The 72,089-nt window shown below is 45.8% G+C and overlaps 1 long non-coding RNA gene across 1 annotated transcript; it reads left to right on the top strand.

Annotated features, from left to right (window-relative positions):
• The first annotated feature begins 36,794 nt into the window (after positions 1–36,794).
• Positions 36,795–37,138, top strand: LOC103640940 (uncharacterized). Its single transcript, XR_559946.3, has 3 exons — positions 36,795–36,837; positions 36,943–37,015; positions 37,097–37,138. It is a non-coding gene; the product is annotated as an uncharacterized lncRNA (long non-coding RNA).
• Positions 37,139–72,089: the final 34,951 nt, after the last annotated feature.

Below are 72,089 nucleotides of genomic sequence, written 5' to 3'. Positions count from 1 at the left end.
ATCGAATGGATTGACCACGAAGCTGAAGCCTTCGAAGAAATTTTAAATAGCCGAGGAGATATATGTGCCTTCTCTGGCGCTAGAGGGATTGCCACCATCTTAGAGAAGAAGGGCTGCGAACATGTAAAAAATTTAGCTCAATCCGAAGCTGCTTTGTCCTTTGAAGACACAAGAGATCCTTCGGCTGAAGCTAGCATAATTGGTGGAAAATTTTTTACTGATATCTGGGATAATGGTGGCCGAGAAATGGCCGGAGAAATTATTCGAAGAAGTGAAAAGGGCATTCACGATGCTAGAGAAGTAGCTGAGGCTGCTAAAAAGAGCGCAGAGGCCGAAGGTCAATTAGGTATTAAATAATAGTTTTTATCGTGTTGTAATCTTAGGCTTTAAGATTTGTTTGCGATTTGTAATAGCAATGTAGCCGTGTCCTGTCCTTCCTCAGATCCTACTGAAGTATTTCCGGGTGCTCGGCCTAGGGGTGACGATGAAATTAAAAAGATGGCTGAAGCTATTATGGATGAAGTTGTCGATCGACTGTTAACGAAGCTGCAGAGGTAGTGCTTAGGGAAGACTAAATGCTCTTGCAAAAACATTTTAAATGTAATATGTGTAATATCTTGTAATCCTGCATGTAATATACTTGTTTTATTTTTCTTTATGATTCAATTCTTTACGATGCATGAAACTTTACATACGTACCGTTTTTGAGTCTTTAGCGAAAAAACACCTTCCCTTCTTTTCATGCTTCGTGAAGAAGAATTGCCATTTATCACAATAATATCCAAAGTATTCTGAAAAGTGTTCAAGCTTCGTAGAAACATTCTTCGAAGCTGTACTTCAGAGATCAATATTGTTTCTCCTTGTGACTTGGCATGATTTGCCCCTTTTTCAAAGCGTTTTCCCGAAGATCGATATCATATCCCTTTCTTATGCCATATGCAGTATGATGTATGATGCTTATGTTATGCAAAAAATGATGTGATGATGTTATGCTATGTAAGGTGATATTCCGAAGGTACATGCATATCTGCGCGATAAAACACATAATCTTTTTGTGAATCAACGTTGACTTTTCGCTGTAAGCCTCCCTTAGGAGCTTCTTCGCCTTTTACTTCAGCGGAATCAGCGTTGACTTTTCGCTGTAAGCTCTGCATTCCCTTAGGAACGACTTTGGAGCTTCTTCGCCTTTTACTTAGGCGGTATCAGCGTTGACTTTTCGCTGTATGCTCTGCATTCCCTTAGGAACGACTTTGGAGCAGAAAACTTACACTGCGCTCCCTTCGGAACGGCTTTTTGTGACTTCGCCAAACTTACTCTGCGTTCCTTGGAACGACTTTTCGTTGCTTCGAAGAATTTTTTTGATAATTCGAAGGTCCTCTTTGTTATGACAAATCCTTAAACTTCAACAACTGAAGCCTGTGCAGAAAATATATTTTCCTTGTGGGAATCAGTGAAACTATTTTCATGAAATCTAAACAATGTCCTTTATTACACAAAAAATAAAACTGAATGAAAAAGATTACTATTAAGGTAGGATATTTGTCAATAGATGTGCTTTGATTCTGGCACAGTGCTGTTGACCGTGCGAGCTTCGGACTGTTCTCTGAAGTCCCTTTGATGCGGAGCATATTGGCTCCCTTCTGGCTGCTGGCCTTGTTGCAACGGAGGTGGAGGCGGAGGCTGTTGCCAGGAAGCTTGAGGCTGACTCGCCGAAGCAACAGAAACTGCAGGATGGTTGCCCACATATTCTGGGATGTAGGGCGAATGATACGAAGCTGTATGCATGACCTGCTTCGGCTGGGCTTGTTGTGCTGCTGCTTCAGCTATTTCCTTTTGCTTCTGAATAGTAACATGGCACATCCTGGTAGTATGGCCTTTGTTCTCACCGCAGAATAAGCAAAAGATTCTTCTCGGTTGATCACCAAATCTTCCTCCGAAGCCCCTGGCGCCTCTGCCTCTTGGAGCTGGTGGTCGGAAAGAGCTTTGCTGCTGCCCTGAAGCCTGTGAGGAGTATTGTGGCCTTTGCTGCTGACTCCCTTTATCATCATTTTGAGTAGAATTGTGAATTGACCTGACATGCCTCGGGTAAAACCTTCCTCCGAAGCCTCTGGTCATCTCAGAAAACCTGAAAGCCTCCTCCCTTCTTTGACGAAAATCATTGTCAGCTCGAATGTATTCGTCCATCTTCTGGAGCAGCTTTTCCAGCGTTTGTGGTGGCTTCCTGGCAAAATACTGTGCTGACGGCCCTGGCCGAAGCCCCTTGATCATAGCCTCAATGACAATCTCATTGGGCACTGTTGGCGCCTGTGCCCTCAATCGTAGAAACCTTCGGACATATGCCTGAAGGTACTCTTCATGGTCCTGAGTACACTGGAAGAGAGCCTGAGCAGTGACCGGCTTCGTCTGAAACCCTTGAAAGCTAGTTAACAACAAGTCCTTCAGCTTCTGCCATGAAGTGATCGTTCCTGGTCGAAGGGAGGAATACCAGGTTTGAGCAACACTTCTGACAGCCATAACGAAAGATTTGGCCATGACTGAAGCATTGCCACCATACGAAGACACTGTTGCTTCGTAGCTCATCAAAAACTGCTTCGGGTCTGAGTGGCCATCAAATACGGGGAGCTGAGGCGGCTTGTAGGACGGAGGCCAAGGTGTAGCCTGCAGCTCAGCGGACAGGGGAGAAGCATCATCAAAAACAAAATTCCCATGATGGAAATTGTCATACCAGTCATCTTCGTTGGGAAGACCCTCCTGATGAAGGTCTTGATGCTGAGGCCTTCGGTGTTGCTCATCCTGAGCAAGATGACGAACTTCTTCAGAGGCTTCGTCTATCTGCCTCTGCAGTTCAGCTAGCCTGGCCATCTTCTCCTTCTTGCGTTGAACCTGCTGCTGAAGGATTTCCAGATTTTGAATTTCCTGATCTAGATCATCCTCCGGAGGTGTTGGACTGGCAGCCTTCCTCTTCTGGCTTCGTGCCTCTCTAAGAGAAAGGACGTCTTGATTGGGGTCCAGCGGCTGCAACGTGCCAGCCCCTGCTGCTGAAGCTTTCTTCGGCGGCATGACGAAGGTAATGCTTGCCGAAGGTGTTGTCAAGCTCAAGAAATGGAAGTGAGTTCACCGGAGGTGGGCGCCAATGTTGGGGACTTGTTCTCAAGTGCTAGGAGTTAAGAACAAGGCAACATAGAAAATGTTAATCGTTAAAGTCCTTCGTCCTCCGAAGCATTATTTCCCTTAGGATATAATGGTTTACGGACGAAGGTTAAAAAGGACGTACCTTCATAAACTCATTAAACAATGACGAAGGTAAAAATGTAAAGGATATAAAAGACAATATGAACAATTATATATTATTATCAGGCATAAACAGAAATATTATTGAATTACAAGTGTACCTTCAATCGAGAGGGGATGACAATACAAGCGTGACGCAAAAAGTGAATGCCAAGTCAGCGTGAACAGTACGGGGATACTGTTCACCTATTTATAGGCACGGGACACAGCCCATACAAAATTACATTCGTGCCCTTTACATTTGATAATAATTCTATAGTAATCTATCGAGGTCTGAATAGCCTTTTCATCTTTAGGTCGGTTTCACTCTTTGCTGTCACGCCGAAGCTTTCCTGTTCACACCTTCGGCGCTGTATCAACCTTCGTATCATTCTGGTTTTACTGCGATTCCGATTTGAGTCCGAGGATACCTGTTCACATATTGTACTCCAGAAATACTGTTAAATCCTGTTTTTGAGGACCTTCGGATGCCGAAGGTCCCCAACAATATGTATAGCAATATTGACAGCACACAGGAGGCGTTCGAGTAAGTTTTCCTCATAGTTACGTCCATTTTCTCATCTCATAATTTCTATAGTGTAATCTCCATGTTTGTAATATGTCCAGCATGTTTGATGAAGAATGTTGGAAATCTACTAGTAAACCTACGGCCATCCAATTAGAAAATCTTCGACGTGATGGGTTGAAAGGTGGACCAAACTTCGTGCAGTGGTTTCGTAATTATGTTAGTAATTGTCGTTCTCTCATTGTCCATACTTAATCTTTGAATTTTGGACTTGGAAGATATAATGCATATACTAATTACTTGTATAGGTTTCCAAAAACTCTGTGCACCCGGACTTGCAGCAAATGGCACATACCTCTGTGTCCGTCCGAAACTATACTCGCTATGATGTAAATGGATATCGCTTCCGAACCGCGAAATTGGAGAAGAGTCGACCATTGGCAGCCACCACCAATAGTGGTGTGTTGGCAAGTTCATATGTTGACGATGACAAAGTAGTGGACTATTACGGTGTTCTTCAAAACATTGTAGAGTTGATTTTCGATGGCCCCAAAGAACTTAGGGTCTGTTTGGTTGGGCTGTGGCTGTGGAAAAAGTTGCTGTGGGCTGTGAGCTGTGGAAAAAGCTGCTGTAGGCTGTGTGCTGTTAAAAAGCTAAAAATCGTTTGGTGGAAACCACTAAAAGTCGTTAAAAGTTCTTCGATATATGTTTTCACAGTTCCATCCAAAAGCCACTAAAAGCAGGTCTAGGGGTGCTTTCAGTTTTGCACTACGAGAAAGTCGGCTTTTAGAAAAAGCTGCTTCCTGGATCCAGCCCTTTGGTTGGCTTTTGGCTTTTAGGGGGCAAAAGCCAAAGCCAAAAGCCAAACCAAACACACCCTTAAAGTCGTGTTTTTCGAGTGCGACTGGTTTGATGCTCATAGTGGGACTCGTGTCGACAAGTATGGTAATGTCGAGGTGAAGCATAGCTCTAGGATTCCGAGCAGTATGAGCGATGTTGTCCTTGCAAATCAGGCAAAACAGGTGTACTACCTGCCATATCCTCACCCAAGCCTTAGGGCTTGGTGGGTTGCAATCAAAGTCAACCCACAAGTCGTCGCTCCAGAGAGTGCTGACTACGTGAGTACAATCAGGGACAACGATGATGCTGTTTTTCAACCAGAAGCGGCGTCGAATCAAGACATAGCTCACCGATTCCATGTGACCAATGGAGAAGGACTTGAAAATCTCTGTTGCAATTCAAGCGACTTAATTGAAGAACCTAGGTGAAAGGGAAATGTGCCCTTGGGCCATTTCTAAGTATTTTGGTGATTGTGTACCAACACAAGGGCTTAAATGTGTATTTATGCTTCTGGAGGAACAAAGTGCAAATCAAGATAAAAGGTATGTTTCTAAGCCTTAGTACATTGGTTTTTGTGTACTAATATCTTGTCTAAGTGTTAGAAACAGGAAGAAGAAGAAAAGAAAAGAAGTGGAGAGTGGCTGTGTACAGCCAAAGGCTGTTTCGGGCTGGGGCACCGGACTGTCCGGTGTGCACCGGACAGTGTCCGGTGCGCCAGACCAGCGCGGCGCAAACCAGCCGCTCTCGGGTTTTTCTCCGGCGACTTCGGCTAAAATTCACCGGACTGTCCGGTGTACACCGGACTGTCCGGTGAGCCAACGGTCGGCTAGGCCAACGGTCGGCCGCGCAATCCGCGCGAGACACGTGGCCGAGCCAACGGTCAGAAGGGGGGCACCAGACTGTCCGGTGTGCACCGGACTGTCCGGTGCGCCAACGGCTCCCAGATCTGCAACAGTCAGCAACGGTCGGCTGCGCTGTTTATGGAAACAAATCGGGCACCGGACAGTGTCCGGTGTGCACCGGACTGTCCGGTGCACCCGACGACAGAAGGCAAGGATGGCCTTCTAGATTTGTTCTCAACGGCTCCTAGCTGCCTTGGGGCTATAAAAGGGACCCCTAGGCGCATGGAGGAGGACACCAAGCATTCCTACAACTCTTCTAAGCACCAAGACATCAATCTCACGCATTCGTTTCATTGTGATAGCATATAGAGCTCTTGTGGAGTTGTGAACTCTTTGTGTTGCGTTGCGAGCTCTTGTTGCGACTTGTGTGCGTGTTGTTGCTCTGATTTTCGAGTCTTGTGTGCGTTGCTCATTCCCACCTTACTCCGTGCTTCTTTGTGAACTCAATTGTAAGGGCGAGAGACTCCAAGTTGTGGAGATTCCTCGTAAACGGGAAAAGATCAAAGGAAAGAAAAACACCGTGGTATTCAAGTTGATCATTGGATCACTTGAGAGGAGTTGAGTGCAACTCTCGTCCATTGGGACGCCACAACGTGGAGTAGGCAAGTTTTGTACTTGGCCGAACCACGGGATAACCACCGTGTCAACTCTGTGATTGCTTTCTTGTGGTTATCGTGTTTTGACTCTCTCTAGCCACTTGGCAATTACTGTGCTAACGCTTAATCAAAGTTTTGTGGCTTAAGTTTTTGAAGTTTTTACAGGATCACCTATTCACCCCCCCCCTCTAGGTGCTCTCAATTGGTATCAGAGCCGTTCTCTTCAAGAAAGGGACTAACCGCCCGAAGAGATGGATGCTAAAGGGAAGGGAATTGTGATCAACGACAAGGAGAAGGAATCCTTTGTCAACGAGCCAAGGGATGACAAGTCCAACGACTCGGGCTCGGGCCACAAACGAAAAGATGGGAAGAAGAAGAAGACAAGACGCATCAAGGAGATCGTCTACTACGACAGCGACGAGTCCTCTTCTTCCCAAAAGGACAACGACGACTACGACAAACAAAAGACGGTTAACTCAAACTTCTCTTTTGATTATTCGCGCATTCCACATAGCTCAAATACTCATTTGCTCCCCATTCCACTTGGCAAGCCTCCTCACTTTGATGGAGAGGACTACGGATTTTGGAGTCACAAAATGCGTACTCACCTATTTTCTCTCCATCCAAGCATTTGGGAGATTGTGGAAAGTGGAATGAAATCTGATAGCTCGGACAGCCCTTCATTTATTAATGAACAGATCCATAAAAATGCACAAGCTACTACTGTGTTGCTAGCCTCTTTGTGCAGGGACGAGTATCACAAGGTGAGCGGCTTGGACAATGCCAAGCAGATTTGGGACACCCTCAAGATCTCTCATGAGGGGAATGATGTCACCTTACTCACCAAGATGGAGTTGGTGGAGGGCGAGCTCGGACGATTTGCGATGATAAGGGGCGAGGAGCCGACACAAACATACAACCGGCTCAAGATCCTTATCAACAAAATAAGGAGCTACGGAAGCACGCGATGGACGGATCACGACGTCGTCCGCCTAATGCTAAGGTCATTTACCGTTCTTGATCCTCACTTGGTGAACAATATTCGTGAAAATCCTAGGTACATCAAGATGTCGCCCGAAGAAATTCTTGGGAAATTTGTGAGTGGGCGAATGATGATCAAGGAGGCGAGGTACGTGGACGACGCGTTGAATGGCCCAATCCATGAGCCTCAACCCATTGCTCTCAAGGCAACAAGGAGCAAGGAGGCGCTACCCAGCAAGGTGGCGCAAATTGAGGCGGCCGGTCTTAATGATGAAGAAATGGCCCTCATTATCAAGAGATTCAAGACGGTGCTAAAGGGTCGCAATGGACAGCCGAGCATGACTAAGACCAAGGGGAAGCGATCATGCTTCAAATGCGGTAAGCTTGGTCATTTTATTGCTAACTGTCCGGATAATGAAAGTGATCAGGAAAAGGGGAACAAAAGGGAGAAGAAGAAGCACTACAAGAAGGCAAAGGGGGAGGCGCATCTAGGCAAGGAATGGGACTCGGATTGCTCCTCTTCCGACTCCGACAATGAAGGACTCGCCGCCACCGCCTTCAACAAATCAACCCTCTTCCCAAACGAGCGTCACACATGCCTTATGGCAAGGGAGAAGAAGGTATGTACTCGGAACTCTACCTATGCTTCTTCAAGTGAGGACGAATCTAGTGATGAAGATGAAATTGATTACTCTAGTTTATTCAAGGGATTGGATAGAACTAAGATAGCTAAGATTAATGAGTTGATTGATGCCTTAAATGAAAAGGATAGAATCTTAGAGAAACAGGAAGACCTTTTATATGAAGAACATGATAAATTTGTTAGTGCACAAAATTCACTTGCTCTAGAAGTTAAAAGAAATGGAATACTTTCTTGTGAACTTTCTACTTGTAATGAAACCATTTCTTCTTTAAAAGATGAAATTAATGTTTTAACTGCTAAACTAGAAGTAGCAAGTAACTCTTGTGTTGAAAATATTACAATTTGCACTAGATGTAAGGATTTTGATGTTAATGCTTGTAGTGAACACTTAGTTTCAATTTCAAAACTAAATGATGAAGTGGCTAGTCTTAATGCTCAACTTAAGACTAGCAAAAGTGATTTTGAAAAACTAAAATTTGCTAGGGATGCCTACACGGTTGGTAGACACCCCTCAATTAAGGATGGGCTTGGCTTCAAGAGGGAAGCCAAGAACTTAACAAGCCATAAGGCTCCCATTCCCGCCAAGGAGAAAGGGAAGGCCCCTATGGCTAGTAGTGCAAAAAGGAACCATGCCTTTATGTACCATGATAGGAGACATGCTAGAAATGCTTGTAATGATTTTGATTCATATGTTTATGATTCTCATGCCATGTTTGCTCCTAGTTCTTCATATGAGTATGATAGAAATGTTACTAGGAGAAATGTTGTTCCTAAAAGAAATGTTGCTCATGTTCCTAGAAAAGTTGTGAACAAACCTTCTACCATTTATTATGCTTGCAATGCTCCCTTTGCTATTTGTAGAAAGGGTAAAAAGGTTATTGCTAGGAAGTTAGGGACAAGATGCAAGGGAGATAAAACTTGCATTTGGGTCCCTAAGGATATATGTGCTAACCTTGCAGGACCCAACAAGAGTTGGGTACCTAAAACCCAAGCCTAAATTTGCCTTGCAGGTTTATGCATCCGGGGGTTCAAGCTGGATTATAGACAGCGGATGCACAAACCATATGACGGGGGAGAAGAAGATGTTCACCTCCTACGTCAAGAGTAAGGATTCCCAAGATTCGATTATATTCGGTGATGGGAATCAAGGCAAGGTAAAAGGGTTAGGTAAAATTGCAATTTCCAATGAGCATTCTATTTCCAATGTGTTTTTAGTAGAGTCTCTTGGTTACAATTTACTATCTGTTAGTCAATTGTGCAATATGGGGTATAACTGTTTATTCACAAACATAGATGTGTCTGTCTTTAGAAGAAGTGATGGTTCACTAGCTTTTAAGGGTGTATTAGACGGCAAACTTTACTTAGTTGATTTTGCAAAAGAAGAGGCCGGTCTAGATGCATGCTTAATAGCTAAGACTTGCATGGGCTGGCTGTGGCATCGCCGCTTGGCACATGTGGGGATGAAGAACCTTCACAAGCTTCTAAAGGGAGAACACGTGATAGGATTGACTAATGTAAAATTCGAAAAAGATAGACCTTGTGCAGCTTGTCAGGCAGGTAAACAAGTGGGAGGAGCACATCACAGCAAGAATGTGATGACCACATCAAGACCCCTGGAGCTGCTGCATATGGACCTCTTCGGACCCGTCGCCTATCTGAGTATAGGAGGAAGTAAGTATGGTCTAGTTATTGTTGATGACTTTTCCCGCTTCACTTGGGTGTTCTTTTTGCAGGATAAGTCTGAAACCCAAGGGACCCTCAAGCGCTTCCTCAGGAGAGCTCAAAATGAGTTTGAGCTCAAGGTGAAGAAGATAAGGAGCGACAACGGGTCCGAGTTCAAAAACCTTCAAGTGGAGGAGTTCCTTGAAGAGGAAGGGATCAAGCACGAGTTCTCCGCCCCCTACACACCACAGCAAAATGGTGTGGTAGAGAGGAAGAACAGGACGCTCATCGACATGGCGAGGACGATGCTAGGAGAGTTCAAGACCCCCGAGTGCTTTTGGACGGAAGCCGTGAACACGGCTTTCCACGCCATCAACAGGGTCTACCTTCATCGCCTCCTCAAGAAGACGTCGTATGAGCTACTAACCGGTAACAAACCCAATGTATCTTACTTTCGTGTATTTGGGAGCAAGTGCTACATTCTAGTGAAGAAGGGTAGAAATTCTAAGTTTGCTCCCAAAGCAGTAGAAGGGTTTTTATTAGGTTATGACTCAAATACAAAGGCGTATAGAGTCTTCAACAAATCATCGGGTTTGGTTGAAGTCTCTAGCGACGTTGTATTTGATGAGACTAATGGCTCTCCAAGAGAGCAAGTTGTTGATCTTGATGATGTAGATGAAGAAGATGTTCCAACGGCCGCTATGCGCACCATGGCGATTGGTGATGTGCGACCACAGGAACACTTGGAGCAAGATCAGCCTTCTTCCTCAACCATGGTGCATCCCCCAACCCATGATGACGAACAGGTACCTCAAGTGGAGGCGTGTGATCAAGGGGGAGCACAAGATGATCATGTGATGGAGGAAGAAGCGCAACCGGCACCTCCAACCCAAGTTCGAGCGATGATTCAAAGGGATCATCCCGTCGACCAAATTCTGGGTGACATTAGCAAGGGAGTAACTACTCGATCTCGATTAGTTAATTTTTGTGAACATTACTCCTTTGTCTCTTCTATTGAGCCTTTCAGGGTAGAAGAAGCCTTGCTAGATCCGGACTGGGTGTTGGCCATGCAAGAGGAGTTAAACAACTTCAAGCGCAATGAAGTTTGGACACTGGTGCCTCGTCCCAAGCAAAATGTTGTGGGAACCAAGTGGGTGTTCCACAACAAACAGGACGAGCACGGGGTGGTGACAAGGAACAAGGCTCGACTTGTGGCAAAAGGTTATGCACAAGTCGCAGGTTTGGACTTTGAGGAGACTTTTGCTCCTGTGGCTAGGCTAGAGTCAATTCGTATCTTGCTAGCATATGCCGCTCATCACTCTTTCAGGTTGTACCAAATGGATGTGAAGAGCGCCTTCCTTAACGGGCCAATCAAGGAGGAGGTGTACGTGGAGCAACCCCCTGGCTTCGAGGATGAACGGTACCCCGACCACGTGTGTAAGCTCTCTAAGGCGCTCTATGGACTTAAGCAAGCCCCAAGAGCATGGTATGAATGCCTTAGAGATTTCTTAATTGCTAATGCTTTCAAGGTTGGGAAAGTCGATCCAACTCTTTTCACTAAGACATGTGATGGTGATTTATTTGTGTGCCAAATTTATGTCGATGACATAATATTTGGTTCTACTAATAAAAAGTCTTGTGAAGAGTTTAGCAGGGTGATGACGCAGAAATTCGAGATGTCGATGATGGGCGAGTTGAACTACTTCCTTGGGTTCCAAGTGAAGCAACTCAAGGACGGCACCTTCATCTCCCAAACGAAGTACACGCAGGACCTGCTAAAGCGGTTTGGGATGAAGGACGCCAAGCCTGCAAAGACACCGATGGGAACCGACGGACACACTGACCTCAACAAAGGAGGTAAGTCCGTTGATCAAAAAGCATACCGGTCAATGATAGGTTCATTACTTTACTTATGTGCTAGTAGACCGGATATTATGCTTAGCGTATGCATGTGTGCTAGATTTCAATCCGATCCTAAGGAGTGTCACTTAGTGGCGGTGAAGCGAATTCTTAGATATTTAGTTGCTACGCCTTGCCTCGGGCTCTGGTATCCAAAGGGGTCTACCTTTGACTTGATTGGATACTCAGACTCCGATTATGCTGGATGTAAGGTCGATAGGAAGAGTACATCGGGGACGTGCCAATTCCTAGGAAGGTCCCTGGTGTCATGGAAATCTAAGAAACAAACCTCCGTTGCCCTATCCACCGCTGAGGCCGAGTATGTTGCCGCAGGACAGTGTTGCGCGCAACTACTTTGGATGAGGCAAACCCTCAGGGACTTTGGCTACAATCTGAGCAAAGTCCCACTCCTATGTGATAATGAGAGTGCTATCCGCATGGCGGAAAATCCTGTTGAACACAGCCGCACAAAGCACATAGACATCCGGCATCACTTTTTGAGAGACCACCAGCAAAAGGGGGATATCGAAGTGTTTCATGTTAGCACCGAGAACCAGCTAGCCGATATCTTTACCAAGCCTCTAGATGAGAAGACCTTCTGCAGGTTGCGTAGTGAGCTAAATGTCTTAGATTCGCGGAACTTGGATTGAATTATAGCATACACGTGTTTATGCCTTGATCATGTTCTTTCTGCATTTTGTTGCTTATTATGGTGCTCAAGTTGTACTGACACTCCCTGGACCTCACAAGTCCGTTGCTAAGTGATGCACATGTTTAGGGGGAGTTGTGTTACAACTTGACCCTTTGAGACTAACCATATGCTTGAGTTTGTTTGACTTAGTCTCGAAGGAGAATTGAAAGGGAAAGGTGGACTTGGACCAATGAAAGACTTCCACTGCACTCCGATGAGAGGGTAACTTATTCCAAGTTCATCTCATGTACTCTTATTGCCATTTGATCTTAATTGAAGATTTTGGTGAGGCAATGGGGTTAAAAGGGCCAAGATTGATTCCGTTTTGGTGCTTGATGCCAAAGGGGGAGAAAATAAAGGCCAAAGCAATAAATGGATCAGCTACCACTTGAGAGATTTGAAAATAGTAGAGAGATTTGAAAATAGTGGAGTAGAGCTTTTGTTTTGTCAAAACTCTCTTATTGTCTTTTTTTGTGAAAAGTTGGCTTCTTGTGGGGAGAAGTAGTAATTATGGGAAAAAGGGGGAGTTTTTTGAAATCTTTGATCAATCTCTTTTAGAATAACTCTCTTTATGCTTCAACATGTGTGTTTGACTTAGAGATAGAGATTTGAGTTTGATTTGCAAAAAACAAACCAAGTGGTGGCAAAGGATGACCCATATATGCCAAAATTGAATAAAACTCAAATGTGTTTTACTTGAAGTGATTTTGCACTTGTTCTAGTTGCTTTATGTTGTGTTGGCATAAATCACCAAAAAGGGGGAGATTGAAAGGGAAATGTGCCCTTGGGCCATTTCTAAGTATTTTGGTGATTGTGTACCAACACAAGGGCTTAAATGTGTATTTATGCTTCTGGAGGAACAAAGTGCAAATCAAGATAAAAGGTATGTTTCTAAGCCTTAGTACATTGGTTTTTGTGTACTAATATCTTGTCTAAGTGTTAGAAACAGGAAGAAGAAGAAAAGAAAAGAAGTGGAGAGTGGCTGTGTACAGCCAAAGGCTGTTTCGGGCTGGGGCACCGGACTGTCCGGTGTGCACCGGACAGTGTCCGGTGCGCCAGACCAGCGCGGCGCAAACCAGCCGCTCTCGGGTTTTTCTCCGGCGACTTCGGCTAAAATTCACCGGACTGTCCGGTGTACACCGGACTGTCCGGTGAGCCAACGGTCGGCTAGGCCAACGGTCGGCCGCGCAATCCGCGCGAGACACGTGGCCGAGCCAACGGTCAGAAGGGGGGCACCGGACTGTCCGGTGTGCACCGGACTGTCCGGTGCGCCAACGGCTCCCAGATCTGCAACAGTCAGCAACGGTCGGCTGCGCTGTTTATGGAAACAAATCGGGCACCGGACAGTGTCCGGTGTGCACCGGACTGTCCGGTGCACCCGACGACAGAAGGCAAGGATGGCCTTCTAGATTTGTTCTCAACGGCTCCTAGCTGCCTTGGGGCTATAAAAGGGACCCCTAGGCGCATGGAGGAGGACACCAAGCATTCCTACAACTCTTCTAAGCACCAAGACATCAATCTCACGCATTCGTTTCATTGTGATAGCATATAGAGCTCTTGTGGAGTTGTGAACTCTTTGTGTTGCGTTGCGAGCTCTTGTTGCGACTTGTGTGCGTGTTGTTGCTCTGATTTTCGAGTCTTGTGTGCGTTGCTCATTCCCACCTTACTCCGTGCTTCTTTGTGAACTCAATTGTAAGGGCGAGAGACTCCAAGTTGTGGAGATTCCTCGTAAACGGGAAAAGATCAAAGGAAAGAAAAACACCGTGGTATTCAAGTTGATCATTGGATCACTTGAGAGGAGTTGAGTGCAACTCTCGTCCATTGGGACGCCACAACGTGGAGTAGGCAAGTTTTGTACTTGGCCGAACCACGGGATAACCACCGTGTCAACTCTGTGATTGCTTTCTTGTGGTTATCGTGTTTTGACTCTCTCTAGCCACTTGGCAATTACTGTGCTAACGCTTAATCAAAGTTTTGTGGCTTAAGTTTTTGAAGTTTTTACAGGATCACCTATTCACCCCCCCCCCTCTAGGTGCTCTCAATTGGTATCAGAGCCGTTCTCTTCAAGAAAGGGACTAACCGCCCGAAGAGATGGATGCTAAAGGGAAGGGAATTGTGATCAACGACAAGGAGAAGGAATCCTTTGTCAACGAGCCAAGGGATGACAAGTCCAACGACTCGGGCTCGGGCCACAAACGAAAAGATGGGAAGAAGAAGAAGACAAGACGCATCAAGGAGATCGTCTACTACGACAGCGACGAGTCCTCTTCTTCCCAAAAGGACAACGACGACTACGACAAACAAAAGACGGTTAACTCAAACTTCTCTTTTGATTATTCGCGCATTCCACATAGCTCAAATACTCATTTGCTCCCCATTCCACTTGGCAAGCCTCCTCACTTTGATGGAGAGGACTACGGATTTTGGAGTCACAAAATGCGTACTCACCTATTTTCTCTCCATCCAAGCATTTGGGAGATTGTGGAAAGTGGAATGAAATCTGATAGCTCGGACAGCCCTTCATTTATTAATGAACAGATCCATAAAAATGCACAAGCTACTACTGTGTTGCTAGCCTCTTTGTGCAGGGACGAGTATCACAAGGTGAGCGGCTTGGACAATGCCAAGCAGATTTGGGACACCCTCAAGATCTCTCATGAGGGGAATGATGTCACCTTACTCACCAAGATGGAGTTGGTGGAGGGCGAGCTCGGACGATTTGCGATGATAAGGGGCGAGGAGCCGACACAAACATACAACCGGCTCAAGATCCTTATCAACAAAATAAGGAGCTACGGAAGCACGCGATGGACGGATCACGACGTCGTCCGCCTAATGCTAAGGTCATTTACCGTTCTTGATCCTCACTTGGTGAACAATATTCGTGAAAATCCTAGGTACATCAAGATGTCGCCCGAAGAAATTCTTGGGAAATTTGTGAGTGGGCGAATGATGATCAAGGAGGCGAGGTACGTGGACGACGCGTTGAATGGCCCAATCCATGAGCCTCAACCCATTGCTCTCAAGGCAACAAGGAGCAAGGAGGCGCTACCCAGCAAGGTGGCGCAAATTGAGGCGGCCGGTCTTAATGATGAAGAAATGGCCCTCATTATCAAGAGATTCAAGACGGTGCTAAAGGGTCGCAATGGACAGCCGAGCATGACTAAGACCAAGGGGAAGCGATCATGCTTCAAATGCGGTAAGCTTGGTCATTTTATTGCTAACTGTCCGGATAATGAAAGTGATCAGGAAAAGGGGAACAAAAGGGAGAAGAAGAAGCACTACAAGAAGGCAAAGGGGGAGGCGCATCTAGGCAAGGAATGGGACTCGGATTGCTCCTCTTCCGACTCCGACAATGAAGGACTCGCCGCCACCGCCTTCAACAAATCAACCCTCTTCCCAAACGAGCGTCACACATGCCTTATGGCAAGGGAGAAGAAGGTATGTACTCGGAACTCTACCTATGCTTCTTCAAGTGAGGACGAATCTAGTGATGAAGATGAAATTGATTACTCTAGTTTATTCAAGGGATTGGATAGAACTAAGATAGCTAAGATTAATGAGTTGATTGATGCCTTAAATGAAAAGGATAGAATCTTAGAGAAACAGGAAGACCTTTTATATGAAGAACATGATAAATTTGTTAGTGCACAAAATTCACTTGCTCTAGAAGTTAAAAGAAATGGAATACTTTCTTGTGAACTTTCTACTTGTAATGAAACCATTTCTTCTTTAAAAGATGAAATTAATGTTTTAACTGCTAAACTAGAAGTAGCAAGTAACTCTTGTGTTGAAAATATTACAATTTGCACTAGATGTAAGGATTTTGATGTTAATGCTTGTAGTGAACACTTAGTTTCAATTTCAAAACTAAATGATGAAGTGGCTAGTCTTAATGCTCAACTTAAGACTAGCAAAAGTGATTTTGAAAAACTAAAATTTGCTAGGGATGCCTACACGGTTGGTAGACACCCCTCAATTAAGGATGGGCTTGGCTTCAAGAGGGAAGCCAAGAACTTAACAAGCCATAAGGCTCCCATTCCCGCCAAGGAGAAAGGGAAGGCCCCTATGGCTAGTAGTGCAAAAAGGAACCATGCCTTTATGTACCATGATAGGAGACATGCTAGAAATGCTTGTAATGATTTTGATTCATATGTTTATGATTCTCATGCCATGTTTGCTCCTAGTTCTTCATATGAGTATGATAGAAATGTTACTAGGAGAAATGTTGTTCCTAAAAGAAATGTTGCTCATGTTCCTAGAAAAGTTGTGAACAAACCTTCTACCATTTATTATGCTTGCAATGCTCCCTTTGCTATTTGTAGAAAGGGTAAAAAGGTTATTGCTAGGAAGTTAGGGACAAGATGCAAGGGAGATAAAACTTGCATTTGGGTCCCTAAGGATATATGTGCTAACCTTGCAGGACCCAACAAGAGTTGGGTACCTAAAACCCAAGCCTAAATTTGCCTTGCAGGTTTATGCATCCGGGGGTTCAAGCTGGATTATAGACAGCGGATGCACAAACTATATGACGGGGGAGAAGAAGATGTTCACCTCCTACGTCAAGAGTAAGGATTCCCAAGATTCGATTATATTCGGTGATGGGAATCAAGGCAAGGTAAAAGGGTTAGGTAAAATTGCAATTTCCAATGAGCATTCTATTTCCAATGTGTTTTTAGTAGAGTCTCTTGGTTACAATTTACTATCTGTTAGTCAATTGTGCAATATGGGGTATAACTGTTTATTCACAAACATAGATGTGTCTGTCTTTAGAAGAAGTGATGGTTCACTAGCTTTTAAGGGTGTATTAGACGGCAAACTTTACTTAGTTGATTTTGCAAAAGAAGAGGCCGGTCTAGATGCATGCTTAATAGCTAAGACTTGCATGGGCTGGCTGTGGCATCGCCGCTTGGCACATGTGGGGATGAAGAACCTTCACAAGCTTCTAAAGGGAGAACACGTGATAGGATTGACTAATGTAAAATTCGAAAAAGATAGACCTTGTGCAGCTTGTCAGGCAGGTAAACAAGTGGGAGGAGCACATCACAGCAAGAATGTGATGACCACATCAAGACCCCTGGAGCTGCTGCATATGGACCTCTTCGGACCCGTCGCCTATCTGAGTATAGGAGGAAGTAAGTATGGTCTAGTTATTGTTGATGACTTTTCCCGCTTCACTTGGGTGTTCTTTTTGCAGGATAAGTCTGAAACCCAAGGGACCCTCAAGCGCTTCCTCAGGAGAGCTCAAAATGAGTTTGAGCTCAAGGTGAAGAAGATAAGGAGCGACAACGGGTCCGAGTTCAAAAACCTTCAAGTGGAGGAGTTCCTTGAAGAGGAAGGGATCAAGCACGAGTTCTCCGCCCCCTACACACCACAGCAAAATGGTGTGGTAGAGAGGAAGAACAGGACGCTCATCGACATGGCGAGGACGATGCTAGGAGAGTTCAAGACCCCCGAGTGCTTTTGGACGGAAGCCGTGAACACGGCTTTCCACGCCATCAACAGGGTCTACCTTCATCGCCTCCTCAAGAAGACGTCGTATGAGCTACTAACCGGTAACAAACCCAATGTATCTTACTTTCGTGTATTTGGGAGCAAGTGCTACATTCTAGTGAAGAAGGGTAGAAATTCTAAGTTTGCTCCCAAAGCAGTAGAAGGGTTTTTATTAGGTTATGACTCAAATACAAAGGCGTATAGAGTCTTCAACAAATCATCGGGTTTGGTTGAAGTCTCTAGCGACGTTGTATTTGATGAGACTAATGGCTCTCCAAGAGAGCAAGTTGTTGATCTTGATGATGTAGATGAAGAAGATGTTCCAACGGCCGCTATGCGCACCATGGCGATTGGTGATGTGCGACCACAGGAACACTTGGAGCAAGATCAGCCTTCTTCCTCAACCATGGTGCATCCCCCAACCCATGATGACGAACAGGTACCTCAAGTGGAGGCGTGTGATCAAGGGGGAGCACAAGATGATCATGTGATGGAGGAAGAAGCGCAACCGGCACCTCCAACCCAAGTTCGAGCGATGATTCAAAGGGATCATCCCGTCGACCAAATTCTGGGTGACATTAGCAAGGGAGTAACTACTCGATCTCGATTAGTTAATTTTTGTGAACATTACTCCTTTGTCTCTTCTATTGAGCCTTTCAGGGTAGAAGAAGCCTTGCTAGATCCGGACTGGGTGTTGGCCATGCAAGAGGAGTTAAACAACTTCAAGCGCAATGAAGTTTGGACACTGGTGCCTCGTCCCAAGCAAAATGTTGTGGGAACCAAGTGGGTGTTCCACAACAAACAGGACGAGCACGGGGTGGTGACAAGGAACAAGGCTCGACTTGTGGCAAAAGGTTATGCACAAGTCGCAGGTTTGGACTTTGAGGAGACTTTTGCTCCTGTGGCTAGGCTAGAGTCAATTCGTATCTTGCTAGCATATGCCGCTCATCACTCTTTCAGGTTGTACCAAATGGATGTGAAGAGCGCCTTCCTTAACGGGCCAATCAAGGAGGAGGTGTACGTGGAGCAACCCCCTGGCTTCGAGGATGAACGGTACCCCGACCACGTGTGTAAGCTCTCTAAGGCGCTCTATGGACTTAAGCAAGCCCCAAGAGCATGGTATGAATGCCTTAGAGATTTCTTAATTGCTAATGCTTTCAAGGTTGGGAAAGTCGATCCAACTCTTTTCACTAAGACATGTGATGGTGATTTATTTGTGTGCCAAATTTATGTCGATGACATAATATTTGGTTCTACTAATAAAAAGTCTTGTGAAGAGTTTAGCAGGGTGATGACGCAGAAATTCGAGATGTCGATGATGGGCGAGTTGAACTACTTCCTTGGGTTCCAAGTGAAGCAACTCAAGGACGGCACCTTCATCTCCCAAACGAAGTACACGCAGGACCTGCTAAAGCGGTTTGGGATGAAGGACGCCAAGCCTGCAAAGACACCGATGGGAACCGACGGACACACTGACCTCAACAAAGGAGGTAAGTCCGTTGATCAAAAAGCATACCGGTCAATGATAGGTTCATTACTTTACTTATGTGCTAGTAGACCGGATATTATGCTTAGCGTATGCATGTGTGCTAGATTTCAATCCGATCCTAAGGAGTGTCACTTAGTGGCGGTGAAGCGAATTCTTAGATATTTAGTTGCTACGCCTTGCCTCGGGCTCTGGTATCCAAAGGGGTCTACCTTTGACTTGATTGGATACTCAGACTCCGATTATGCTGGATGTAAGGTCGATAGGAAGAGTACATCGGGGACGTGCCAATTCCTAGGAAGGTCCCTGGTGTCATGGAAATCTAAGAAACAAACCTCCGTTGCCCTATCCACCGCTGAGGCCGAGTATGTTGCCGCAGGACAGTGTTGCGCGCAACTACTTTGGATGAGGCAAACCCTCAGGGACTTTGGCTACAATCTGAGCAAAGTCCCACTCCTATGTGATAATGAGAGTGCTATCCGCATGGCGGAAAATCCTGTTGAACACAGCCGCACAAAGCACATAGACATCCGGCATCACTTTTTGAGAGACCACCAGCAAAAGGGGGATATCGAAGTGTTTCATGTTAGCACCGAGAACCAGCTAGCCGATATCTTTACCAAGCCTCTAGATGAGAAGACCTTCTGCAGGTTGCGTAGTGAGCTAAATGTCTTAGATTCGCGGAACTTGGATTGAATTATAGCATACACGTGTTTATGCCTTGATCATGTTCTTTCTGCATTTTGTTGCTTATTATGGTGCTCAAGTTGTACTGACACTCCCTGGACCTCACAAGTCCGTTGCTAAGTGATGCACATGTTTAGGGGGAGTTGTGTTACAACTTGACCCTTTGAGACTAACCATATGCTTGAGTTTGTTTGACTTAGTCTCGAAGGAGAATTGAAAGGGAAAGGTGGACTTGGACCAATGAAAGACTTCCACTGCACTCCGATGAGAGGGTAACTTATTCCAAGTTCATCTCATGTACTCTTATTGCCATTTGATCTTAATTGAAGATTTTGGTGAGGCAATGGGGTTAAAAGGGCCAAGATTGATTCCGTTTTGGTGCTTGATGCCAAAGGGGGAGAAAATAAAGGCCAAAGCAATAAATGGATCAGCTACCACTTGAGAGATTTGAAAATAGTAGAGAGATTTGAAAATAGTGGAGTAGAGCTTTTGTTTTGTCAAAACTCTCTTATTGTCTTTTTTTTGTGAAAAGTTGGCTTCTTGTGGGGAGAAGTAGTAATTATGGGAAAAAGGGGGAGTTTTTTGAAATCTTTGATCAATCTCTTTTAGAATAACTCTCTTTATGCTTCAACATGTGTGTTTGACTTAGAGATAGAGATTTGAGTTTGATTTGCAAAAAACAAACCAAGTGGTGGCAAAGGATGACCCATATATGCCAAAATTGAATAAAACTCAAATGTGTTTTACTTGAAGTGATTTTGCACTTGTTCTAGTTGCTTTATGTTGTGTTGGCATAAATCACCAAAAAGGGGGAGATTGAAAGGGAAATGTGCCCTTGGGCCATTTCTAAGTATTTTGGTGATTGTGTACCAACACAAGGGCTTAAATGTGTATTTATGCTTCTGGAGGAACAAAGTGCAAATCAAGATAAAAGGTATGTTTCTAAGCCTTAGTACATTGGTTTTTGTGTACTAATATCTTGTCTAAGTGTTAGAAACAGGAAGAAGAAGAAAAGAAAAGAAGTGGAGAGTGGCTGTGTACAGCCAAAGGCTGTTTCGGGCTGGGGCACCGGACTGTCCGGTGTGCACCGGACAGTGTCCGGTGCGCCAGACCAGCGTGGCGCAAACCAGCCGCTCTCGGGTTTTTCTCCGGCGACTTCGGCTAAAATTCACCGGACTGTCCGGTGTACACCGGACTGTCCGGTGAGCCAACGGTCGGCTAGGCCAACGGTCGGCCGCGCAATTCGCGCGAGACACGTGGCCGAGCCAACGGTGAGAAGGGGGGCACCGGACTGTCCGGTGTGCACCGGACTGTCCGGTGCGCCAACGGCTCCCAGATCTGCAACAGTCAGCAACGGTCGGCTGCGCTGTTTATGGAAACAAATCGGGCACCGGACAGTGTCCGGTGTGCACCGGACTGTCCGGTGTGCACCGGACTGTCCGGTGCACCCGACGACAGAAGGCAAGGATGGCCTTCTAGATTTGTTCTCAACGGCTCCTAGCTGCCTTGGGGCTATAAAAGGGACCCCTAGGCACATGGAGGAGGACACCAAGCATTCCTACAACTCTTCTAAGCACCAAGACATCAATCTCACGCATTCGTTTCATTGTGATAGCATATAGAGCTCTTGTGGAGTTGTGAACTCTTTGTGTTGCGTTGCGAGCTCTTGTTGCGACTTGTGTGCGTGTTGTTGCTCTGATTTTCGAGTCTTGTGTGCGTTGCTCATTCCCACCTTACTCCATGCTTCTTTGTGAACTCAATTGTAAGGGCGAGAGACTCCAAGTTGTGGAGATTCCTCGTAAACGGGAAAAGATCAAAGGAAAGAAAAACACCGTGGTATTCAAGTTGATCATTGGATCACTTGAGAGGAGTTGAGTGCAACTCTCGTCCATTGGGACGCCACAACGTGGAGTAGGCAAGTTTTGTACTTGGCCGAACCACGGGATAACCACCGTGTCAACTCTGTGATTGCTTTCTTGTGGTTATCGTGTTTTGACTCTCTCTAGCCACTTGGCAATTACTGTGCTAACGCTTAATCAAAGTTTTGTGGCTTAAGTTTTTGAAGTTTTTACAGGATCACCTATTCACCCCCCCCCTCTAGGTGCTCTCACTAGGTCAAAGCGCAAACGACCTATCGTCGTTAGAAGATCAGTAAGGATCCAACGAAATCAAGAGCGTATAAATAAACAACGAGCCGAAGAAGCATCATCGGATGCGGATGACTTTTGATTAGTATGTTTCTTTTAGTTAATCAATTAAGCTATGTATTCCAATTTCCACATTATTAATTTTCATATTATTTGTTTCATATACTGTGGTTTGACATTAATTTATCTACAGTTGAACATGTTCAAGCATAGGAGATCGAGGAGGAGTGGGGGCAGCGCGGCCAGCGAGGACAGCTCGGGCAGTGGGCTTTTTCAGGGCACCTCACAGAGCCGACAGAGGCAGCAGCAACTCCTCAGCAGGATGCTCATGTGCAGGGTGAGGAGGGTGAGCAGGATGACGAGGGTGAGCAGGATGAGTAGGTTGACCCAATGGGGGCAGGCAGCGCGGGCGACGCGTCAGATGGTTCTACGTCCTTCAGGTATTATTATGCATATTACTTTAATTGATATTAGTTTCTAATCATTTCATCATATTGAATTTACTTGTATACTTAGGTATAAGAAGAGCAATGCGCTTGGTCCGAGACCTGCCGAGAGGAGGCTCATCCGGCCGCATGGAGAATGGTGGGGCTTATTTCTGTTTTGTTAATTTTTTAATGTGAACGTGATTGCACTAGTTTACTTGTTTTATTAATTTTTGTAGGTCATGGGAAGACTTGACTTGGGACGGTACAGGCAGACGTCCCAAGGTGAACGCGGTGTTGGGTAGCCTCTGTCGCTTCTACTACCCTGGCATGGTGGAGCTCAATGGCGAGAGGTTCGCGGCTATGCAGTGGGCTGACTGGGGTCTAAAGGACTATGTCGAGCCAGGGGAGTCAGGGGAAAGCAGTAGCGGAGGGGGAAGTTCGGAAAAAAAATGAAGGACTTGTCAGGTGGCTGTGTGGGACGAGTTCTGGGTGAGTTTACTTTCGTATATAAGCAATTCATTGAATTATTGCTTCACCTAATCTTACTTTAACTTAACTTCTCCATTGATATGTAGGGGAGGTTCCAATTGCCGGATGACATCGAGGAGGATCAGGCTCAGTGGACACGTGTGAAGAGGCACTTTCGGAAGTGCGCTGATAAGATAATCAAGGATGCCATGTACAATGCTCGCATCGCGGCCGTCAACTACTACTACAAGAAGATAAAGGGTCAGAAAATGAGCAAAGCATTAGGGGCCAATGAGATCTACCTCACAGAGGAGCAGTACCTGGAGAGCGTTGTGGATTGGCTTTCCAAGGACATGGAAGCCTGGAGGTGGTTGGCTAAGAGATGGGCGTCGCCTGAGTGGATTGCAGAGTCCAACAAGCACCGTGCCAACCGTGGCACTGAAGGACCGGGGCACAGGTACGGCGCCGATGGACACCTTGGTACCGCACGCCGCATGGTAAGTATATAAATCAAACTTGTATGTTACATCTATGAAAATTATATGGTTTAACTCTTCTTTTTCATGCAGGAAGCTGAAAGTGGAGTTGCTCCAAGTTTTATGGAGGTTTACGTCCGTGGTCACCGTGGCCCTGATCCGGCGAACCCTGATGTGCTATGCAGCGAGGCGGCAAGGGAGAAAATGGTAAACAAGTTTGTATTTACGAATTAAATTGCATGTTTTGTGTCTAACTCCAACTTTCTTTGCAGAATGCATATGGGGAGGAAATGACTCAACGCCATGGGCCTGACTTCGACTGGATGCATTCAGACTTAGATGCCTCGGCGTTGTACCATAGTGGTGGGGGTAGAAAGCATGGCAGGTGAGGTGTTTGTGTTTGATTCGACGATTTCATTAACAAGAATATGTCCACTTAATTGCTCAACTATGTGTATCATGCAGGTTTGCCTTTGGCACCGGCGTTGTGGAGTACAACAGGACTATAAGTCAAGGGAAGGCATCGTCTTCGGGAGGGAGTTCTCGCTCCTCCAGGTCTGCTCGAGAGGCTCAGCTGGAGGAGGAGACTCGGGCAGCACAGGAGCAGGCTCGAGCAGCACAGGAGCAGGCTCGAGCAGCGCAGGAGCAGGTTGGGCAGCTGACGCAATATATGGCTTCTTATTTTCAGGTAATTCGTCTATCTCATCACGTGTCGTCTTTGAATTCAAAGTATAATGTTGCGATTCTAACGTTGCATCCATTTGCAGGAAATGACTACTCGACTCGGCCCTGATATGAACTTGCCCGCTTTTCGCCCTCCCCAGGTAACACTATCTGAACACTTCAATTCCATAGCAACTCTTTCTTTATTATCAAAAATGGCTCGCAGGCACAAGGATGGGGACAGTGGCCAGGACAAGCTCCAGCGTCGCAGCCACAGTGGACCGGTGTTGGGTGGACGCAGGCACCTCCAGGCACTTGGACGCCTCCACCCCAAGGATCGCAGCCAGTCCCGGGATGGGTGCCACCGGTCTCCCAGCCACCGGCGGACTCTCAGCCATTTCAAGCGTGGATGGCACCGCCACCGACGGGGTGGGTGCCACCACCTATGGGGTGGCCAGCACAACAGTACCCGTGGATGCATGCACAACCTACTCCTCACCATGGATCACAGGTGACATTCCATGTTTAGTTTTATGCAAATATTGACCAAACACAGCAATGTATATGTATACAGCCTTATTTGAATGATTGATGAATTGCAGGGTTCAGCGCCACATGCTCATGGATCGGAGGGTGGTGTCAACGTCCAAGACTTCCTCGTCCATGGTGCTGGAGGGAGTGGCCACCTTCCTGGTGGCGGAGGAGGGAGTGGCCAAAACTCCCACAGCCCGCCGGAGTGATCAGTGAGGAGTGAGTTGTGAGTAGTTATTAGCTTATGGACTTATGGACTAGAGTTTTGTGAATTGTGTATTTGAATGGACAATGGACTTTTGGACTTATGGATACTCTAGACTTATTATGTATATGTGAATGTGTTTTGTGAATTATGTATTAGGCTTGTGAATCTGTATATGTGAATTGTGATATTGTGTATATTGCTGTGAATTATTAATAGGTGCAGAAAAATCTGTTTTGGGGGGGGGGGAACCATCAATTTTCGTCGGCCTCGGTGGTGGCCGACGAAAATATGTTCCCAGGCTATTTTCGTCGGCCACCACCGGGGCCGACGAAAATATGTTCCCAGGCTATTTTCGTCGGCCACCACCGAGGCCGACGAAAATATCCTGGCCGACGAAAATAAATGGTCGACGCACAATTTTCGTCGGTTTTAGCAAGGCCGACGAAAATAGTTTAGTTTCGTCGGTACCGACGAAAATACCCGCCTATTTTCGTCGAACTTATTTTCGGCGGCTATTTTCGTCGGCCTGCCGACGAAAATTATCTATTTTCGTCGGTTTAGGCTTATTTTCGTGGGTTTTTGGCCCACGAAAATTTAGGCGTTTCCTGTAGTGGAGGAGGAGGACATGAGTTGGCAGGACTAGGCCGGTCCGGTAAGAAGGCTCATGACAAGGTTATTTTAGGCCATGTTTCAAACCCCTAAAACTATTTGTTAATTATCTAATAAGTTGTTAGCTGATTTTAGTTGTGTTGAAATAGCTAACAACTAATAGTTATTTGAAGAGTATAACTAATAATTAGCTGATCAATTAGTTGATCCGTTTTAAACCTCAGCTAATTTTAATCACTAGCTATCAGTTTTATAGGTACACACACCAACATCGTGGTTTACAGGTACAGTTTACCATGTGGCTCTGGCCCTGCCGTGAGCACACACCAACATCGTGATTGCGTGCAAAGAATGTTGAGTTTTGTATTAAGATCTTGTTGTATATAGGTAGGTCGGAACCAGGCTAGAAGTTGTTGTGTGGCATGCACGTATGATGTGTGATTATGGGTATATGCTTGTATTCACTTCTCCTTTGTAGTTCTAAAAGCTTTAGAGTACTTAAGTTCACTTTAAAACTCTAAAACTCTAATGCGTAAAGTGGGCTGAAGTTTTAAGGCTCTCTCCAACAAGGGTACGTAAATGAGTCTATACCTTAAATTTAGCGAACACAACGCTCTCTGTCACCTCCAACAAGGGACTGCAAATGAGCCTCTAAAATTTAGAGTGTGGTCTCCAGCCGCTAAATTTCGAGGTGCACTGTAGATCCGGTACCCTACGCGAGATGCTCCTTTTCGGCTGCTAGTAGCTGGTGTCATATCTTTTTTATTATATTTTGTTTCTTGTCGACCAATGACGTAGAGAGAGAATAGAGATAAAAAAATGAGATATAGAGGATGAAAGTTAGAGAACTTTGCTGGAGACAGTGAAGCTATAGAAAACGATTTTTTAGAGTGTGCTGTAAAGGACAAAAATAGTTTTTTAAAGGATGAAATTGGGGACGTTGCTCGAGACAGTCTAAACACTGGTTTAAAGCTTTAGATTCAAAGTTAAAAACTCTAAAATATGAAGCGGTGAAACAAAGAAGCCCTAATTAAACGACTTAGGCCTTGTTTAGAATCAACCTAGTTTTTAAGAATCCAGTTTCTATCTCTAGTTTCTCGAAACTAGTTTATAAAAAAATTGGTTTATGGTGTTTAGTACCACCTCAGTCTTTATAAACTGGCTTTAGATAGCTGAGGCTAACTTCTTGGTTTTTAAGAAATTGATAATCCAGTTTCTATAAAATAGGACATAAGCTATTATGTTTGAAAACAATTTAGTTTTTATAAATTAGTTTCTTAAAAACTAGGTGTTTTCAAACAAGCCCTAACATGGAAAGGGTTTCTTACCCATTCATGTCTAAAAAGAGGGGGGCTGACTGCCTGACTTACAAAATGGAAAACAAAATTATCTCGGATGGTTTGCTCCTGCCTCAGGCATGTGGAGTGCTTGGTGGGATGTGACATGCAATAGCGATTATGTTATCCTATATGCCTTAGACCCGCGCGCACTTATTGAAATCTTGATTTTTGTATGTGTTGGCATTTTCTGTCGTACTCTGAAGTGTGTTTGTACAAAATTAAAGGGTTGAATGATTGCATATGCTTAAAAATAGTTATCCCATCTCTCCCTAATTATTACAAAACCAATTTAAAACACTTTTTTTTCTAAAAGCGGATAAATTAATGTTTCGTTAGTAGAAATTATACTGGCTAAAATACGTAACTTCGACCGACATAAAATTTTAACAGATTAAACTAGATAAGATTATGAAACTAAGCCAACAACAGCAGTCACATATAGATCGGACTTCCAGATATAAAGTTGTTGATAAAACAAGACTGCTATTCTAGAGTATGACAAAAATTAATCAACCTTTAATTTTGAAATTAAGCGAGAACCATAAATGGTTAATTATCCAAACTTTGCATTGCATGTCACTAATTTGCCTTAGCAATTCAAATCGAACGTATAGTTTAAAATAAGAAATTAATCTAGAAACAAAACTAACCATACAATCAGTAAACAAAGACAGAGGAAAGCACTAGACAGTTCTTCCTTGAATCTCCAAAAACTCTAAATCAATCTCTCCAATCGATCTAATATAGACCAAAAACTCAAGAATGTTCTAATGACTTGTTAAAGTAAATATGGTTCATGTCAAGAATGTTCTAATGACAGTCTTAGCTCTGAGGGCATGCACTTTCGGTGTTGGTTCATGTCAGGGGAACGCGTACGTGAGAGATGAGATGCATCGATATATTCTTGGCTTTACGACAGTTAGCGTAAAGCAAGTGAGAAGGCCGGGCGGGGGGTTTGGTAGAGAATCTAAACATACATATAATTACAAGAAAAGAACACCGCGTAGTAGGATGAGTCCATCGTTGAATATAATGGAGCAGCACTCGCATTGTTCAACCCTAGTACGTGCGCGTTAAGGAACGACTTCTTCTTCTTCTTCTTCTACTCGTCAGTCCCGAATGCAAGCAGAATGCATATGCATCTGCTGTACAATGTTGACTGGAGTATCTCTCCACATCCATGCATCATGCTATACCTGTCGTGTGCTCGCATGCATCGGTCATTCCGTCTTTTTCCGGATATCAATATATTATATTTCCGGATAGGAAATATATTATATACTCCAACCTAATCTTGGTTAATTGGAGCTTGGTAATTACATTTAGTTTGGAATATCTTACAAATTAGAGGCTTCTACGAAGCACCATTTTTACACATGCATAAATCGAATTAATCTGACATTATATTATATTTTCGGATAGGAATATTATATATATATATATATATATATATATATATATATATATATATATATATATATATATATATATATGACATGCATATAAGCATATTATTTCTGACGTGCGCAAAGGCTTCGAAAAAGTCGACGTCGCTGCTCGATCCGATTCAGGAAACTAACCTGTTTGGCCGACTGGTCACTTTCAGCCGTTTATTATTTCTAAAAGCACACACATGCATGCAGATAAACGAAAGCGCCATCCATATATACCCGTCTCTATCGTCGTCGACTGACATTTACTCGCTCATCGTCTTCGAATAAACCATGCATGCATAATGCATTGACCAACTCATAAATTGAGCAAAGCAGAGCAGAGCAGCCACGACATCGGCCATGGCATTAGTGAAAAATGATTCAACATCGACGTAGTTGTCTTATTCCAATTAAAAAAAAACAAGTCTAAATTATAGGCCCTATATTTTTCCATAGCAAAATACGTCAAAAATGATTCAGTAAGTAACTAGTTTAGACTCGAATAGAAAAACTGTCCTAGCTGGTTTTATCGGACCACACGGCTGCCTGGCCCAGGTCTCAAACCGGCTGGCCAGGACGGTTTCATTGGGCCTAAGAAGGCCGGCAGGGTACAGCCCAGCAGATTTTAACACAAGAGACATTGTCACAACACCTTTTATTTAACCCTTGGACAAATCTGGTCGTCAACGTAACTCTATCTTCACTCTAAAGCACAAGTTATGTGTACCGTGTGTTACGGGCGAAGCAGGTAGATCAGTTTTTCTCCTCCACATCGCTTAACAACCAGACTATTACATTTTCAGATAGACTGTAAGGAAACACTTAAGCCCAACATAATAAGTCACACACAACACCACGTTCCTGTATAGTACCACCTCATTAGTTGAAGAAGGACGAACGGCCGAACGAACTATAGAAAAAGAGGCAGGTCTTCTTTTTAACTCATACTTTTCTCGGATTTTTCGCTAAAATAATGTGAAGTATCTGCAATATATGATGTGTGAGCCATATGTTCACTTAATTTTTTTTGAAAGATCTATCACACTAGTTTATCACTAGACGTTCAGATATCATCAAATAGATACCGTCGCAACGCACGGTCAACTAGTGGAAAGTTCAGCCTCAGCGTACATGTCTCACTCATGGTTGCAGCACAACGCAAGTGATGTGGTCTGTGACTTGTGAAGTTGTGATGGATCGCTTACTCGTGCCTTGCAAACCTCTTCGGGTTCTAAGTTCTCTGCTATACACGGCACGGCGTTTGCCGATCAAACTTGCTTCGTTTCGTACTGAGGTAGCGAACGAACGCAATTGGTGCGTTAAGGATTTTATCATTCGTTGGCGTGGAAGCACGTTTGGCCACAGAGAAATGTGAATGTGTGATGCCGTGTGTAAAATACACGGTTGCTCTAGTGTTCCCAGGCCCATCAGGTTTTATTAGGCCGCAACGCCACTGATTCAGACGATTTCAGATATTCGTATGTGTGCCTCAAATCTCATGCCCATGACTCCGTAAGGTCAGCCTGTTCGCTTGGCTTTCGTCTCTGCCAGCTTTATTTTACCTCTATGAATTACAGTTCCAGCAATATAAACAACTGACTTTAATCCGAAGCGAGGTCTAATATAAAAAGAGCATAACAAACGATCCTCCTCAACTCAAATGTCAGGCTTAATAATCGACCCATGTTTTTTAAGGTCCGTGATCAGTTACACATAAAAAGATTCTATTACTTTTCTTTTCAATTCGTATTGAGTTGGTTTCACGTGTGTTCATATATATGGTTCCACGGATCACTTTATTCTAGATGAGATGGTATTGTTGGAACCTGCCCTCAAGGACAGGTTGATCCAACGGGAAAGTAGGGAGAGAGTTTTCGAAGCTTAACACGGGATACCAAAAGCCTTGTTGATCTCCCCGTGCCTGGGCACAGTACGGAGGTATTTATAGGTACTCGAGGGGCCGCTTGCTCCTGTCAAAGACATTTAGACCCTCGAGTACCTGGTTTATCCCCAGAATATTCCCACGAGAGAAGGTTATAGACAGTCATTACGGTAAACTTTATTATAGACACGACCCTAATCACACATGTCCACGCAGGGCCCAACTCTGGGCCGAATCGCACATGGGCCTCTCTCGGTGGTGAGGGAGTGGGAGGTCCCGTAGACTTCGGCGGGGCCTTCGTCTTGTCTCGTGTGAGCGAAGGGGGTCGAACTGGCCTCCGCCCGGTTAGCGCCCTTGGCCTATCCTGTCGGGTTGTGGATTCAGCCTTCGCCTGTGCAAGGCGAGAACGAAGTCGACGAGCGAATGGTGGCGTGTTCGCCTTCGCCCCAACATTTGCCCTCCGAGGGACCAGTTTGACTAAGTCAGCTGGTGCCGAAGACCACCGTGAGATGGTGAAGACGCTGCCCTCGCTCGAAGTGGTCCCGCGGGGGTTTTTGAAATGTGACCGTTGATGGACGTGTTACTGTTGGACTGCATGTTTCCCAAGGAGTCGCGTCGCGCCTATAAAAAGCCGACCGCGGCCGGGCCCGTTTTTGGCTTGCATTTGCGTAGTAGAAACCCTAGCTTTTTTGAATTGCTCGTCTGCCCTCCTTGCTCGCTCTGCTTCGGAAATCTGGCCCGTATCAAGTAGACCGCGCGCCGCCGCCGACGTTACGTTGCAATGTCTTCTTCTTCGTCTGCCGCGAGCGCATCGTCGGTCGTGCCGTCGTCCGAGGAGACCTTGAGTGATTTGGCGGTGATGGAGTTGCAGCCTGGCCATACCGTGGAGTTTGGTACTTTGAGGATTTCATCGGTCCGCGTGCTAGAGTTGCAGCGGCTTGATTACTTTGGTAACGGTGTCAGGCGGGCCCCGGGTGCAGAGGAGGTCCCCGAGCCTGAAGGCGAGTTAGTAGTTTTTGAGGCTTTTTTGTTGCCGGTCTTTGCTTCCCGACACATCGATTCGTGGCAGAGGTGTTGCGAAGGTTTGAAGTGCAGGTCCACCAGTTGACGCCGAACGCCGTGGTGGCACTAGCGAAGTATGTCTGGGTAGTTACTTCCTACGGCGGGCAGCCGTCTGTGGAGGTCTTCGCTAAAAATTATTGCTTGCATTGGCAGAAGAGGAAACTAGGAAATAAGATAGCACAATTCGGATCGTGCACCTTCACGCCGAGGACTGGGAAGACTTCGGCTGAGGTTGTGGAGATAGTCCCCTGTGCTAGGAACAAATGGGGCAACTGGTGGGACTTTTGGTTCTATGTGGCTCCCGGTGACGTCGAAGACCTGCCGAGCCTACCTTCGGCCATTCTGTACTCACACTGCTATGTGGCGTTTCCTCGATTCGAGGTGGCGGAGGAAGATGAAGATGAAGGGGCCCTTCGACATGCTGCTCGCCTGAGTAGCGAACGTGACTTGGTTGAAGAATTTATTGTGTATGGAGTGTGGCCCTTGGCGCACAGCTGGGTATTGGGCGAAGTGACCCCCCGTCGGATGCCAACCCTGGGCAACCAGCTAGTGCGAAGTCCTGCCTTTGTGGTGGATTTACACGGTCGCAACCCGGCCGCATTTGTGCGTGAAGTGGAGGCCGAGGCCGCGAAGATTGTAGGAAAATATGTGCCGAAGACGGAAACTCTGAGGAGTTGGGATATCCGCGGTTCAAATGTTAGGTTGAACCGTGTTTTTGAGTTGAATCGTTTGCCGTATGCCGGCTACCCGGGGGACGACTATGCCGATGTTGCTATCCGCCCGGGGAAAAAGGCGATGACCATGGCCGACGAGGGCCCTTCACGTGGAACAGCGCCGGCCGCGGCCGCCAAGAAGAGGAAATTAGGTACAACAGCTGAGGGGTCGAGGGCTTTCGATCGTTTTGCTGCGGATTTGTTGGAGACCTGCACGGTTCCCGAGGAGACGATGTCTTCGCCCGAGCTCCGGAAATCTTCCGCACGAATGCTGAAGGTTACCGAGGGTCGCTGGCCTAGGAATGTTCCGATTCTTCGGGCGGCCGGCGAGGACATGTTTACATCTCGATTAGCTCGTGAGATGAAAATTTTTCCTTACGGACGGAATGTTGGTGCTGTTGTATCGGCAGTGATGGAGAAGGATTGCCAAGACGCGCCATGAAAACGCCGGGTGTTCGCCAGGGTGGGGGACCCGAGGCGCGAGGCGAAAATGGCACGGACGAGCGTGAAGCCTGCCGCCTCCGGCGCCAGCATGCCTCCACCTGTCGCGCCCACACATGAGCGCAGACCTCCCTTGCCACCACGCGTTGCTGAGGCAGTGGTGGCAGACGCTGAAGTCTCCATAGATATTTCCGTGGATGACTACATTGTGGGCGGAGTCGCAATATTCGACGTCCACACGGGACTGGATCCTGCTGGTGAGTTTTTTTGTTTTTTGCGCGAAGTCTGCATTTCTGACGTGACCGTGGTGTTGGAGCGGGGTCCGGGCAACTGGCTGTTGTCCCGGCGCCGGTGGCCGTACCGAACGTGGCGAAGGGGTCCTCGCAGGACCCGTGGTCCAAGTTCTGCGCCAGCGGCGAAATTGCCTCGGCCACCGTCGCGAAGGACGTGGCCGCCTCAGTTGCGCAACACCTGAAACACGTGACTAACCAGTGCTTCTGGAGTTTGTTTTCTTCCATGGCTCTGATTTTTTGACAGTCTTTTGTGCCAGGCGGCTGCCTTCGCCGAGCACATTGCATTGGGGGCGCTGACCTCGGAGTTTTCTGCCGAAACGCGACGACTCGAGGGGAGGATTGAGCGCCTCCGAACGCAGCATACAGAGGCTGTTCGAGACAAGTCGACGGCGGAAAACAGGAGCCGCAATCTGCTTGAAAAGTTGTCGGCGGCGGAGGCTAAGAAAGAGGACCTCGGCCGCTGGCTTGCAGCGGAAAGGGAGGATGCGGAAAAAGCCCGTGCCGAGGCCCAGGCTGCCCATGCTGAGGCTAGCCTTGCCCTCAAGCGCGCCACCGACGCAGAGTCAGGGCAGAGGAGTCTACGCAACTATGTGGACAACGGAGGCCTCCACCCGCACTGGGGTCGACCGAGCACACGCGTTGCTCGTGGACGCGTACCGTCAGCTTGGTGCACGAACCGCCCCCTTCGACACATCCGGTGGACAGGTGGGCCTCCACTTCCTTGGGTGGCTGCAGGAGGAATTGGAGTTGCTCCCGTCCATCGTGACCGGTCTCATGTCCTTTGCCTCGCTCATTACCTGCTAGGGGGCTGCGAATGCTTTGTCCCGTGAGGGATGTAGGCATTTCGAAGTCTTTGATCGGGCAACCGAGGACTTCGACCGTGGAATCTTCCAGGCCAAAGACGAGGTGCTAAAATGGTCCGCTGGGGCGCTTTACGACAGGATGTGGGGCCCTCACGGCCGCGATACTGCTCGAGAGAGGTCCGATCGGGTGTTGGAGCATGTGTGTAGCGTTTTTTTTACGTTTTTGCTATTTTTGTAGATGATGAACGATGAGGAAGTCGAAGACTTCGGTGGCCTGGAAAGCTCGGTGACCCGAGCAGAAGATGCCGATTTTTTTGCAATTTAGCCCTTAAACAGAATTAAAATCACGTTTAGACCTAAAAAAATTTTAATCTCAAATTTGGACCCTTAGCTCGGCGCCATAGGCTATGGCGCCGAGCGGTGACGTGGCCAGGGCAACCGGCACTGACGTGGCTGCGGGCGTGGCACCTAGCTCAGTGCCACAGATCTTGACGCCGAGCTAGGACTTAACCTTTGCCGCGGTTTCTTCTCCGCGCGTCTGTTCTTTGTTTCTTCCTCCTACCGCAGCCGCCGCGCGCCCGATAGCTCACCGCACCCCGCTTTCCCGCCCACCGCGCCGCGCGCTCGCCGGAGCCGCCGAGCCGCGCGCCCGCCGCCGACACCGCAGCTCGCCCGCCACCGCCGCCGACACCGCAGTGCGCCCGCCACCGCAGCTCGCCCGCCACCGCCGCCGACACCGCAGTGCGCCCGCCACCGCCGCCGCGCGCCCGCCAGGTAATTTTTTTACTGTTGTTAGTTACTTAGTTAGTAAATTGTCAGTGTTTAGCATATTGTTAGATATTGTTAGTGTTTACTACTTAGTTAGCTATCCACATGTTTAGTGTTTAGTAAATAGTTAGCTATTTTCTTGTTCGTGTTTAGTAAATAGTTAGATATTTACTTGTTTAGCATATTGTTAGTGTTTAGTAAATTCTTAGTGATTATATAGTTAGCATTTTGTTTAGCGCATTGATATTACATGTTAAGCATATTGTTTATTACGTAGATATCGTGCAGTTTTCTGTGTTGGCAACCATCGTGTTGTCGTTTATTTGCAGGTTTTCGAAACATCACTTTACAGGGGAGGTGCTGCCAAATTTTTTATTGACAATATTATTTTTTGCACATAGGTGTTGTTCCGACTTGACCTTCTCTACCGTTTGCTGGACTCGTACGAGATCTCAGGTATAATTTGTTTTCGTACATTATTCATAGATTATGTAATTTTGTTTGATGTGGTCATTTAATATTTACTATATAGTTATTAGTTAATAAGTAGTTACTATTTATTTATTATTTAGTAAGTTTATAGGCTTAAGTACGTAGCCATTATTAAGTTAGTAATCCATTTTTGCAATAGATGGACACCCTAGTGACACTATACCATGGAGGAAGCGTGGGGATAGATGCGTATGGGAGTGTTACTTTTGATGGTATGAAGATCGTGACCATGTTGTTTGATGAAAGACCATCTTTTGACAAGATTTTCGCTTGAGCTTGTGAGGAGATAAGTTGCGACATAAACGACCCTAGAATATCAATTCAGGGTTTGTTGTCCCATATTACATATGGAACAGTTGTCCGACGGTTGATCTCCATTGGCTCAGAAGATGATTGGGTGAGATATGTAAGAATTGTGAAGACCATGCTTCTACCATGTTTGGATGTGGTTGTTCAGCCGTTATCTGTTACTCATCGTGATGCTCCAGTCGGGTTGACTCCACAAATTCCCAATGCATCTCGTATTGAAGCTCCTTTGGTAGAGCTTCCAGAAGAAGTGGTTGTTGTGCCCGATGCTCAATCGGGGCCGCACGAGTATGGGATTTCTCGTCCTCTTCCTGGCGTTTGTGGGGCTTCTAATCCGGTGGTACCCCCCAAGAGATCCCATTGACCCAGGATCCAGTTCAGGATCATCCTAGTAAGTGTCTTTGACACGTTGCTCATATCCATCGTTATTTCGTTTCATTAGACTTTTAATGTGGTATTTCTTCCTTCCATCCGATGCAGGATCTCCACAAATCGATAATGGTGCTTATCCTGATGTGCCTGTGTCATATAATATGGACAACATATGCAGGGCATCCAATAGTGTTGATGTTCAGATTGAGGATGAGGAGGAGCCATATGAGGCTGCACGGGCCTTAGATTCTGATGATGACCGTCCGGTTCAAGAAATGACCGAGCAAGAAATTGAACTCATAAGACGTTTGTGTCCGGAGCGTGACCCTGCAGTACATGAATTTAGCAGTCAAAGTCATTCCACCCGTGCATATGCTGAAGGACGTGACGATGAACTGCTAGAGGCTCCGGATAACACCGACAGCATTGAGATTAAGGTAGGCTTACTTTTCAAGGACCTGCCTACACTGAGACGATGGCTACAAGAATATTCTGTGAACTGCAAGAGGCCGTTCAAGGTGAGACATTCGTATGCACAGTGTCGTTACACTGTTGTGTGCGAGGTGTCGGAATGTAATTGGAGGGTATGTGCCTGAAGGCAGAAGGACACCGGAAAGTTTAAGATCACCAAAATTTTAGGTCCACACACTTGTGCCCAGACAGAGTTGAGCTCTAAGCATCGTCAGTTGACATCTACCCTGATTGCGAAAAGGATATTGGGGATGTTGAAGGGTCAGCCAAACTTGAAGGTGAAGTCAATTATGACCATGACTTCGGAGCTGTTTGGTTACATGATCAAATATGGGAAAGCATGGAGGGCAAAGCAGCGAGCATGGAAGATGATATACGGGGATTGGGAGGAGGGTTATGAGAAGTTACCAGCATTGTTCAATGCAATCAAAGCAAAAAACCCAGGCATGCATTACGAGTACATCCCCAAACCTAATGAATGGAGGAACGACAGAGAGATATTTTTTCGTGCTTTCTGGTGTTTCTCGCAGTGCGTAGAGGCCTTCAGGCATTGTCGTCCCGTGCTCTCTATTGATGGTACTTTTCTGCTTGGGAAGTATAAGGGCACATTGTTGGTTGCCATATCATGCGACGCAGACAACGCACTGGTTCCTTTGGCATTTGCTTTGGTGGAGAGGGAGAACAGAGATAGTTGGTCTTGGTTCTTGCGGCATGTACGCATCCATGTCGTAGGCCCTGGACGCGAGGTTGGTGTCATATCTGGCAGACACCAAGGTATTCTTAATGCAGTGCAAGAGCAGATTCCTGGCTACGCACCCATGCACCACAGATGGTGCACTCGACATCTAGCAGAAAATCTTCTTCGAAAGGATCATAGCAAGGCTAACGTCCCCCTTTTTGAGGAGGTATGTCGACAGTTGGAGGTTTCGTTTTTCGAGGATAAGTTGAAGGAACTAAAAGATGCAACAAATGCTGAAGGTAAGAACTGGATTGCTGGATTGCTGAGGGAACCGCAGAAATGGACAAGGGCCTACGACGAAGGTGGCTGGCGGTTCGAGTTGCTGATCGAGCACATCGATGGGACAAACGTGGTAGTAGGAAAAGGAGCCGGTGCAACATGGTTATGGATTAGGTTTTTGGTCGCAGTAGGAGAGGTCGAGCGTCCCCCTTTCTCGTGGACCCAGAGCAGAATGAATGCGGAAAATGCGATAGACTTGGCCACAACTCACGTACATGCATTTGGACACTTAGTCAGGTGTGATATATTTTATTGTACACAAATTTTATTCTAATATGTCGATGTTTTTGTTACACTTTGTACACAACTTATATTCTAATATGTTGATATCTTAATTTGCAGGATGGCGCAGTTCCACTTGCTGGACCCTCACTACGACGAGCACCACAGGGGCCGTCTCACCGCAGAGGGAGAGGTAATATTTTGCACATGTATTAAATTTTCGAATTTATATATGCGACGTATATTTGACTAATGAAATTCTTTTGATTGCTAGGTGTTGCCCGTTCTGCGGGTCCGGACCCACGACCGGTTTTTGGAGGAGATGAGGTACGATGAGAGGTACATCCTCTCCTACAGAGGGCTGGCTTGGACGTCGTATCGTACCAAGTTCGCCGTGGGCTGCCCACTTTCAACCCAGCGGCGTTGACGGCTCTGGTCGACAGGTAAAGACTTCTCTAGTTGTTTAATATTTACAATTATCAAATCTACTTTGCATACTAATGATTTTGTATTCGTTTGTCTTCCAATAGGTGGCGGCTAGAGACTCACACTTTCCACCTTCCCTGCGGTGAGATGACCGTGATGCTTGAAGATTGCCAGAAGATTCTTGGTCTCAGCATTATTGGTCATCCAGTGACCGGTCAAGCATCACCAGGCGGATGGAGGCAGAGGGTGGAGGCCTTTCTTGGGAGACTGCTTCCGGATGACCTATGAGGTAGCCACAACACCGGAGTCCCACTGACCTGGCTTAGGCAGGCCTTTGGGCAGTGTCCACCTGGTGCAGACGAGCAGACGGTTGGATACCATTGTCGAGCTTGGATTCTCCATCTCTTTGGTTTAGTTCTTTTTCCAAACGCGACAGGCAACAGCGCGTCATGGATGTTTCTGCCCTGCCTGACTGACTGGGATACGACAGGAGGTTACAGCTGGGCTTCTGCAGTGTTGGCCTTCCTGTACAAGCAACTTTGCGAGGCTTGTCGTCGTTCATCGAGGATCGCTAGCTTAGGTGGATGTGTCTACCTACTACAGCTGTGGATGTGGGCACACATACCCGTCGGGCGACCTAGAGAGTTTCCTCCTCGTGAGTGGTTCGTGGTAGCTGGGACCAGGTCGAGGAGCCATTCGCACGACACTAGCGTGCTTACATGGAGTACTCAAACGAGCTCGACGCACTTACTCCTTCGATGGTGAGTTGTCTACTTTTATCTTTTTCCTTAAACAGTTGGTAAAATGACTATAAACTTACATGTGCTTTCTAAAACTTTTGCAGGTGACCTGGCAACCGTATCTTGATCCATATTTCGCTAGCATACAGTTGAGCAGCATGTGCTCAATAGACGAGAACCTCTACCTAATGAGGTGTCCCCTAATCTGTTTTTATGCTGTTGAGTACCACTTGCCCCACAGAGTTGCTCGACAGTTCGGATTGCGACAGGAGTTTCCGGTGGAGCCATTCTCGACTTCAATAGAACTTCATAAGTGAGTGACTACAAGCACTTTTTATTCTAACTAATAATTGAAATATCAGTTAGTCACTAATATATGTTTCTAACTTTTGCAGGTTCGACAGATAGAGACAGAAGAAGGTCACGGACTTTGAGACCCACGACCGTGATTACATTGATGAATGGGAACAGCAGGGGGATCTTAACTATGAGAACGAACTGGCGCACACAAACTACAACTTCCGGAGGTATTTGATTTGGTATGCTGGTGTGACTAGGTGCAAGTTGAAGGGACAGTGGACAGCTGCAGACTATGCCGAGCAAGAATCGTCAGACGACGAAGACACAACTTTCGACATAGCTGCTCGGCACGGGTCCCAAATTGAGGCTGCTCCAATCCTTGATAGAGTGGTAACTATTTCTTTACTAAAATTAGAGATTTCAATTCAATGCTTTATGTCTAGTTTTGAGCATCCTAATGTTTTAACTTGTGAATAGGGAAACTCTATGCTCGTATCTGTTGTTGAACTTGAGCGTATCTCACAGAGAACTTCAGATAGTACTACGCTATCGTTACTATCAGTGAGTATCAATGTTTAAAAGAAAACTTGTTTATTTGTATGTTGTAACATATGTCTGTAACTAATATTTCGATTACAGAGGGTATCACGTCGTCTTCGTCGTGCAGCGGCTCGGTGTGGATGTCGGTCTCTAGCAGGCGTTGACGTGCAGCTGCCTGTGCCTCGTATGCAGCAGGACGTTCAGCCTCCCATTTGTGCAGTTGGACCATCTACAGCAGGACTGAGCTCCTCGCGATCGACGCGGGACACGTTTGAGGACGTGGCCCACGACGACGAGGACGAGGACGAGGACAACGACGACGACGACACTGGCGCTGGCGCCGCAGGTCAGGAGGAGATTGGACCATCTCAGTTGCAGGATGCTCCTACAACTCAGCCATCACAGCTGACACCACGTAGAAGGCGTCCACGAGACCCTTACACTCCAGGCACCGACGCTCTTGGGGCCAAGGGCAAGGGTAAGACTAGGAGGAAATGAATACTTTTGTGATGTTGGTCTTATGCTGAAAACTTTGTGATTTGGACTCATGCTGGAGACGTTGTAATGTGAACTATGTTTGGACTCATGTTGGAGACGCTGAAAACATTGTATTTTGGACTTTGTTTGTGGACATTGTATGAAGAACTATGTTCTGTGGATGTTTTTATATTCGATGTTATTTTGTGATGTATTATATGTTGAAATGTGGTCATGTCTTATAATATGTGATTATTTGAACTGTGGTTGTTAATAAAACAAGGGGAACTCTTGCAAATTTTTTTTGTGAATTGTAAAAAACATAACAAGCAATAAGTAACACGTCTATAAAGTTCTAAATTATTTTTGATACGAAAATACTACATAACAGGCTACAAGTTTCTTTAGTCTGAATCATAATCTATGAGTAACTCATCTTTGGAGTCATCCGTCGCGCAATCCTCAACGACAACCTCATTTCACTTGCTGCATTGTCCTGCATCACACTTGTCACCAGTTCTCTTGTAATAATTGGCTTCTGCTTCATCTGCAGCTTGGGAGAATAGCTCATCCTCATCCTCAGCCTCATCAGACTTCTTCTTGTAATAAGCCGCATCTACCTCTTCGGCGGCCTGAGACATAAACTCATCCTCTTCCTCTTGAGCATGTAATCCTGCCTCAGCTAGTGCGATGAGCTCACTCAACCTTGATGTGTCGTCCTCCTCTTCTTCATGTAATCCTACCTCTGCGAGAGCGATAAGCTCACTCAATCTAGATGTGTCGTCCTCCTCCTCCTCCATCAGCTCAACCGTTGCCATTTTATCCTGAACATATCTTGCATGCGCCTCATCGGCCAAATAGTTTACGCCACTTCCAATCTCTGCAAATATAATGAGCAAAATAAGTTAGCAAAGTCAAGATAAATAAATTGTACTAACATAATTATAATATCATTTATCTCACTCACTTCCCTTGAGGCGATCAGCAAGATTATCCAACATCTGTTTCTCGGCTTGAGCCGCTTCCCATTCCCTTGCATCCTGTGCTCTCTTCTCATCTGCCGCCTTCAACCTCCTATACTCTGCACGCTTCGGGCTATCATAAAAGGCAGATTTTGCTTCCCTACGCATGTCGCGTATGCGATCGTTAATGTACAAATCGACGAGCCGAGATCCACAATGCATCTTCTGTCCCATTATTCTCTTGGACTCTATTGTGCGCATCACCTCTCCTTTGTCGTCGTAACTCTCCCAACTGCATTTCCTCATCTCCTACAAAAAAATAGTAAGTACCGCTATAACATTACAGCTGGTGCAAAAAAAATACCAACCTCATCGTAATCGACCATATGTCCACAAAAATATCCAACACCAAGCTTGGAAGGAACTAATCCATACTTAGCTTCAATACCACATTTGCAGAGTACTGGATCAAATTTCACCTCTTCTTCCGCCCACTGATTGTATCTCTTTTCCTTTACCTCTGGCTCTGGCCAATGGGACAAAGGACCATACAACCACTCTCTGAAACGACACTTACGCCACCCGTATGGCTGCAGGAGAAAAAATTAGTAATTTATTGTAAATAATAACTAGTTCATACATTTAGCGTATCGATGGGCTCACATAATCAATGTTCGGACAACAGAACTGCTTCTCATAGTCTTCATCGATGACAGCACGGTCTCCACAATCGCATCGAGGCGGTGAGTCCATCCGTCTTTCTGTTGCTACCTCCTTCTCCGCATCCGTCATTGGTGGAGGATTCGGGGGAGGAGGTACCCAATGCTTAAAACGCTCATGACTAGTCCTTCCACTCAACCAATTAACGAAAAGAAGATATCGAGGGTCAAATTTATCAGGACCGTCGATCCACTAGAAAAAGAAACACCTCTGATGCCCCTAAAATAATGGAAATGAAGCACTATTAGACATCTACAAAATAATGAATGCGAACAAAATTAAGTGACAAGTCATAAGCTACGTACGTCCAAACCGCCACAAAGGTAGTAGCAGCGAGCAGCCGTGTCTGGATGTTGTGATTGATGTACCCAAGCTAGTCTGCCACAGTCACAGTTAGGCACGGGGAGTTCAGGAGGAACAAGAGCATCCTTACTAGATACGTCCGGATATAACTCCCGAGGACGACCTCTCTTCTGCCACAACGCCTCTCGGTACATGTCTTTCATCTAATAAACGATTATAATTATCACTTGTACCTAATATGCTTTATAATAAGTTTACACAAACTAATAATCGAAATGATAATATAATAGGTTTATACAAACTATTAAACTATGAAACTATGAGCAACTATGAAACTAACAACCCAATATACAAAACGAATCAGTTGGGCACCATACCTTGGTCTACGAAGTGAACCAACTCAAATCTTTGAATCCAGCAAATTTTGACGAAGTTTGGAAATGAGAGGAAATGTGCTGCTCTCGGCCAACCGCGCGACCGTTTTTATAGGCATCCGTAGCTCGGCGCCAAGATCTGTGGCGCCGAGCTACGAGGCCACGTCGCCACCACGTCAGTGCTAGGTCAGCCCTAGGCGAAGGTAGCCGTTGCTGCCACGTCAGACTTCGGCGCCATAGGCTGTGGCGCCGAGCTGTGTTAGCTCGGCGCCACAACCTATGGCGCCGAGCATCGGGTCCAAACTTGCAAATAAAATTTCTGGGGGTCCAAACGTAAATTTTTGTCACAAAAGGGGCTAAAAAACAAAAAATTCGACAGAAGATGCAAGGACGGGGGCTGAAGAGCAACCGGCGCCACAAGCCGACCCTGGCGGAGACCCTGCAGCGACGGCTGCGCCGGCTGGCGAAGACCCTGCAGCGGCGGCTGCTCCTTCGTAGGTAGCAGGGTCGTGTTAGGGGTGTTGGGTTTACGGTTTTATTTTTTGTGATACTGAGGGTCGGTTGCTGCGCAGGTTCCGACGTCTGGTCCTGCGCAAGCAACCCCTACTGATGTTGGTATTAATTTTGTGGCGGCTGCGAATGCAGTGCATGTTAATGGGAATTCGTCTGGTTCGGAAACTGAGTCTTGGTCGTCAAACGAGGGTGATTTTGAGAGTCCATTTTTGTGGATTGAGGAGTCTTCTGATGAAGATTTAGATTATTTTGCTGCGTTGGATGTGGCCGCTGCGGAGTCCTTGCCGCAGCCTGAAGTGCGCGAAGTGTCTGCTCCCCCAGCTGGGGCGATGGCCGAAGAGCACCGCCGGCGAAAGGTGGTGTCGAAACACAATGTTGGCGAGATGTCGCGAAGTGGGAGGCTTCAACGGATGGGGATGGAACGGTCCCGTCTTCCGCTAATTCGGGGCGGCCAACGAGATTTTCTATCCTCGACGTCTGGGACGTGTATTGGGGAGGGGGATCTACAGAATCTTTTTGAGGGTGAGGAGTTGAAGATGATGTTGTTTAACTTTCGTGAGACAGGCCTTATTCTGAAGGCTGAGCCGATGTAGCATGTTTGCTGCCCTTGCTCTCGTGTTGCGGTAGTGAGTGAAAACGCTGCCCTTCCCCGGCTCGCAATAGAGAGGGAGGTCAACAAGATGTGATTTGTATTATTTGTGCAATGTGACCGGCGGGCCCCTCGCTGTGTGTATGTAAACTATGATGACATTACGTGCTGCGCTTGTTGTGAGGTTGTCCTGACTTGTAATCGTGGTGGCGTGGCACGTAAATGGGATGGGGACCTCGCTTTCCACGGTGATGTTGGACGCTTATGACGCGTACCTGGCTGCACCCTTAGGTGGTTTTTGTTCGACCGTGCCGGATAGTACATACTTCACACCTTTGAGGGGATCGTAGTAGACTTTGCACCATTAGGGTGATGTCGCATATTTATGTATGTCCGGCTGCACCCTTAGACGGCTTTTGCTCGGATTTGTCGTATGGTAGAGACTTCACACCCTTAGGGTGATGTCGCACACTTATTGTGCATATCTGGCTGCACCCTTAGGTGGCTTTTGCTCGGATGTCTTATAGTAAAGACTTCGCACCCATAGGGTGATGTCGCACACTTATTGTGCGTATCCTGCTGCACCCTTAGGCGGCTTTTGCTCGGATGTCTTATAGTAAAGACTTCGCACCCATAGGGTGATGTCGTGCACTTATTGTGTGTATCCGGCTGCACCCTTAGGCGGCTTTTGCTCGGATTTGTCGCACGCGAGGGTAGTCTAGGCTACCTCTTGCGGTGACTATTTATATGTCGAATGTCGAAGACCATCGATGCGGTATTTTTCGACACTCATGGTAATGATGCTTGCTGGAGTTTTTTGTGGGGGCTTTTTGGTGGTATATTACATGGCTCCGCCTCATTAAAAACCTCACCTCATGGAGGAAAAGAGTGTGGGCCTCAATGACATTGTTTGAAGAATTACAAAGGCGCTTGGGCCTTGGATTTTAAATATTTTTTTTGGAGATTATCGATGTTCCATGAGTGTTCTAAGTCTTCGCCGGATGAAGTTGTTAGCCTGTAAGCACTTGGGGATGCCTTCGTCTTGACTATGTACGACCCTTCCCACTTCGGCTCTAGCTTGCCCTGGGACTCTGTCCTAGTGGTCCTCACGAGTACTAGGTCCCCTTCGTTGAATTCTCTTGGGACGTCATTGTTCTCACGCCATGCCTTAGTCTGGACCTGATTCTTGTTTAGGGCCTGCAGGGTGAGGACATGGTCTCCGTCAATGAGATCTTTGGAGGTTGGTTCATTGACGTTGAGGACGGCGGATTGGTTTGTTCGGGGGACCCGTGCTTTAACTCTTGCGTTGTCATTGCTTCGGATCCATACATCAGGAGGAAGGGTGTGAACCCGGTTGCTCGGCATTCTATCGTATTCAGCCCCCATATGACTTCGGGTAATTGGTTTGCCCATTTGCCCTTTTTGTCGTCGAGGAGCATTTTCTTAATGGCGTTGAAAATCTTGTCGTTGGCGCGTTCGATGACGACGTTGGATTGTGGGTGGTAGATGGAGGCGAAGACTGGCTTGGTGGCGATGGAACTGCAGAATTCCCGGAAGTCCTGGCCGTCAAACTGTTTGCCGTTGTCGACTGTTAGCTCGGACGAGACTCCGAACTGGCAGACCATGTTTTGCCAAAAGAATTTTTGGGCGGTCTTCGCTGTTATCGTGGAGACTGCTCTTGCCCCGATCCACTTGGTAAAATATTCAACAGCGATGAAGGTGAACTTTAGGTTCCCTTGAGCCGTAGGCAGTGGCCCGACGATGTCCAGCCCCCAACGCTAAAGCGGCCATGTGTGGGCAATGAGCTTGGTGAATTGCGAAGGGTTGCCTGAGCGAGGAGAGAACTTTTGGCATGCTTTGCATGACCTGGTGACTCAGTTGGCCGTGCAAATTATCGCGGGCCAGTAAAATCCCTGACGAATCACTGTGAATCATCTAGGCCCCTTAGTGATGTTTTGTTAATTAATGACAACTGGTTGTGGACTAACGGTTCTTGGAGAAATAAGAATGCAGGGTTGGACCACATAGAACAGAAAATCTTGGAGATTTATAAGAATTGGTTGTGGATCAAGTGAAGGCAAAGGTATAACATAGGTTTTGTTTTTGCCGGTCTTCAGGAGTTTAGAGAAGATATTTGACCGGATTAGTTAGCTAGATGGACGTACTATTAAGAGGGGTCAATGACATTTGTCTGTGTCAAACTTAGTTCCTCATAGAGCATCTAGTGGTTGCATTTGCATGAGGACTAACAGCTTTTCCAATTTCAAGAGTTAAAAATCTTTTCAAAAGCGTGTTTGAAAAGTTGTTAAGTTATGGGGTTGGCGGACCATCGGGGCCAAGTGGGTGGACCGTCCGCGATCCATCCAGTGGTAGTCCGAAGTATGTTAACTTCGCTGTTCCTGTACATTTGTACTCCGGACCGTCCGGGCCTTGGGGCCGGACCGTCCGTAGTCCTGAGCAGAGAAGGTTGTTTTCGGCACAGTCCCTGTATTATTGTGCGGACCGTCCAGCTTTGTAGGGCGGACCGTCCGCAGGTGCCAAATTGGTTTGGGCAGGGACTGTGTGTTTTTGGGCATTTGTACTATGGACTGTCCGGGGTCTAAGCCCGGACAGTACTGTCTCCCAGGTCGTGGACCGTCCGGCCTTGTAGGGCAGACAGTCCGCATGTGTTAACTCCTCTTGGTTAGAGCACTGGTGCTCCAAGTTGCCAGGTCTCGGACGGTCCGGCCAAGGTTGGCGGACTGTCCGGACCTCGCTTTTCTGACAGCTCTGACAGATTTCAAACGGGAAAACTAGCCGTTATATGTACGGCGGACCGTCCGGCCTCAGGGCGCGGACCGTCCGTGTGTGCGCATAATGTGTGTTGTTTGCACATAACGATTGGATTTGTGATGTGGCCTATAAATAGAAGGGGAGCTCGTGTGTGAGGGCTCTCTTGGACATTCCTTGCACACTTTGAGCTCATTTGTGATCCTCCCACTCATTCTCTCACACTTCTTGCTTGAGATTGCATTCTAGTGAGCGATTGAGAGTTCCTAGTGCATTTGCATCCATTGGTGATCCTTGAAGCACTAGGTGGTACACCGAGCAAGCGTCATCGGCTTGTTACTCTTGGAGGTTGCCGCCTCCTAGACGGCTCGGGTGTTGTCTCCGTCGAGCTCTCCAAGAAGATTGTGGAGGAGCCGCGGTGTCGATTGTGAGAGGTTCGCGCCTACCTCACCGGAGCGGCAAAGGTGACATTAGTGGAAACGAGGTATTGAGTGATTTCTTGTCCACTTGGCTCAAAGATCAAGCCGTGTCTTGATAGAGGAGCAAGTGAGAGCTTGAAGTCCACCTCAACGTGGATTAGGGGTGATCGGCAAATCATCGATACCACGGGATAAAATCCGGTGTCTTTCTTTTCTTGCATTACTTATTGCCGTGCAATTGATTAGTATTTTGCATATTGTTCTTTGAGTATACAATCACCATAGTTGTTTCTCATAGATTGTTTACTTGTTCTCACTAGAGAATTTATACCTCTTGTCATATTGATTAAATTTCTCTAGTGTTTTTGATTTTAGTCAAAACCGTCTATTCACCCCCCTTTAGTCGGTGTCCTAGATCCTACAAGTTGTATAAGAGCCGAGGACTCCATTGTTTGTGGATCTAATCATCCCGGAGTGGGACAAAATGGCTAGTAACAACAATGTGCACATTGGGAAGCCATCGCATTTTGATGGGAATAACTACGACTATTGGAAAATAAGAATGTCAATGCATCTTAGAGCAATGGGTGGAAAATTTTGGCTAATTGTCAAGGATGAGTTTGTTGTGTTGAAAGAAGATGAACCATCAGCTAGTGACAATGAAAACATTCTTACAAATGATCAAGCCATGAATGTATTCTATGATGCTCTTGACATAAATGAGTTCAACCGTATCAAGAATCTCACAACTGCTCATGAGATTTGGATTAAGCTAATGGAAATTCATGAAGGAACTACAATTGTGAAGAGTGCCAAGCTATATGTGTGCAAAGGAAAATTTGAGCAATTCATTATGAAAGAAGATGAAAGTGTATCCGATATGTTCAATCGGTTAAATGAGATAGTGAATGAACTCAAGGGACTTGGTTTTAATGTACCGGATGTGGATTTCACTCATAAGTTCCTTAGATCTCTTCCAGAGAAGTATGAGACCATTGTGACTATGTTAGTAATAAGTGATCTATCTAATCTACAACTTCTCCAACCGAAGTATTGGGGGAAATTCTTACTCAAGATATATTTAAGAAATCTCAAGCCGATGCTATAAGTTTGGCAAAGAAAGTGAAGAATGAATCAATCGCTCTCAAAGCTAAAGCTTCTAAGTCAATTGAAAAAGAAGATAGTGATGATGAAGAAAATGAAAGTGAGAGTGATGGAGATATGACTCTATTTGTAAAGAAATTCAATAAATTTATGAAGATGAAGAGGGGTCAACCTAGAAGAGGCCAAACATCAAGAAGAAATGCTTTCAATGATAGAAAATGTTTTGAGTGTGGGGAACCCGGTCACATCGCCATGAATTGCCCTAACAAGAAGAAGAAGGGCAAAGATGGAGATGATAAGAAGAAGAAATTCTACAACAAGAAGAAAGATGGCAAAGCCTACCTAGTTGAATGGGATTCAGATGATAGCTCGGATGATGATGATGATGACACCTCATCCAAGTTTAATGCCGGAATTGCCATCAAGGAAGCTCCTTCACTTTTCTCATCCCCTCATTGTCTCATGGCAAAGGGAGATGCTAAGGTAAAAATCATCACTGATTTAAATGATATAAATGATGATGATGATGTTGATGATGATGACCATTCATATGATGATCTTGTTAGAATGTTAGGTGGGGCCGATGACTACATGTGAAAGGGAAATGTGCCCTTGGGCCATTTATATAAGTGTTTTGGTGATTAAGTGTCCAACACAAATGTTTTGAACTCTTTATGTGTTAAACAAGCAAAAGGTGCAAATCAAAGACAATGTATGATTTTAGACTTAATACATTTGTTTTTGAATACTAATGAGGTTGTCTAAGTGCTAGAAACAACAAGAAAAGAAACCGAAAAGACTTGGCTCGGTGCAGCCAACTTCAGCTCAGCTTGGCACATCGAACTGTCCGGTGGTGCACCGGACAGTGTCTGGTGCGCCAGGCTGGTCCACGTGAAAAGGCCGCTCTCGAGACTCGACGGCAGCGTACGACTATAATTCACCGGATCGTCCGGTGGTGCACCGGATTGTCCGATGAGTCATCCGCGGCGAACTCGTCGCCCTCGGGAAAAGCAAAGGGGCGACATGGCTATAATTCACCGGACTGTCCGGTGCACAACGTGGCTATAATTCACCGGACTGTCCGGTGGTGCACCGGACTGTCCGGTGAGCCAACGGTCGCCTGCACCAACGGTCGGCCGCACAATCTTTGCGCGACACGTGTACTGCTCCAACGGTCGGCTGGTGCACCGGACAGTGTCCGGTGCGCCAATCAGCCTAGAGGAGCAACAGTCGGATATGCCAAATTTGGAAGGAGATCGCGCACCGGACCGTCTACAGGACCTGTGTGGTGGCGCACCGGACTGTCCGGTGCGCCACTCGACAGAAGGAAGGAATTGCCTTCCAAGTGGGTCTCCAACGACTCCTAGCTACCTTGGGGCAATAAAAGGGACCCCTAGGCGCATGGAGGAGCAACCCAAGCATTCCTTGAGTATTCTAAAGCATCCAGACTCCGCTCCCACGCATTTGATTCTCTGTGTTAGTGATTTGAGCTCCATTTGAGTTGCGAACTCCATGTGTTGTACTTCGAGCTCGAGTTGTGACTTGTGTGCGTGGTTGTGCTGTGGATTTGAGTCTTGTGTGTGTTGCTCTCCCCTCCCTTACTTCTATGCTTCTTTTGTGATCATCATTGTAAGGGCGAGAGGCTCCAAGTTGTGGAGATTCCTCGCAAACGGGAGAAAGTCTAAGGAAAATACCGTGGTATTCAAGTTGATCATCGGATCACTTGAAAGGGGTTGAGTGCAACCCTCGTCCATTGGGACGCCACAATGTGGAAGTAGGCAAGTGTTACTTGGTCAAACCATGGGATAAAAATTGTGTGTCTTGTGTTGAATTCTCTGTGATTGTTTGTGTTCACAAGAACTCGCTTCAAGCTACTTAGCCGTACTAACACTCATAACTAAGTTTTGTGGCTATTAGTGTTTGATTTTTATAGGATCACCTATTCACCCCCCTCTAGGTGCTCTCAATTGGTATCAGAGCCGTACTCTTCATCTAAGGGACTAACCGCCCAAAGAGATGGATCCTAAGGAAAAGGGGATGGTGGTCAACGATAAGGAAAAGGAGTCCTTCCTCAATGAGCCTAGAGACAACAAGCCAACCGACTCAGGCTCGAGTCACAAGAAAAGAGACGGGAAGAAGAAGAGGCACATCAAGAAGATCATCTACTACGACAGTGATGCCTCGTCTTCTTCACCACACGACGACGACGATTAGTCCTCGTCAAAGAAGAAACTGGTTAATCAAAACTATTCATTTGGTTATTCTCGTATTCCGTACAACTCTAATGCTCATTTGCTATCAATTCCTCTTGGAAAACCTCCCCACTTTGATGGAGAAGACTATTCTTTCTGGAGTCATAAAATGCGTAGTCATTTATTTTCTCTCCATCCTAGTATCTGGGAGATTGTTGAAAACAGAATGCACTTTGATAGTACTGACAATGCCATGTTTATTAATGAGCAAATTCATAAAAATGCCCAAGCCACTACTGTTTTGCTAGCATCTCTGTGCAGGGATGAATACAACAATGTTAGCGGCTTGGACAATGCAAAGCAGATCTGGGACACCCTCAAGAAATCTCATGAGGGAAACGACGCCACCATGATCACCAAAATGGAGTTGGTGGAATGCGAGCTAGGGAGATTTGCCATGATCAGGGGTGAAGAGCCAACACAAACCTACAACATGCTCAAGACCCTGGTCTACAAAGTTAGAAGCTATAGAAGCACAAGATGGACGGATCACGATGTCGTCCGACTCATGCTCAGGTCCTTTACAGTTATTGACCCCCATCTTGTGAATCTTATCCGTGAAAATCCCAGGTACACAAAGATGATGCTCGAGGAGATCCTCGGAAAATTCGTGAGCTGGCGCATGATGGTAAAGGAGGCTCGATACGTGGACGATGCACTCAACGGTCCACTACCCGTCTATGAGCCACGACCTGTTGCTCTCAAAGCAACCAGTAGCAGGGAGGCGCTACCAAGCAAGGTAGCACAAGTAGAAGCTGCCGGGCTAAATGAAGATGAAATGGCGCTTATCATCAAGCGCTTCAAGACCGCACTTAAAGGACACAAGGAGTACCCCAGCAAGAATAAAATAAGGGGAAATCACTCCTGCTTCAAATGCGGTAAGACTGGTCATTTTATTGCTCAATGTACAGATAATGAGAATGACCAGGGACAAGAAAGACATGGGAAGAAGGAGAAGAAGAAGAGCTATAGGAAGGCGAAAGGCGAGGCTCATCTTGGAAAAGAATGGGATTCCGACTGCTCCTCATCCGACTCCGACGATGAGGAACTGGCAGCCTCGGCTTTCGAAAGTCATCGCTCTTCCCCAACGAACGCCACACCTGCCTCATGGCCAAGAGAAGAAGGTAAGTGTTTGATATTCTCCTAAGTACTCTACTTCTAGTGATGAGGAATCCTTCGATGATGAAGTAGATTACTCTAGTTTATTTAAAGGTTTAGATAGAGCGAAAGTAGAGAAAATTAATGAATTAATTGATGCTCTAAATGAAAAGGATAGATTGCTAGAGAAGCAAGAAGATATTTTGTATGAAGAGCATGACAAATTTATTCGTGTTCAAAAATCTCTTGCTCTAGAACTTAAAAGAAATGAAATGCTATCCTCTGAGTTTTTTGCTTGCCATGAATCTATTTCTAGTTTAAAGAGTTTAAATGATGATTTAAATGCCAAGCTAGAGGAAGTTAATAAATCTAGTTCATGTGTAGAGCATGTTGTTATTTGTAATAGATGTAAGGATTTTAATGTTGATGCCTGTAATGAACATATTGCTTCTATTACTAAATTAAATGATGAGGTGGCAAGTCTTAATGCTCAACTTAAGACTTGCAAAATTGATTTTGATAAATTAAAATTTGCTAGGGATGCCTACACTATTGGTAGACACTCCTCCATTAAGGATGGACTTGGTTTTCGAAAGGAAACGAAGAACTTGACAAGCCAAAAGGCTCCCATTCTCAACAAGGAGAAAGGGAAGGCCCCTATGGCTAGTAGTCCTCAAAGGAATCATGCCTTTATTTATGATAGGAAGATTGCTAGTCGCACTCATTACAACAGGAGTTATGATCATGCTGCTTATAACTCACATGCTATGATTGCCTCTAGTTCTACTTTTGTTCATGGTAGAAGTAGGCCTAGGAGAAATCATGTTGTGTCTCATACTCCTAGAAAAATGTGCAAAGGACCTTCTACTATTTACCATGCTTGTAATGCTTCTTTTGTTCTTTCATGTAAGAATGCAAAAGTAGTGGCTAGGAAATTGGGATCCAAATGCAAAGGAGACAAGACTTGTATTTGGATTCCAAAAACTATTGTGACTAACCTTATAGGACCCAACAAGAGTTGGGTACCTAAAACCCAAGCTTAAATTCCTTGCATGTTTATGCATCTGGGGGCTCTAGCTGGATATTCGACAGCGGATGCACAAACCACATGACGGGGGAGAAGAAGATGTTCACCTCCTACGTCAAGAACAAGGACTCCCAGGATACAATCATATTTGGAGATGGGAATCAAGGCAAGATCAAAGGTTTGGGAAAGATAGCCATCACAAGCGAGCACTCTATTTCAAATGTATTTGAAAGTCGCCTAGAGGGGGGGTGAATAGGGCGAAACTGAAATTTACAAATATAAACACAACTACAAGCCGGGGTTAGCGTTAGTAATAAAGAAACGAGTCCGCGTGAGAGAGCGCAAAACAAATCCCAAGCGAATAAGCAAGTGAGACACGGAGATTTGTTTTACCGAGGTTCGGTTCTTGTAAACCTACTCCCCGTTGAGGAGGCCACAAAGGCCGGGTCTCTTTCAACCCTTCCCTCTCTCAAACGATCCACGGATCGAGTGAGCTTTCTCTTCTCAATCACTTTGGAACACAAAGTTCCCACAAGGACCACCACAAGTTTGGTGTCTCTTGCTTCAAATTACAAGTGAGTTTGATTGCAAAGAAGGATCAAGAAGGAAGAAAGCAATCCAAGCGCAAGAGCTCGAAAGAACACAAGCAAATCACTCTCTCTAGTCACTATGGCGTTGTGTGGAATTTGGAGAGGATTTGATCTCTTTGGTGTGTCTAGAATTGAATGCTAGAGCTCTTGTAGTAGTTAGGAAGTGGAAAACTTGGATGCAATGAATGGTGGGGTGGTTGGGGTATTTATAGCCCCAACCACCAAAAGTGGCCGATGGGAGGCTGTCTGCTCGATGGCGCACCGGACAGTCCGGTGCACACCGGACAATCCGGTGCCCCCTGCCACGTCGTCACTGCCGTTGGATTCTAGCCGTTGGAGCTTCTGACTTGTGGGCCCGCCTGGATGTCCGGTGCACACCGGACAGGTACTGTTCCTTGTCCGGTGCACCAGAATGGGCGCGCCTGCCATCTGCGCGCGCAGAGCGTGCATTAAATGCGCAGCAGGTAGCCGTTGGCGCGGAAGTAGCCATTGCTCCGCTGGTACACCGGACAGTCCGGTGCACACCGGACAGTCCGGTGAATTATAACGGAGCGACTGAAGTGAAATCCCGAGGCTGCCGAGTTCTGGAGGCCGCACTTCCTTGGAGCACCGGACACTGTCCGGTGTACACCGGACAGTCCGGTGAATTATAGCGGAGTCGCCTCTGGAAATTCCCGAAGGTGGCGAGTTTGAGTTGGAGTCCTCTGGTGCACCGGACACTGTCCGGTGGTGCACCGGACACTGTCCGGTGTACACCGGACAGTCCGGTGCTCCCAGACCAGAGGGCCTTCGGCTGCCACTTTGCTCCTTTGTTGAATCCAAAACTTGGTCATTTTATTGGCTGAGTGTGAACCTTTTACACCTGTGTAATCTATACACTTGGGCAAACTTAGTTAGTCCAAATGTTTGTGTTGGGCAATTCAACCACCAAAATTAATTAGGGACTAGGTGTAAGCCTAATTCCCTTTCAATCTCCCCCTTTTTGGTGATTGATGCCAACACAAACCAAAGCAAATATAGAAGTGCATAATTGAACTAGTTTGCATAATGTAAGTGTAAAGGTTGCTTGGAATTGAGCCAATATAAATACTTACAAGATATGCACGGATTGTTTCTTTCTTATATGCCATTTTGGACCACGTTTGCACCACGAGTTTTGTTTTTGCAAACTATTTTGTAAATCTTTTTCAAAGTTCTTTTGCAAATAGTCAAAGGTAAATGAATAAGATTTTGCAAAGCATTTTCAAGATTTGAATTTTTCTCCCCCTGTTTCAAATGCGTTTCCTTTGACTAAACAAAACTCCCCCTAAATGGGATCCTCCTCTTAGTGTTCAAGAGGGTTTTGATATATCATTTTTGAAATACTACTTTCTCCCCCTTTTGAACACAATAGGATATCAATCGAAAAATATTCAACACTTAAGTTTTTGAAATTGGTGGTGGTGCGGTCCTTTTGCTTTGGGCTCATTTCTCCCCCTTTTTGGCATGAATCGCCAAAAACGGAACCATTAGAGCCCTCGAAGTGCTATCTTCCCCTTTGGTCATAAATAAATGAGTTAAGATTATACCAAAGACGAAGTGCGGTCCTTTTGCCTTGGGCTCATTTCTCCCCCAAAGACGAAGTCCGGTCCTTTTGCTTGATGCTCATGCTTGAAGTGACGGCGAAGTATGAGTTACGTAGTGGAAGACTTTGTCTTTGCCGAAGACTCCAATTCCCTTTCAATATGCCTATGACTTGGTTTGAAATAGACTTGAAAACACATTAGTCATAGCATATGAAAGAGATATGATCAAAGGTATACAAAATGTGCTATGAGTGCAATCTAGCAAAAGAAGTTCCTAGAATCAAGAATATTGAGCTCATGCCTAAGTTTGTTAAAAGATTGTTCATCAAGTGGCTTGGTAAAGATATCGGCTAATTGATCTTTAGTATTAATGTAAGAAATCTCGATATCTCCCTTTTGTTGGTGATCCCTCAAAAAGTGATACCGAATGGCTATGTGTTTAGTGCGGCTATGCTCGACGGGATTGTCGGCCAATTTGATCATTATCACATAGCAAAGGGACTTTGGTTAATTTGTAACCGTAGTCCCGCAGGGTTTGCCTCATCCAAAGCAATTGCGCGCAACAATGGCCTGCGGCAATATACTCGGCTTCGGCGGTGGAAAGAGCGACCGAATTTTGCTTCTTTGAAGCCCAAGACACCAAGGATCTTCCCAAGAACTGGCAAGTCCCTGATGTGCTCTTCCTATTGATTTTACACCCCGCCCAATCGGCATCGGAATAACCAATCAAATCAAATGTGGATCCCCTAGGATACCAAAGCCCAAACTTAGGAGTATAAGCCAAATATCTCAAGATTCGTTTCACGGCCGTAAGGTGAGCTTCCTTAGGGTCGGCTTGGAATCTTGCACACATGCATACGGAAAGCATAATATCCGGTCGAGATGCACATAGATAGAGTAAAGAACCTATCATCGACCGGTATACCTTTTGATCCACGGACTTACCTCCGGTGTCGAGGTCGAGATGTCCATTGGTTCCCATGGGTGTCTTGATGGGCTTGGCATCCTTCATCCCAAACTTGGTTAGAATGTCTTGAGTGTACTTGGTTTGGCTAATGAAGGTGCCCTCTTGGAGTTGCTTCACTTGGAATCCTAAGAAATATTTCAACTCCCCCATCATAGACATCTCGAATTTCTGTGTCATAATCCTACTAAACTCTTCACATGTAGACTCGTTAGTAGACCCAAATATAATATCATCAACATAAATTTGGCATACAAACAAGTCATTCTCAAGTGTTTTAGTAAAGAGTGTAGGATCGGCCTTTCCGACTTTGAAGCCATTAGCAATAAGGAAATCTCTAAGGCATTCATACCATGCTCTTGGGGCTTGCTTGAGCCCATAAAGCGCCTTAGAGAGCTTATAGACATGGTTAGGATACTCACTGTCTTCAAAGCCGGGAGGTTGCTCAACATAGACCTCTTCCTTGATTGGTCCATTGAGGAAGGCACTTTTCACGTCCATTTGATAGAGCTTAAAGCCATGGTAAGTAGCATAGGCTAATAATATGCGAATTGACTCAAGCCTAGCTACGGGTGCATAGGTTTCACCGAAATCCAAACCTTCGACTTGGGAGTATCCTTTGGCCACAAGTCGAGCTTTGTTCCTTGTCACCACACCATGCTCATCTTGCTTGTTGCGGAAGACCCATTTGGTTCCTACAACATTTTGGTTAGGACGTGGAACTAAATGCCATACCTCATTTCTAGTGAAGTTGTTGAGCTCCTCTTGCATCGCCACCACCCAATCCGAATCTTGGAGTGCTTCCTCTACCCTGTGTGGCTCAATAGAGGAAACAAACGAGTAATGTTCACAAAAATGTGCAACACGAGATCGAGTAGTTACCCCCTTATGAATGTCGCCGAGGATGGTGTCGACGGGGTGATCTCGTTGGATTGCTTGGTGGACTCTTGGGTGTGGCGGTCTTGGTTCTTGCTCATCCTCCTTGTCTTTATCATTTGCATCTCCCCCTTGATCTATGTCGTCGTCTTGAGGTGGCTCATTTGATTGATCTTCTTCTTCATCAACTTGAGCCTCTTCCTCATTTTGAGTTGGTGGAGATGCTTGCATGGAGGAGGATGGTTGATCTTGTGCATTTGGAGGCTCTTCGGATTCCTTAGGACACACATCCCCAATGGACATGTTCCTTAGTGCGATGCACGGAGCCTCTTCATCACCTATCTCATCAAGATCAACTTGCTCTACTTGAGAGCCGTTAGTCTCATCAAACACAACGTCACATGAGACTTCAACTAGTCCAGTGGACTTGTTAAAGACCCTATATGCCCTTGTGTTTGAGTCATAACCAAGTAAAAAACCTTCTACAGTCTTAGGAGCAAATTTAGATTTTCTACCTCTTTTAACAAGAATAAAGCATTTGCTACCAAAGACTCTAAAATATGAAATGTTGGGCTTTTTACCGGTTAGGAGTTCATATGATGTCTTCTTGAGGATTTGGTGTAGATATAACCGGTTGATGGCGTAGCAAGCGGTGTTGACCGCCTCGGCCCAAAACCGATCCGAAGTCTTGTACTCATCAAGCATGGTCCTTGCCATGTCCAATAGAGTTCTATTCTTCCTCTCCACTACACCATTTTGTTGTGGAGTGTAGGGAGAAGAGAACTCATGCTTGATGCCCTCCTCCTCAAGAAAGCCTTCAATTTGAGAGTTCTTGAACTCCGTCCCGTTGTCGCTTCTTATTTTCTTGATCCTTAAGCCGAACTCATTTTGAGCCCGTCTCAAGAATCCTTTTAAGGTCTCTTGGGTTTGAGATTTTTCCTGTAAAAAGAATACCCAAGTGAAGCGAGAATAATCATCCACAATAACAAGACAGTACTTACTCCCGCCGATGCTTATGTAAGCAATCGGGCCGAATAGATCCATGTGTAGGAGCTCTAGTGGCCTGTCGGTCGTCATTATGTTCTTTTGTGGATGATGAGTGCCAACTTGCTTTCCTGCTTGGCATGCGCTACAAATCCTGTCTTTCTCAAAATGAACATTTGTTAGTCCTAAAATGTGTTCTCCCTTTAGAAGCTTATGAAGATTCTTCATCCCAACATGAGCTAGTCGGCAGTGCCAGAGCCAACCCATGTTAGTCTTAGCAATTAAGCAAGTGTCGAGTTCAGCTCTATCAAAATCTACCAAGTATAGCTGACCCTCTAACACTCCCTTAAATGCTATTGAATCATCACTTCTTCTAAAGACAGTGACACCTACATCAGTGAATAGACAGTTGTAGCCCATTTGACATAATTGAGATACGGAAAGCAAATTGTAATCTAAAGAATCTACAAGAAAAACATTGGAAATAGAATGGTCAGGAGATATAGCTATTTTACCAAGCCCTTTGACCAAACCTTGATTTCCATCCCCGAATGTGATAGCTCGTTGGGGATCTTGGTTTTTCTTGTAGGAGGAGAACATCCTTTTCTCCCCTGTCATGTGGTTTGTGCACCCGCTGTCAAGTATCCAACTTGAGCCCCCGGATGCATAAACCTACAAAACAAGTTTAGTTCTTGACTTTAGGTACCCAAATGGTTTTGGGTCCTTTGGCATTAGACACAAGAACTTTGGGTACCCAAACACAAGTCTTGGAGCCCTTGTGCTTGCCCCCAACATATTTGGCAACTACTTTGCCGGATTTGTTAGTCAAAACATAAGATGCATCAAAAGTTTTAAATGAAATGTTATGATCATTTGATGCATTAGGAGTTTTATTAGGCAACTTGGCACGGGTTGGTTGCCTAGAGCTAGATGTCTCACCCTTATACATAAATGCATGATTAGGGCCAGAATGAGACTTCCTAGAATGAATTCTCCTAATTTTGCTCTCAGGATATCCGGCGGGGTACAAAATATAACCCTCGTTATCCTGAGGCATGGGAGCCTTGCCCTTTACAAAATTAGACAATCTTTTAGGAGGGGCATTAAGTTTGACATTGTTTCCCCTTTGGAATCCAATGCCATCCTTGATGCCCGGGCGTCTCCCATTATAAAGCATGCTACGAGCAAATTTAAATTTCTCATCTTCTAAGTTGTGCTCGGCAATTTTAGCATCTAGTTTTGCTATATGATCATTTTGTTGTTTAATTAAGGACATGTGATCATGAATAGCATTAACATCAATATCTCTACATCTAGTACAAATAGATACATGTTCAACAATAGATGTAGAGGGTTTGCAAGAATTAAGTTCAACAATCTTAGCATGAAGGATATCATTTTTATCTCTAAGATCGGAAATTGTAACTTTGCAAGCATCAAAATCTTTAGCCTTAGCAATTAAATTTTCATTTTCAATTCTAAGGCTAGCAAGAGAAATGTTTAATTCTTCAATCCTAGCAAGCAAATCATCATTATTATCTTTAGGATTGGGAATTGAAACATTACAAACATGTGAATCAACCTTAGCATTTAAACTAGCATTTTCATGTCTAAGGTTGTCAATCATCTCACGGCAAGTGCTTAGCTCACTAGATAACTTTTCACATTTCTCAATTTCAAGAGCATAAGCCTTTTTAACCTTAACATGCTTCTTATTTTCCTTAATAAGGAGGTCCTCTTGGGAATCCAAGAGGTCATCCTTTTCATGAATAGCACTAACCAATTCATTTAATTTCTCCTTTTGAGCTATGTTAAGGTTGGCAAAAAGGGAATGCAAATTATCCTCCTCATCACTAGCATTATCATCACTAGAAGACTCATATTTAGTGGAGGAGTTAGATTTAACCTTCTTCCGCTTGCCGTCCTTTGCCATGAGGCACTTGTGGCCGACGTTGGGGAAAAGAAGTCCCTTGGTGACGGCGATGTTGGCAGCGTCCTCGTCGTCGGAGGAGTCGCTTGAGCTTTCGTCGGAATCCCACTCCCGACAAACATGGGCATCGCCGCCCTTCTTCTTGTAGTACTTCTTCTTTTCCTTTCTTCTCCCCTTCTTGTCGTCGCCTCGGTCACTGTCACTAGATATAGGACATTTAGCAATAAAATGACCGGGCTTACCACACTTGTAGCAAACCTTTTTGGAGCGGGACTTGTAGTCTTTCCCTCTCCTTTGCTTGAGGATTTGGCGGAAGCTCTTGATGACGAGCGCCATTTCCTCATTGTCGAGCTTGGAGGCGTCTATTGGTTGTCGACTTGGTGTAGCCTCCTCCTTCTTTTCTTCCGTCGCCTTGAATGCGACGGGTTGAGCTTCGGATGTGGTGGGTTCGTCAAGCTCGTTGATCTTTCTTGAGCCTTCGATCATGCACTCAAAACTTACAAAATGCCCGATAACTTCCTCGGGGGTCATTTTAGTATATCTAGGATTACCACGAATTAATTGAACTTGAGTAGGGTTAAGAAAAATAAGAGATCTTAGAATAACCTTAACCATTTCATGGTCATCCCATTTTACGCTCCCGAGGTTGCGCACTTGGTTCACCAAGGTCTTGAGCCGGTTGTACATGTGTTGTGGCTCTTCCCCTTTGCGAAGCCGGAACCGACCGAGCTCCCCCTCGATCGTTTCCCGCTTGGTGATCTTTGTGAGCTCATCTCCCTCGTGCGCGGTTTTGAGCACATCCCAAACTTCCTTGGCGCTCTTCAATCCTTGCACTTTGTTATACTCCTCTCTACTTAGAGAGGCGAGGAGTATTGTTGTCGCTTGAGAGTTGAAGTGCTCGATTTGGGCCACCTCATCCTCATCATAATCCTTATCCCCTACGGATGGTACCTGTGCACCAAACTCAACAACATCCCATATACTTTTGTGGAGTGAGGTTAGATGAAATCGCATTAAATCACTCCACCTAGCATAATCTTCACCATCAAAAGTTGGTGGTTTGCCTAATGGGACGGAAAGTAAAGGTGCATGTTTAGAAATGCGAGGGTAGTGTAGGGGGATCTTACTAAACTTCTTACGCTCTTGGCGTTTAGAAGTTACGGAGGGCGCGTCGGAGCCGGAGGTCGATGTCGATGAAGTGTCGGTCTCGTAGTAGACCACTTTCCTCATCCTCTTTTGCTTGTCTCCACTCCGATGCGGCTTGTGGGAAGAAGATTTTTCCTTCTTCTCTTTGTGGTGAGAAGAAGATCTCTTCTCCTTCCCTTTGTTGGAGGAGATCTTCTTCTTCTCCCTCCTTTTGGTGCGGGACTCTTCCGATGAAGTGCTCCCTTGGCTTGTAGTGGGCTTTTCGCCGGTCTCCATCTCCTTCTTGGCGTGATCTCCCGACATCACTTCGAGCGGTTAGGCTCTAATGAAGCACCGGGTTCTGATACCAATTGAAAGTCGCCTAGAGGGGGGGTGAATAGGGCGAAACTGAAATTTACAAATATAAACACAACTACAAGCCGGGGTTAGCGTTAGTAATAAAGAAACGAGTCCGCGTGAGAGAGCGCAAAACAAATCCCAAGCGAATAAGCAAGTGAGACACGGAGATTTGTTTTACCGAGGTTCGGTTCTTGTAAACCTACTCCCCGTTGAGGAGGCCACAAAGGCCGGGTCTCTTTCAACCCTTCCCTCTCTCAAACGATCCACGGATCGAGTGAGCTTTCTCTTCTCAATCACTTTGGAACACAAAGTTCCCACAAGGACCACCACAAGTTTGGTGTCTCTTGCTTCAAATTACAAGTGAGTTTGATTGCAAAGAAGGATCAAGAAGGAAGAAAGCAATCCAAGCGCAAGAGCTCGAAAGAACACAAGCAAATCACTCTCTCTAGTCACTATGGCGTTGTGTGGAATTTGGAGAGGATTTGATCTCTTTGGTGTGTCTAGAATTGAATGCTAGAGCTCTTGTAGTAGTTAGGAAGTGGAAAACTTGGATGCAATGAATGGTGTGGTGGTTGGGGTATTTATAGCCCCAACCACCAAAAGTGGCCGATGGGAGGCTGTCTGCTCGATGGCGCACCGAACAGTCCGGTGCACACCGGACAGTCCGGTGCCCCCTGCCACGTCGTCACTGCCGTTGGATTCTAGCCGTTGGAGCTTCTGACTTGTGGGCCCGCCTGGATGTCCGGTGCACACCGGACAGGTACTGTTCCTTGTCCGGTGCACCAGAATGGGCGCGCCTGCCATCTGCGCGCGCAGAGCGCGCATTAAATGCGCAGCAGGTAGCCGTTGGCGCGGAAGTAGCCGTTGCTCCGCTGGTACACCGGACAGTCCGGTGCACACCGGACAGTCTGGTGAATTATAGCGGAGCGACTGAAGTGAAATCCCGAGGCTGCCGAGTTCTGGAGGCCGCGCTTCCTTGGAGCACCGGACACTGTCCGGTGTACACCGGACAGTCCGGTGAATTATAGCGGAGTCGCCTCTGGAAATTCCCGAAGGTGGCGAGTTTGAGTTGGAGTCCTCTGGTGCACCGGACACTGTCCGGTGTACACCGGACAGTCCGGTGCTCCCAGACCAGAGGGCCTTCGGCTGCCACTTTGCTCCTTTGTTGAATCCAAAACTTGGTCATTTTATTGGCTGAGTGTGAACCTTTTACACCTGTGTAATCTATACACTTGGGCAAACTTAGTTAGTCCAAATGTTTGTGTTGGGCAATTCAACCACCAAAATTAATTAGGGACTAGGTGTAAGCCTAATTCCCTTTCAGTATTTTTAGTGGAGTCATTAGGATACAACCTCCTGTCTGTAAGTCAATTGTGCCACATGGGCTACAATTGTTTGTTTACAAATGTTGATGTATCTGTCTTTAGAAGGAGTGATAGTTCATTAGCATTTAAGGGTGTATTAGACGGCAAGCTCTATTTAGTTGATTTTTCGAAAGAGAATGCCGATCTAGATGCATGCTTAATGGCTAAGACTAGTATGGGCTGGCTCTGGCATCACCGTCTAGCACATGTTGGGATGAAGAACCTTCATAAGATTCTAAAGGGAGATCATGTGTTAGGACTAACCGATGTCTGTTTTGAGAAAGACAGACCTTGTGCAGCATGTCAGGCAGGAAAACAGGTGGGAAGCACTCATCACAGCAAGAATGTGATGACAACATCAAGACCAGTGGAGCTTCTTCACATGGACCTCTTTGGACCCGTTGCCTACCTTAGCATCGGGGGAAGTAAGTATGGTCTTGTAATTGTTGATGATTTTTCCCGCTTCACTTGGGTGTTCTTTTTGCAGGATAAATCAGAAACCCAAGGGACCCTAAAGCGCTTTCTAAGGAGGGCTCAAAACGAATTTGAGCTCAAGGTGAAAAAGATAAGAAGCGACAACGGGTCTAAGTTCAAAAATCTGCAAGTGGAGGAGTATCTTGAGGAAGAGGGCATCAAGCACGAGTTCTCTGCTCCCTACACACCACATCAAAACGATGTGGTAGAGAGGAAGAACAGGACGCTTATCGACATGGCGAGAACGATGCTTGGAGAATTCAAGACGCCCGAGTGGTTTTGGTCGGAAGTTGTGAACATAGCTTGTCACGCCATAAACCGGCTCTACCTACATCGCCTTCTCAAGAAAACCTCGTATGAACTCCTTACCAGTAACAAACCCAACATTTCTTACTTTCGTGTATTTGGGAGCAAATGTTACATTCTGGTGAAGAAAGGTAGACATTCTAAATTTGCTCCCAAAGCAGTAGAAGGGTTTTTACTAGGGTATGACTCAAATACAAAGGAGTATAGAGTCTTCAACAAATCATCGGGTTTGGTTGAAGTCTCTAGCGACGTTGTATTTGTTGAGACTAATGGCTCTCCAAGAGAGCAAGTTGATCTTGATGACATAGATGAAGATGATGTTCCAACGGCCGCAATGCGCACGATGGCGATTGGTGATGTGCGACCACTGGAACAATAGGAGCAAGATCAACCTTCTTCCTCGACGCAGGTGCATCCCCTAACCCAAGATGATGAATAGGTACCTCAAGAAGAGGATGGTGATCAAGGGGGAGCACAAGAAGAAAAAAGTTATGGAGGAAGAAGCACCACGGGTCCCTCCAACTCAAGTCCGAGCGATGATCCAAAGAAATCACCCCGTCGATCAGAATCTGGGTGACATAAGCAAGGGAGTAACAACTCGCTCGCGTTTAGCTAATTTTTGTGAGCATTACTCGTTTGTCTCTTCTATTGAGCCTTTCAGGGTAGAAGAGGCCCTGCAGGATCCGGACTGGATGTTGGCCATGCAGGAAGAGCTCAACAACTTCAAGAGGAATGAAGTTTGGAGCCTGGTGCCACGTCCAAAGAAAAATGTTGTGGGAACCAAGTGGGTGTTCCGCAACAAGCAAGACGAGCACGGGGTGGTGACAAGAAATAAGGCTCGACTTGTGGCAAAAGGTTATGCCCAAGTCGCAGGTTTGGATTTAGAGGAGACTTTTGCTCCTGTGGCTAGGCTAGAGCCTATTCGAATATTATTAGCCTATGCCGCTCACCACTCTTTCAGGTTATTTCAAATGGATGTGAAGAGCGCTTTCCTCAATGGGCCAATCAAGGAGGAGGTGTACGTGGAACAACCCCTGGCTTTGAGGATGACAGGTACCCCGACCATGTGTTCAAGCTCTCTAAGGCGCTCTATGGACTTAAGCAAGCCCCAAGAGCATGGTATGAATGCCTTAGAGATTTCTTAATTGCTAATGCTTTCAAGGTTGGGAAAGCCGATCCCACTCTTTTCACTAAGACTTGTAATGGTGATCTTTTTGTGTGCCAAATTTATGTCGATGACATAATATTTGGTTCTACTAACCAAAAGTCTTGTGAGGAGTTTAGCAGGGTGATGACTCAAAAGTTTGAGATGTCGATGATGGGCGAGTTGAACTACTTCCTTGGATTTCAAGTGAAGCAACTCAAGGACGACACCTTCCTCTCTCAAACGAAGTACACTCAAGATCTTCTCAAGAGGTTTAGGATGAAGGACGCCAAGCCCGCGAAGACACCTATGGGAACTGACGGACATGTTGACCTCAACAAAGGAGGTAAGTCAGTTGATCAAAAGGCATACCGGTCTATGATTGGGTGTAACACCCTGAATTTGGGGGTATAAAATTTCATTTTTCGGTATCCACCAAATTCAGGTGTTACCCTCTTTCTTCCCTTATTTTTACTCCTTTTTCTAAAATAGAGGAGGGTTATTTTATAGGTGTGAGCCTAGTAAATAAAAACCCTAGGGGAGTTTTCAATTGTATCGTCATGCTAGAGTACATATTTATTTTGATTGATGAATTTGGTGGTTGTGAATTCTTCGAATTTGTGAGTTTGTGCTCGAGCTTGAAATTAAATCGGAGAGAATAGAAACAAAAGAAAGAGAGGAAAAGAAAAGAGGTGAATAAATTAGTAAAATGGAAATCAACCTCTCTCCCTTTCAGCCTGCTCGCGGGCCAATTTTGTTTCCCTAGCCCAGCGCTGGCTCGTGCCCCTTTCCCCTCCTGCGGCTCACCTGGAGCCCCCTCCCCCAGCCACGGCCCAGCCATTTCCCCCCTAACCTCTCACGCGCGGCCCACACACCTTCCCCCTTTCCCGCGCGCCACCCCCTCCCCCTCTTGGGCTGCCAGGTATCCCGGCACAGCACCATGCACCCCCATGCGCGGCCCGCACTGCGCTCAACCAGCGCCCCCTCCCCCTCCTAGGCCACGTGAAGCACGGCCGAGCTTCGATCCCCCCGCTCTTCTCCGCTGGCCTGCACATGGGCACGTCCCAGCGCGCCGACCCCAGGTATCCTCGCGACGTGGAGCTCGACGCGCCCATCGCGCTCGTGTGCGGCTGCTAGCGCCGCCTGGCCCCACCAGGTAGACCCCTTTATCCCTAACCTCCTCCCCACGACGCACGTTCCAGGCCCTAAGACCTCAAAGCCGCCCCTGCTTCTATGCACGAAGTTCTGCCGTGTCGAGCTCGCTCCGCCGTCGATGGTAGCCGTGAACGCCCCCGACGGACGATCGGTGCTCGATCCCCGGCAAAGCAAGCCCCTAGCGTCCGAGCGGCCATCGCAGCATGCTCGTCGCCCCCCGTGTGGAGGCCCGCGGCCAGCCAGCGTGGCTGCCCGCAGCTAGCCTGGCCTAGCCCTGCCCGTGCGGTTCCTTGCCCAAGGCTGGCCTCTGCAGCATGGGCGAGTGGGCCTCACCGGTGGACCCCACCAGGCGAGGACCTCCTCGGCCGAGTTTCCCTGCGACGGTTCCGTTCGTATGCGCGGTCGTCTGCGTGGTAGGTGGTTGGCCAATGAGATCGTTCCACATCGACTTTAATCCGCAAGAGATCACTTATTCAATATAATTCACGTTGTAAATCTGTTGTGACACGTTATAGATTTCGTTAGTTTTGTAATGACGTTGTCTATGTGTTAGTGATATTACTTTGCTGCAACGTGTGTTTTATATAATTAATAAATTATTTGTTTATCCATTGGTTATTAAAATCACCAGCCAAGTAAAACTAATCTATAGTTTAAATTTGCGCATTTATAAATACCTGTTTATGTGATTATTCTGATTGAAATGCTTTTGAATTAATATGCTTAATATAAACATGATATTTGTTAATGATTCACGTACGTCGCGTGCGCTGTCCCACGCGTTGTTCCGCGTGCTATCCACACGTTCTTTCGCGCGTTGCAGTGTGCTGATTCGCACGCTGTTCGCGCGTTGTCGAGCGCATTATTTCGTGTGTCAATTGCGCGCTATTTGCGCGTCGCAGTTGTTCGTTCGCGCGTTCGCGCCACGTATCTGGCACGCGCGTTGTCGCGTGCTGTTCACACGCATCGTCACGCGTCATTTGCTTATGATCATATGTGGTCGTGCGTGATTTCCGCGTGCTCCTTCGCACGTGACGCGCACGCTGTTCCCAGGTATGGCGCTCGTTGTCATCAGGTCGCATGGTCTAGTTGAATAATTAATTATTGGTTATTTCAAGGGTTAATAAAAATAACAATTTATTTAGAACGAGTCTATAGTTTTAACTCGTGCTTTTATAAAATGAAGATGTTAATTAACTTGATTAATACCTGCTTAAATACTTTTAATTAATTATTTGTTTGTTGTTGTTCGCGCACGATATCGTTTGCGCGTTATCGTGTTGTTCACGCGCGTAGTCTTGTTAACTCACATGTGTCGCGCGCTGTCATGCGAATTGTCTCGCGCGAGTGTCGCGCGTGTCATTCGCACGTGTGGTCGCGCGCTCCTCACGCGTGTCGCGTGGCGTCTGCGCGTGATAATAAATTGTTTTCGCTTACGAACACTCATGTTAACAACGTTAATCCGTCGGGTCATATATTTTAAATAATTTATTTAATGTTTGCTCAACTAATGTCGATTAGATTAATATTCTAATTTGATTATGTATAGTTTTCGACTTGTGCTTGGATAATAAACATTACCATGATTAATGTTAACTTAAATACTTTTTAATTATTTAATATTTGTTTAGTGTAAACATGTCCTACATTTAGTATGTTCCCGCCTGTCTCGCGTGCTGTTCCGCACGTGGTGGCGTGCCAGTTCGTGCTGGTCGCGCATACTGTTTCGTAGGTCGTTGGTGTGCTGTGTTGCGCGTGTCCGCGCGTCGTTTGCGCGCTGTCGTGTTATTTCGCGCGTCGTAAATTCGCCTCGCTTAGAATCTCTCGCTTTAATTTAATTACTGGTTTGACTGATAGTCGCTAGTGTGACAGGTTAATCGAAACTAAACGGCAGATATGATTTGTATTTGATAATGTCGAATTAAATGTTTTAGTTAATATTTATTTTTGCGTAGATACGATAACTTCTCGACCGTAGCTTCGACCGTTGCGTTTCTTATCCCCACGTAACCGTAGAAGCGCTCTCTATTTTTATATTGCTCGTTTTGATAATATTTTATCTCGTATGGTGTAATGTTATTATGCAAGTATATGTTTGCTTGTGCTTGTTTGTATTCGTTGCGCATCACGAATAGATTGCGATCTGTTCCTGAACTTCGAGGAATCGACGATCAAGATTTGGTGAACCGCTGGTCCTGAGATCAAGTTCTTCAGTTATACGAGGTTGAAGACCCTGAGCATCTGTTTGGTGAAGGCAAGTGTCCTCTGACCCGTTAAGTCTCATTTACTTTATAATTCACTGTCCCGCATACTATGAACAACCTAAGGATTGACTAGCTTCCTATTTACCTGGTCCTTGATTACCTTTTGGGCTACTATGGTTAGATTCATGCTATTGCTTAACTTTAATCAATGAACATGATGTGAACACTTATGATACGATGTTGTCATTATGATTATGATGTTGGACTGGTGATACTTTAGGGGACTCGAGCGGTTTCTCGAGTGCCTCTCCGTAAGGATCTGTTCGTTGGATGATCGCCCGGGAAAACAGTGCAACCATGAGGGTGGAATGGGACGCCCTTAGCTGAATAATTAGAGGAATTGGGGTGTAGTTCGCTTCGTCGTCGTGCCGTTAATGGGGCTCGGTGTATGCGGCTCGCTCTGCCAAGGTTGGTTCGCCCCTTGGGGAGGAGTGCGGTGCATTTAGGAAACCTAACGGGCGGCTACAACCCCAAGGAATTTTTGTAAAGGCTACGTAGTGAGACCCTGCCTATTCACCTTGGTAGTGATCAATGGAGAGTCATGATCTCCGGGCAGAAAGGGAATCACGGCTTGTGGGTAAAGTGCGCAACCTCTGCAGAGTGTTATGAAACTGATATATCAGCCGTGCTCGCGGTTATGAGCGGCCAAGGGAGCTCCATTGATTAGAGATACTTGATCAGAGATGTATGGTTTATATGTGGTGACGAGGATGATGGTTATGATTATGCTTATGGTACTGGTAAGTGGTATTCTTTATGTTTGGAAAGGATACATCGGGTTAATAACTTGGGTTAATGCTAAAATCTGGCTTTCTACTAGTAAATAATAACTGACTAACTAAAAGCAACTGCTTGACTTACCCCCACATAAAGCTAGTCCACTACAGCCAAACAGGACATTTGCTGAGTATGTTGATGTGTACTCACCCTTGCTCTACACACAAACCCCCCCAGGTTGTCAGCGTTGCAACCACTGCTCAGGAGAAGATGAAGCCGTGGAGGAAGACATCCAGGAGTTCCAGGAGTACGATGAGTTCTAGGCGTGGGTTAGCGGCAAACCCGCAGTCGGCTGCCTGTGTAGGTCGTGTGTATCTATGTTTCTTTTCCGCACTTTGATAATTGTCAATGACTATGTGGATGTCTTGGACATCATGATGTAATCGACTATTATACCCTATTTTATGTCATTATTTGAGCACTGTGTGATGATGTTCAGTTATGTAATTGTTGTGTACGTGAATTGCTGATCCTTGCACGTACATGGTTCGCATTCGGTTTACCTTCAAAACCGGGTGTGACATAGGGTCATTGCTGTATTTATGTGCAAGTAGACCGGACATTATGCTAAGTGTATGCATGTGTGCTAGATATCAATCCGACCCCAAGGATTGTCACCTTGTGGCCGTTAAGCGAATTCTTAGATATTTAGTTTCTACGCCTTGCTTCGGGATCTGGTATCCAAAGGGGTCTATGTCACACCCGGATTTAAGGAACAAAGCCGGGTGCATTTCATACATGCGCCAAAGAAGACAACATATATAATAACAGAGTGTATAGAGATAAATGTCATAAATAAAGTCAGATACTTATTACATTGCGAAAGTCTTACAAAATAAAAGATGAATATAGCAGGAACTAAAATCTATCCTTGGCGCCAGAAAGCTGACTGGGAGACGCCACCTAGATCAAGTCGAAAGCCTCAGAGTTAGGCGGCTCCTCTTCGACCACCTGTTCTTCTCCTGTGGGGGGGGGGGGTGTGAGACAGCAAGAGTGAGCTCACATACGTTCATAGCTCAACAAGTCGTGTGGAATAATGTGCATGAACTCACCAAAAGTGGGAGTTCATGTGAAGTGTAAGGCTGATCAACAAAATAGAGGCTAAAGCTGAGCATTGCTTTTATAAGTTGGTCAAAATTTTATTAGCAATTACTAAGTGTAAGTAAATACCAAACCTTAATGATAATAAAAAAAGTAATAGTAAAATAATCAAAATGCGACGCAAATGTCAAATTAAATTTAAGTTCCATAAATTAATCATTTGAGGGTCTGAGCTGCTCATGACCGTGAGCACGGCTAGTATACCAGTTTTACACTCTGCAGAGGTTGCACATCTTTACCCACAAGTCATGTTACCCATCTTCCAAGAGATGGCCAATCCCATACACCTCTACCGAGGAGGCGAGGCAGGGTAACACTACGAGGCCTTTACAAGTTCCACTAGCTTCAGAAATCCCGCTACAGTTTATAGGAAGCACCAGTGCAGGAATCCCTCGCCTGACCGCCATCACAGCGAAATCAACCCAAGGACCTCCCTACACTGACCACTCCCCTACTGCCCTTGCCCCTTTCGGGTAAGGAAGACATCCACTAGCTTTCCTAGTTAATCAGCCAAGGGCGTCCCATTAAACCCTTGTGGTGGCACTGTTTTCCCGGGTGGCCGCTCCATGTTCCCATTAACATAATGATCTTAACATGAACATTAATAATAAAAAGATAATAAAAGAGTAATCATGAATAATGTATCTCCATACCCAAATCCACATAAAGCAATAGCAGGTACTACCCAAAAATATTTCAGTGGTGAACAAGGTATAAAGATAACCAAAACTGGGGTGACCTATTGGATCCCACCAAATTTAACCTATGCAGATTATTATAATTAATAAGAACATGGCTGGGAAAAAGTAAGTGATCAAGGGCACAACTTGCCTTCAATGGGCTCCTGCTCAGCTACTTCTACTTGATGAACCTCAGAATCCACAGTGGCTTGCTCGTCTACTCGCATCAACACAATACATACATAGTATAGCAAAAATTAACATCACACCAAACATGTAGATAAAATACATGATAAAAATCTACATATTAAAATAAGAGCCTAGGAACAGGAATCATTAAATTTGGAGTTATAGATTTCGAGATATGAATTTCCGAAGGTTTTATGTGCTTAAAATAGGATTGAGTGAGGAAATAATTTTCTTACTGTTTTCATGACAAAACAGAGACTCTAGGTGATAGAGAATAATATTATAAAATTTTAGGAACTGGAATCGAGTGATTTGGATTAAAAATGAATTTCCTATGAATTTATCAAGTTCTAGTAATTATTTTCATATTAAAAATCCATTTATAATTTATTTTCTCTGATTTAATACTATTCTGGACTGGGCCTCATTTCCTGGAAAACTTAGGGGTCTCGGGATAATAATTCTAAGACACATGGAACACTGCCAGTTGGACTGTGGGTTTATTCTGCGAAAATAGGGGGTTTCTTATGTAAATGTGTACACCGAAGGGGTACAGCGAATCTTGGGCCATCGGATCCCTTCTGGACGGCCCGGATTAGATCTTACCCTCAGCACAATTGGACCACGCTCTGACCCGATGGATCAAGGATCAACGACACACAGTGGTCCGCGTCTACTCTTAACTCAAGCCCACAGATCCGGATCAGACGGCCCAATCTTCATCAAGCGCAACACCTAATCTGAACCGAACGATACACGATCCACGGTCCGAACACCGTCTTCTCCCCCCGGTCATCCGAGCGGCCCGGAGTAGAGTTCCACGGCGCGCTCACCGGCGAGCACCCGCTGACGGTCCAGTACCCCAAAAACCACCCCAGGTAACCCTACGTGAAGTGCACGGTACTGTGAACAGGATGAGGCAGAAATTACCCGCGTTTGAATGGTGACGAAGCTCGGCCACAGCAACAGGTGCTCCGCGGCGGCGCTGCTCGCACGACGAGGAATTCCTTGAGCCTCAGCTAACCTCTCTCCGATAACTCCTCCCAGATCCTTGCTAGGGACCGGACTACCCACGTATAGCTCAATCTCAGCCCGACACTCGCCGCCGACGTGAATCCGCCGTGGCGGCTAATTTCTCTCCCCCGCTCACTGCGTCTCGGGTCTCTCCCACGCGGAACAATGTGGCAAAAGATGGTCTCTAGGAAAACGACTCCGGAGAACGCCCTGCGCCCTGGGTCTTATGGGGGAGGGCAACACCGGTTCGGTCGAAGCTGCCATTGGCGGCGCGCGGAAGAATCGTCGGTGGGTTCGGCTGGGTAGTTGCGGCGTCTGGCCACAAGGCCCCACACTCCAGTGAGTCACACGCGCGCGGGGTCGTTGCGTGGAGCAGGATAGACCCGACCGAAGGGACCCAGCTGTCAGAGACTGGACGGCAGCGGATTCTCCAAAGAACAGCGCGCCCGGTGTGAGGCTGTCCCGCGGGGTCCACATGTCGGCGCTGCGCTCCAGAGTTGGGCCGCACGGATGGAGAGGTGTGTTGGGCCGATTTGGCGCCCGGTGGCCCATTTAGGGTTCTACTCCTTTTTCTTTTTTATTCACTTTGCTATTATGTATCCTTTTTATTTTGAATCCCAAATTTGAATTTGAGACCCATTTATGAGTTTCACCTTTAAGTTAGATATACACATTTTCAATATTATATTTTATTATATGTATATATTTTATACTCATTTTCACTCATATTATATTTTTCTTCTTCTCTTCTTTTTCTAAATCCTTGAATTCCTTTTTGAATTTAAATTCTACTTTAAGCTTTAATATATTTCTTGTCATTTTATGTTGTCACAAAATGCACAAAATAAAATCCAAACATGATGCATGTATTATTTTTAGGTGTCTTTTGTCATTTAGTTATTTGTTATATGTGGTTTTCTCATGAAATGATAAACATAGATGACACATATATGCATAAAGGAAAATAATAAATTTTTTATACTCTTATTACAAAGTGGGTATTACAAATCCTACCCCCTTAACAAAAATCTCGTCCTCGAGATTTAAGAAGATCTAGGGAAAAGATGGGGAAAATCTATGCGAAGCTCTTCTTCTCTTTCCCAAGTAGCTTCATCCTCTCCATGATGACTCCATTGCACTTTGCACATCTTTATCACCTTATTTCTCGTGACACGAGTCAGTGTATCAAGAATCTTGATAGGGTACTCAGCATAAGTCAGGTCATCTTGAACAGTAAGGTCTTCCATTGGTAGCTGCTCTTTAGGTACCCTGAGACATTTCTTCAGTTGAGATACATGAAAGACATCATGAACATCCGCAAGATGATCCGGTAACTCCAATTGATATGCCACCTCTCCCACTCGCTTTAAGATTAAGAAGGGTCCAATAAAGCGAGGGGACAACTTTCCTTTGACTTTAAATCTTCTCATACCCCTGAGTGGTGACACCTTCAAATAGACATAATCTCCCTCCTTAAACTCGAGCAGTCTTCTCCGGGTATCAGCATAGCTTTTCTGCCTTGACTGTGCAGTTCTCAAATTCTCCCTTATTTGATGGACTTGTTCTTCTGCTTCTTGTATAATCTCAGGCCCAAACAACTGCCTTTCACTAGTTTGATCCCAATACAGTGGAGTCCTGCACTTTCTACCATATAACGCCTCAAACGGTGACATCTTCAAACTGGCCTGGTAGCTATTATTATAAGAGAACTCCGCATAAGGCAAACTCTTATCCCAACTTCCACCATGTTTAAGAGCACAAGCTCTTAACATATCCTCTAGCACTTGGTTGG

Source organism: Zea mays, chromosome 10 (genome assembly GCF_902167145.1).
Source record: "Zea mays cultivar B73 chromosome 10, Zm-B73-REFERENCE-NAM-5.0, whole genome shotgun sequence".
NCBI classification, from domain to species: domain Eukaryota; kingdom Viridiplantae; phylum Streptophyta; class Magnoliopsida; order Poales; family Poaceae; genus Zea; species Zea mays.
Note: the sequence above shows the minus strand (reverse complement) of the source record. Positions and strands in the feature narration are given on the sequence as shown.